Source organism: Frieseomelitta varia, unplaced genomic scaffold, assembly GCF_011392965.1.
Source record: "Frieseomelitta varia isolate USP_RPSP 00005682 unplaced genomic scaffold, Fvar_1.2 scaffold_934, whole genome shotgun sequence".
In the NCBI taxonomy this organism is placed as follows: domain Eukaryota; kingdom Metazoa; phylum Arthropoda; class Insecta; order Hymenoptera; family Apidae; genus Frieseomelitta; species Frieseomelitta varia.
Window position 1 is genome coordinate 342267 of NW_025110739.1, and position 71778 is coordinate 414044.

General features: G+C 35.5%; 1 long non-coding RNA gene across 1 annotated transcript; it reads left to right on the forward strand.

Annotated features, from left to right (window-relative positions):
- The first annotated feature begins 24978 nt into the window (after positions 1-24978).
- On the forward strand, positions 24979-57293 carry LOC122537852. The gene is made up of 3 exons (XR_006308706.1): positions 24979-25400; positions 25572-25628; positions 57252-57293. It is a non-coding gene; the product is annotated as an uncharacterized LOC122537852 (long non-coding RNA).
- Positions 57294-71778: the final 14485 nt, after the last annotated feature.

The following is a 71778-nucleotide window of genomic DNA, read 5'->3' on the forward strand; positions in this document are numbered from 1 at the left end:
TTGCGCAAGTTAGGGAATAATTTTGATGGAATTCTAATTTTTCTTTTTTAATCGACATTTGAAAGTTCCTTAATTAAATTTGAATACTGTCGGACGGAAGTAGGTTTCGTTGGTTTTTTATCAAATTCGCGATTAGTCCATTTAGTAATGGATCAGGTAGTAATAATTTATCTTATTGTTAGTATCACTATTATTTTAATTTCATTAAAAACAGGAAAAAATTATAGAATCCAGTTGGAAGACGCGATGGTGGAATAATATTAAACGAACTTCTAGAATTTCATTTCACAGCTCCAATGTTAAAAAATAAACTCTGGTAATATAGATTGAATTATTTTGAGCAGAGATTTATTTCGTCCATTAAATAACGACTGTTATATATTTTTGTATATTACCTGCATTTCCGTGCTTTCAAATTTTCCATAAATGAATTGAAATAGCTACGTACATTGAGTTAATTATTATAATTGTCGGCCTCAAAAACGTGATAAACATACAATTACTAAATAATTCCACGTCATCACAATTGTCTTTTTACGTCTTTTTAATTTGGAATAGTCAAACTTTAGATTTGACTTTTGTTGGATGATGCGAATCAACGTTATAAACGCAGGAAAATCGATAGAGAAGAATGCGTAAAGGCTGCGTGTCGCAGGACAAAAGTTATATATTCGCCTTATTAGAAGTTTTCATTGAAATTGAAAAAGTTTTCGTCGCAACGCAGAGAGCGTAGAGAGAGAGAGAGAGAGAGAGAGAGAGAGAGAGAGAGAGAGAGAGAGAGAGAGAGAGAGAATGAAAATAGCGTGGCTATTCGCTAAGTTTAAATTGGTCGCATCTTCAAGCGTGGAAAGGGATCGTATTATCACGCAGCCGAGTCGATAGTTTCAAACGAAATGCGCGGGAAGATAAAACCGCGCGCTAGCAACAATAAGCGCGCAAATGAAGACGGAAAAGAAAGTTTATTCTCGCGGTGGAAACAATGGGTTTCAAGATTTTCGTACCGGGGACAGCTTTCGCCGTCCATTTAGAGCCCCTTGAATCAGCCGGCGTTTCAAAGAGGACGAAATTAAAATTCATTTCCTCGATCCTTCGTCTACTCTAATTGCGTTAACGTTTCGCAACTGCCCATCAGTTCGAAGTTTCGTAATTAATGAGCGTGTATATGTTCTTCTCTCGGTATGCGAGTCTTTTTCTCTTTTGCTGGAAAGCGTCTTTGTTATAAAATGCCTGAATTTACATATAGATACTTGTCAGTGTATTTTAAATATGTTTTATACGAATATTTTTATGAACATATATTTCATCTGGATGTGTTATTATTGTTGCGTAAACTATTTTTCTACGACATGAAATAATTCCAAACATCGTGTTTCGTTCAAAGTCTGTGTTATGTGAACAACGGAATTCTAACGCGAGATGTCTTGTTTAAAGCGTATCAAGAACAACGTTGCATGACGAGATATTCCATTCTCGAATGCAAAGAGGTTAAAACACGAGTTACGAGCCGGAACGATACTGATCAATAACGTAGAATCGCAGAACGTCAAGATATTTTTTGTCTCTCTCTCTCTCTATCTCCCGCTGTTGTCAGTCAATTTAATCAACTCGAACGGAATGAACGAAATGCCTCGCCTTTGACGGAGAGACTGAAAATTGAAACTGTACCACTTAATGATTTATTCATTCAGCTTACCTCGCTGATCCTGTATCTCTTTTCACGGGCGGGCAAGTGCACAAAGCAAAGAGGGTACATGGAAATAATGAGAATCCATGGAAAGAAGAAAGTTAATTAGTTACAGAACGAAAGGTTCCATTTTAAATAGCTGTTTTCCCCTGTTCTGCCTGTTCAGCAAATCTCATAATAATTTGCAAACGGCGCTAGTCGACTGTGCAACGAATCGAAACTGTACCTAACGCAACGACCAAGCGAACCATCGTTCATCTTATTTAAATGGTATATTTTATAGAAAAGCCAAGGGAATACGTCTATCGAGCGATTGACAAATACGTATTGGCGAAAAAAAAAAAGTTTCGATGATGGCGACACGTAATGGAAGGGATAAGTTTGGAGGGAAACTGGGCGGGCGATTTATCAAAACGCACGTGATTTGTTGCGACACGGGCGTGTCAATTGTGATTCATTGCATCGAAATTCCAGGATTTTCGGTTTTTAATGCTCGATCAACTGGTAGAAAAAAATGTCTTGTGGTAAGGATTTTTCTTTCTGTTTGACAAAACTTTTTGTATGATAAAGTTTAGCAATTAATTTACTGAGAATTCTTGTATGAATTTATAGGAACGAGTGAGTTTTGCAAGAACAAACTTGAAAATGATTTTATACATTATGTAACATATGATTAAATTAAAAATTTAATTCCTATGTTTCTACGATTTTTCTGATATTTTAAGATTACATAAACTGGACATTTGTTAATTTTCATAGATATATTTAAATTGTAGGTATTTCTATTTCGTTATAACGCGACAAAATATTTTTTATATTATTCAATGTATTCATTAGCTGAATATTGTACGCAAATGAAAGATAATTCGCAAATACTATAAATCGCAGAAAATTATTCATCAAAAAGAGCGAAATATTAACTGCGTACGTTAATTAATAGTATTGTATTATACAAATACATTCGTCTTGATAAAACATTAATATTACGTAAATTTTATCTCGTAATATCTCGTGAATTACGAATTAGTTTAATCGATATTTGTTCATTTATTACGTGCAATGTAAATAATATATTTCACAATATAGGAAACATTTATCTTACAACGAAATAACTTAAACTGAATAGTATCATATTCAAGCAAATTTATTCACATGGTAGAAATACAATAACATGTGAACAACATCGGTCATACAAGAATGCAAATTCGTCAGGATTTTCAAATTACACTAACTTCGCGATATCCTCTGAAATCGAATATTCCGAAGAAATTCCCGCATCGAGCATGCGTTGAACCGATCGTACCGTTTCGTCGAAGAAATTTGAAACGATCGTAACAAATCGCACGAATCTTATAATTGGTATTTGACCGATCTGAGCGATAGTAGTCCATTGAAATCAAGAGGGGGGAGATACGAAGAAGAGCTGGCGACGATCTTCTCGGCGATCCTGAACGCCAGATACGTAGCCCGTATAAAATCGACCCCCGAGGATGGTTCTCGCGAACCGAAGGGGAATGTTGGACCATTCCGGACTGACGTACGAGTATTACCCCGCGGCATAATTGCCCCGTAACTCAGCCGACAACCCTCAGCGACTGTTCTAATAACGATGATACTGTTCCTCTTTCCCCGACCTGAGGCATTTTTAACTATCGTGAATTTGGTTAGAGAAACCGTGCAACGCGTGCCCCTCGAAGATGTCGAGGGGTCTTCCTCGTTCGTTCGATCGAATAAGTCTCGCGTCTTACGTTGTTCTCTTCGCCGGTTGGATCTCTCCTCTCTGGAGCTGGGGAAGGACGAACTTTCGAGGGGAGTAACCGCATAATGGAAAGCGGAATAGCCCAAGTTCCGACCTTTTTGCCGAAATTATTACGGCGCCAAGTTCGCGGGCACTTTTTTCCGGCACGCGAGCTAGCCGACTCGCGGGGAGGAAAATAAAAGAGCGGATCGCTCCTCAGCGTCGCTCTTTCGTCTTTTCTCTGATCCACTTCCCGACTCAGAACCGAGATTCTTTTCGCGGCTCGTCCTGAAAACAGACGTTTCTCTACAGCTTGCTGTCTTTTTCTTCGCTGTTCTGTCGTTTGGTCGATACAGTTCGTGCTCGTTGTGACCAACGGACACTCGGTGTGGCGTAGTTTCGTAACTTTTTGTTTGATGCGGTTCAAGACGAACGGGCCGGTAGTTGACAGGATTTTGACTTTGATCGGGCAAACAAACGTTTCTGTTGTATGGAACTGAGCACGCTTGGAACAAAAAGTATTTGAAATACTAATCGAATGGTGTTTAAAATTTATTTTATTTGACGGTGATGCACGCGAGTGTACTAAAATCATTTATTTCCAACGTACGAATGGGAATTATTCATTGAAATAATAATTGTTCAAGGCGTATCGGAAATTATCATTTGAAATAATGTTTCGTGCTTCGAAACTTGTATCGATTATTTCAAATATTATTTGTTTCAAGAAAGCGTGGACAAAAGACAAATATTAATTAACAATATTAAGTATTATTCCTGAGAAAAGTCTATCCTGCTGTTATTCACTCAATCTGCGACCTAGAAAGATTAAGATTAAGATGCACGACTATTTCATAGACAGACTATTTCATTCGTGATATAAAAAATAATTCGTGATATTCGAATATTTCGTTGTGTAAGTGATGGGAGAAATATTCACTTCAAATAATTATTTCAAGTTCATCATGAAAAATACGTAATTACAGAACATTTACTTGTAGAATGAAATAAATAAATTTCAAATGATGTTTCAACGGGAAATAATTATTACAAATTAAACAAATGAAACACTACGTGGAAAGTCTCTGTAAACATATCCAATTTACATTTTATTTGAAATAACTGTTTTACCTATTAATAGAGAAGAATTAATTAAATTATTTTCATGTAAATTCATATCTTCTAGTATAAATGATAGAAAATATAGAACGTTGGTAGAAAATTCTTTCACGTATCAAATATTAAAGAATGTATACACTCTTTTGGATATTTTATAAATTTTTTCGTATTATGTATGTTCGTTATGTATTATCATAAAATGCGTAAAAATCCCCAATATAATGATGAATCAGATTTTTCATTGAACTTGGTGTAGCAATTTGAAACAATCATAAATGCTAAACAATTTTTAATACTATAAAGTTATGTTTTATTCGAAAAAGGATTCTATGTCAATCATATTATTATGTCATTTTCAGTTACATTTGCCCATGTAATATTTTTATCTCAATGCTAATATTTTTCTGATTTTTTAATATAACATTAACATATTCTTGACCGGTAATTTCTGAACGTTTACTCGTTAGAAGAAAAATCACGACAATTTAATCGCTTCGTTTCTGTGTCGTAAAACTAGTTTGCAAACTCTTTTTGAGTTTCTCGATCGAGATAATCTTGAAAAAGGAAAAAAGAGTGAGAGAGAGAGAGAGAGAGAAAAAAGAAACATGAACAGCAACCCTGTTACTTCTGCTACCTTTTTACTTGGGCGCAGCTTTTGAAGTTCCGTCAATTTTCCGGGAAAAGTATTCTGCCGGGGCGGAATAGACGTATTAAGGACGAAAATTGAATCCGTTGCCGATCGAAGAGTCGGATAAATGGGCCGAAATGATCGTGGAATTGTCTTTTCTGGTGCATCGCGTCGATCGAGCTCCAGTAATCCCGGAATTTTCGGAAAACACACGACAACGCTATCGATCAGGGTCTAGTTACATGTAACTGGGTCAATGGGCCTCTTCCACAGTGTCCTGTTTTCCACTGTATTTCGGCCAATCTTCGAAAGTCGTTACGAAAACTTTTACAAAGTGAAAATCACGATGTACTATTGGTTCTTTCTCTTTCTCTCTTTCTCTCTTTCGTACCGTGCATCGGTTTCGGAAAAATTCCGCGCGCCACGCGATTGTTTTCGCTCTTGCAGTTTTATTTCGCACGTTACGTAACTAGGTCAGTGGGTAATTTTACAGTCGGAGATTTTACGTTTCACGTGTGCCGTGGGCGTATTTGAAATTATCTGATGAAATATTTAGAATGTTGTCTGACAATTATAAATTAAACGAGAAAATTTTCATTTGTTAAAAGAATAGTAGTAAATTTTTTGCCAGAGTTTCAAGCTAAAATTCAGGTTTGATGCACGATAAGCGAGGTATACTTCTTCAATTTGCTCCCATTGAATTTTCGGCTCGAAACATGTTTGATTGAAAGTTGTGAAAGATAACTACGATGCTCCGTTAACTTTACTACATTTTTCGGATAATTCTTAACTATTTCATTTTCACATCGATTCAACTCAGTTTCGTCAAATTTTGTATGTTTAAAGAGAAATTGAAACAATAGCTAGTGACGCGAATGATTACTCGTTTTAATTTTTTTGTTAAAACTTCAAGATGATGATTCAGTCGTAAAAATTTCAGGATCGCAGGATAATTCTTCAATAATCTGTAATTAATTAATTATTTCTACACCCGTTTACTATCCTTCTGCCGTATCGAATCGTCAAGTGTCTCTCTCCCCTGTTTATTCCGCGCCACGTTTACTCTTCGAATCGTTCGTGAAACGATTTCGAAGAAAGGGGAACAGATAAACCACTGCGCGGTCTCTGAAATCGACGCGTACGAGACACGAGACGAGATTTACAGAGAAAACGCAAGAGACAGACTTGGGGTATTAAACCGGCGTCACTTTTATCTATCCTCGATCTTCTCCTTCGCGGATCTACAGGGTGCAAATATACATCTTGCATACTTATCGGTTCGATATCTGTGCGTCGTGAAAGTTGTAGTATAGAAAAAGGGTAGATGGATGAAAAGAAAACGAAAGAAGCAGAGAAGAGAGAGCGAAACGAAAGAAAAGAAAACTTTCATCGAGGGGGAAGGAGGGAGGGGTATAAGGTGGTGGACGAGAGTGGAGTGGCGGTAACTGCAAAAAAGGAACGTCACGTACGCGGCACCTGACTACCGTCAGGATATATCCAGAGCGCTGTCGTTGTCCCTTCTCCTCCTCCTCCTCCTCCTCCTCCTCCTCCTCCTCCAGGAGTCGTTTCCACCCTATCGAGATCACCGGCGAAAGCACCGCCGCTAGTCGGCTAATTCCACTCGGGGCCCCCCTGTGCCCCACTGGTCCCCCTTTTCCGACCGTCTGCAAAGTATCTTGGTACGTGACGTCGTGGCAGACGTACAGACCGTTTCAGCAGCCGAGGCTGAAACGAGCGAGGACGACTTGGAAAGATCTGCAGGGAGGACCGTTGGCTCTTTGCTACCTTCCTGGAATCTAACATCGACAACGGGAGACCCGTTGGACGCGGCCCAAAGTGTAACGAGCAGCTTCCACCTGCCCCTCCTTTCTCCTCCCCCCGTGAAGAAGAGAAAGCACGCGCGCTTTACCTTTTAGATATAACGTGGAACGCGGGGAAACCACTGCAGGGCCTTCCCTCAGCGAGGGAACTCCCTCCGTCTCTTTGTGTTTCGCTTTGCCGAGTCAAAAGATTCGTTTAAGCTCCCTCGGCCTTGCGTTCCGATTCCTCGGGAGTAATTGTTCGAACACGGATCGAACGATCTTCGTGACGCTTTGAGCAAAAAGGAGGCTCTCGGAGGCTTTGCTTCGACCATTATCAACGACCGAGGAACGTGACAAAATCGTCAAGTTTCCTCAGCAGAGACAAATATACGATTTGGTATTGGTTAACACCTTGGCTTACGTCATTATTGGAGGAAAGTCGTCTAATTTGGGGAGGTCTCTTTTGGAAGCTCGTATCTTAAAGTATTTTGTGTCTATTGCTGTTCTGTTGCTGTGTCTATTGTGATAATTGTAAAGAAACATATACATTTGTTGTTATATGATGTATAAGAGTATAAATATCTGGACAGACGCTTTGCGTGAAAGCTATAATAACAATGTAAGAGAAATAAAAGAATTTCAGAAGAAGAAATTTCTGAAATTGCTTCCTACGAAAGTTGAAAAAATAGTATTATTATTTTTCCAGAGATTGAAACCATGTATCATTAACTCTTGTATATATTATACTTGTTCTATTAAATGCACGTTGCTGATTGGCTTTAAATTTGAACGATATCACACGTTAGAAAGATATAATCAACAGAATTTCGTTAAATACCATTTGAATGATTATATCCAGTGCTATGTCATTTTATTTCACGCTTCAGTGTGAATAAATTGTTGGCAGATGATGCATGCAAAAAAAGTTTTCGAGGGCAAAGGATTGAAATACGTTTCCATCGGTATGGCGCGTATTTTACCGTAAATTTCGAAACTCACTGTACACTTTTTCGCAAAAGTGGATAGCCCTGCGCTATCGCTCGTAAATGCACTCGTGAAATTGTTCAACCCTTCCCCGACCAATCGCGGAAACAAACGCAGCTGTAGCCGACGGGGCTGGCGAGCTCTCTCTCCCAAGGACTCGCAATCGTTTTAATGAATGTTGATTATAATTCGCCGCGTCGCCTCGCGCAGCTGTCCTAAATAAAGTTCGTTATCGTCGTCGTTCTTCTGTAATATGAATGCCAATGAAAATGTAGAGGGTTATCCTTGGCCCTTGGGTGAGAGCGGCCCGCTCTCTGCCTGTAACGACGTTACCCGGCGTTCAGAGACAGGGTTTATTCTCACCGGCGCGAAGGACACAGTGGCCGAGGAAGCCGAGGTATCGTGAAGCTTCTCTGGTGTTTTATAAGCCTGATGAATGTGGATTAGACTTCTCAGGCGTCTCCTGTTCCTCTTTCTCTCTCTCTTCTCTCTTGGTCGCCCATTTTCTTCCTGTGCCAATGCTCTCCTTCTCGTTTCCTTTCTTCCTCCCTCGCTTTTCGTTTTCAAAGCTTGTTATTCCTCTCTTCGATCTTCTTCCCCCGTCCTTCTCCTTTTTATTTCATCCTCTTTGCCCGTCCGCGTTCATTTGACGCGGAACTCCTTCGAAATTATGCAGATCCAACATCCCCCGGTGCCGTTCTCTCTCGCGCCGCCCGGGCGAAAAGCTAATTTTTGCGCTAACCAGCACGGCTTCGAAGATAAATGTTGGCGCTCCGTTTCAACGTCGAGGAAGAGAATGATCGACGTCACTCCGTCCCAGGGTATTTGAGCACCGAACGTCGTCTAAAACGGCTCTCAGCCGTGTTCGATTTTCCCTGAACGTACCCGACCGATTCCGTAACGCGCGCCATGCTTTCCGCGTGTAAACTCGCCTTGTAGTCGGTCGTTGCTTCGCGTGATAGAAGCCGGACGGTTGTTTCTGTTTTTCGAGGAAACGAACTTTGCTCTTCTTTCGTTGAAATTACGTTTCGCGTGCGTCGGTTCGAGCACTTCGCTCCGGGATATTTGATTTTTCAAGCTGCTTCTTCTTCTTTCTTTCTTTTTTTTTTTCTTTTTTTTTTTGCAAACGCACGAATATTCGTCCCCGGAACAAAAATAGAACGAAATAAATTTTAACGCGAAAAGAGAGAGCGACTGTTATGTTTTAATATATTTCCTCGACCGAGTTCGGCGCTATTCGTTAAAATATTTATTTTATTTCCGATCCCTCCGCGTGTTCGATAAAACGAAAGCAGAGACAGTACGTTTGCGCATGTGGATGTTGTTTCCCTGTCGGTCTTCTTACAACAATAATTGGAACTTGTGATCAATGTTTCTTTCACCGTTAATTCAAACAACTAATAAAACTTCACAGATCCGTGAAGGATCCATGGAGAATGAGTTTCAATCTACCTCAAAATATTTATTTTTTGATAAACATTATGTACCCTCATATAGAGAGCTAAGCAAGTAGTTACTGTAAATTACTTTTTGTTGAAAACGATCTGTGCCATGAAAATCTTTAGCTGAAGACTATAGTCACTGTAGTATCACCACTATTCTGTATTAACTGAAAATTTTGACTAAAATATGTCATCTTTGAACCTCCCCGTACATAAAAAGTGAATGTAAAATTTGGAAAATCATAATTCGCAATAGAGTTGAAGAAACGTAGTGAAGTAAAGAGCACGAGAAAATGTCGAACGCGAAATTCATTAAAATCGATATTCTCGTATTTTCTCGTGGATTCTTCGTTCCAATTAGATACTTCCAATACAGTATAATACAGTAATGAAAGTAACACGATAGTAAGAAAAGAAAGGTTTTCCAATTTACGTGCAGACAATAGCGCCAGTCCACTAATTCGCGAAGAGGGGAATATCATTTTTAGACAGTTGCAGAGTGTTTCTCTTGTTCGCTCCGCGAACAAGCTCTTCCGAATGTCGTTTGTGCTCGAGGGTCTCGAAAAGCTCCCGGGAGGGAAAGACGTAAGACGCAGTTTTTCGAGTGGCGTGCCTCGCAAACTGCTCGACGATCGCAACGTAATTAGTGAGAGCCGGACGATCCTCGTTCTCTTCCTTTTCCTGCTGGGAGAGGTTCGCCGGGGTTCTAATCTTTCTAGGAAATAACGAGCGAGCCGGATGGTATCCGGTCGGATGAAAAATGCTCCTTGAAACACGAAGTGGCCGACACCGGCAGATGCCGGTTAGAAACGGCTCTCCAGCCAGAAGACAGATGTCAAGCCGTTACGTGAGGTCCCGCTAACTACGTAATTACATCATTCCCGCTCGCTGGACCACTGTCTCCCTTTTGTCTTTCCATCTCTCGCATGGACCGCCGCTAAAATTACCAAATATCCATTCCGCCTGCCTCCCAGAAAATGCTGACGTGCTTCTCGCAGCGTGCGACACGTCTTTTCCGGACGTGACACGCGGCTACTCTCGATAATTTATTTTTTAACGAGACAACTGCTTCTACGAGAAGTCAGTTTTTAGCTATTTGAGAATTTTTTTGGGGGGAAGAGGCAGGGAAGAGGGAGAAGTTTCTACTCTGTTTCACTATGCACTGGCGAAAAGAATTTCTTTCTCCAGAACATAATAGGAAATTGAAGTATTAATTCTATTTACTTGTTGGACAGTTAATAACAAACTAACTTTGTTTCCAATTTTGTTGATCTTTTTTTCTCGACTTTATTCCAAGTCCGCGACTTGCAGTTCACAGAAAGAGTTATTTCAACGAACTTTATAACAGTTGATGCGAATGATGCATCCGAAGATGATGTTGCCAATTACTTTTTGAAAAATATTATTTCAGTTGGACAGCGTGTTGTTTTTTTTCGTATTGTATATTAGATTAGAACTATCAATCTTTAATAATGCATCTAAGAATTTTGTTCATAATTGGTGTATATACATATATAAATATTTGGCTCATATATATATATATTATAATATATGTAATATTATATATAAATTATGAACAAAATACTTAGATATAAAGATTATATATAATATAAAAGTAAATACAGCCCGGAAAAAAATACACTCTATATTTTTCTATATTATATCATAAGGTAGAGAGAATACGTAGATCAGTATCCTTGGCTGTGGATTAGCCACGTGTGTTGTGTCAAATATTATTACCAAGAAACATAATTTCTTAGTAATAATGTAAATTTTCCGCAGCCCCGAGGCTTATATTATGTATCGCAAAGTAAAGACAGTGCATAGATCATAACATCAATACCCTTCGACATGGATTATCCTGCCATGTGTGTTATGTCGAATGTTGTTACCGAGAAACGAAATTTCTCAGAAATACAAAAACGAAAATGTAAATAGTGTCCGCAGTCGCGAGGCGAGCAAGTTCGTACAAGTCGAAAATTTATGCTCCTCAGTCGTACGGGAGCTATCGAAAGCGTAACATTCGTGCGAAACACGGTCGGTTAAGTGCATAAAAATGGCTCATCGGAGGAAATCAAATTCAGCTGAAATACACGCGATATTGAAATTACACGAGGAACATTATTCCGTTACAAAAATAGTCAAAATACTCAACAGAAGTGATAAAGTAATAGTAAATTTAGTAAAAGATCCCGATAATTATGAAAAAAGAAAAAGTTGTGGACGACCGCAGTGTCCAACAGCTCGGGACAAACGTGCTTTAATACGTATTGTGTCAAATTCGAGCTTGCTTGTGAGAAAAAAAAACTGGATTTAAGATAAATGTAAGAAGTGTTTGACGTATTTTAAACTGTGAACATCTGCAACGACGAAAATTGCAACAGAAATCTTGGTTGAAGCAAGAGTATAAGCTGTGCCGTTTGCAATCTATAGAAAGACATATTTGTGCGAATGAGAAATGGCAAAGAGTCGTATTTATCGATGAAAGGATCTACGATTTAGATGGATCTGATGAAGACATCCACTACTATTATAATCTACGAAAGCAGCAACAACTTCTCAGTCGTCGACCAATGGGAGGTAGCGGTACAATGGTTTGGAAAGATACTGATAACTGAGATGAGTTGGAAACAAAATTATACATAATTTAACTACGTGTGAAAGAAAATTCAACGGTTATTAATAAATTGCGAGTATTTATACCTTAATTACACTTAAATATAGAAAACTGAAAGCTGCAGAAATCCATGAATTCTATAAAATATCCAAAATATACATTGTATGTTACAATAAAACATGTTACAATAAGTTTCTGTTTGGATCCTAAATATTTCTCCAATTGTGTTCATACAATGAGAGTTTGTTCCGGCGATCAGAAATTTTATAACAAGCTGTACGTGTATACTTTTAATACTTTGCACGTAAATCATAAATTTTCACATTTCTTTCAATTCTCGATAAATGTAATGAACATTCACAGTCCAATGACAAATTACGCCTTACCTCTTCTCGTAGTCTCTCCCGTTAGCTCTGAACATAACTTGCTTTGACGAACCTGGGGAAAATCGATGATTGTAAGAGTTTGGACTCGCGTGAAAGCTGGTCGGGATGGTTGGTTAATTAACGTCGGAACATCACGCCGGCGCATTACCTCGCGACGACACGCTAAAAAGCTAGTTGCAGTTAAGTTATTACACGAATAAGGAAAGGACGAATTACTAATTCACGTTGACCTGTGGTGGGACCTGCTCGCCCTCCTTTGTTCCTCGGGCAATGTTGGTTTTTACCGTGTTGTTGTCGGTCTTGGTTATACGATCGAACAATTAAGTACGATTACTTGTCAGTGACTCATGCATACTTGCATGAAGTGGCTAAGAGCTGGTCGTATGATCATTAGCATAATGATTAGCATAATTAATGCCGCTGGGGGGTTAGTTTACCGCGTTATCGTCAATAATTAATGCTGACTTATCTCCGGCACGGTGATAATATAGCACGCATTAGGTATAGCCTTAGGAGCATTAGGAAACCTGATTAGTTTCTGGCCTGGCGCGGAACAACGCACGAAATAAGGCTTTTTCAAGCCTATTGGCTTTGCTCCTCCATGCTTTTCCATTTTGCTCGAATTCCCTAGGAATGTTCGCATTAATTCCGCCTTTTGTGCTAGTTACTGCGCTTGTTTGTTAATATAGCTCTTAAACATGTTTGTTCGCCAATTATGTGATAATTATGTTTTAATTATGAATAATATGTCTCTCTGACATGCAGCGTTTAGAATTGTCCATTGTGGATTTTGTTTTGTGTATTTATCGTGGTTGATAAAATTTTTAAGTCACACGTGTGTTTTCTAACACAATTACATGTTATTTATTTCCTTTGTTGTATAAAATATTATTTAATTTTGCCATTTTTTGAGAAGAATGAATACTTGTCTTGAGACAAGGTTGTCATCTGTGGGAATCAGTGATTTTTATGCTAGACATCTTTTTATCAACATTGTACGTTGTTCTCGATAAGTATAAATCCATTTTACAAAATTATAAATTATTTACTTTTTAAATATACTTTATTATTAAAGCATGTATAAAAGCGAATGAAATACGGTAAAGTAACAAAAGATGTGTCTGGATCGTGTAACTTTGAAGACAATAGGAGGATCAAGTGAATTTAATGAACATTTATCAATTTTGCTTCTAATATCCTCGCAGATAATCCAGGATGCTTGGTAGATACAAAATTTTCATTACATCAAATTTGTTTTGAGAATGTCGTATTTCAGTAATTCTCAGATAATGTTTTCCTAAAATACACAACTTACCTTACATTTTAACTTGATAATGTTTTTCTAATTTAATTTTTAACATGTAGTTTAGTTTGTAACATTTGAAATTTTATATTGAGCTCAAGTATAGTTTGGTTTGTTTTACATCATAATTTTTGTTGTAGACATTTTTCGTAGTTAAATAATTTTTAATTCAAAATTCCTACAAATATATGTATCTCTGAGAATCTCTCTAAAAAATAATTTTACGAGTTAAAGCTTTTTATTTTATTACTGTAATTTTCTTAAGACTTCAAAATTATCAGTTCATATATAATTTTTTATTAGAAAATTGATAAATTAACTATTTTCTATTTTCATTCGTGATTATTATTACTTTCTTTCTCCTTCAGTATTGAAATAAAAAATTTTATATAAACTGATAATTCCCCTGATAGTCTCTAACTGGTATCACTCGCTATTGGACATTATAACAATTTACAATTTATTTTACTTAATTTTGGAATTTTCTATTTGATTTTTTTTTAATTTTGTTGCAATTAAAATTATTAAGATTAAACACCCTAAACTCTAATAATCTGATATAATTTACTGAAATTATTTAATCCAACATTTTATTATTATTTGGAGGCTGCAAAAACTAATCAGTGTAATTTACTTCTTATTAAAGATAACTTATTCATTCCTAAAATCGACACCGATAAGTGAGTTTAATATAATCATCACAATATTGTTATCACGACATCACAACTGTTCCATCGACCGAAGATCTGAACAAGACATATAATTTTAACACACGGTATAATATTTCATTGAAAATGATTTTACACTGACTAGCTTCTGAGCTCTCCATCCAAGGACTAAATATTCAACGAGCTACCATTTTTCTTTCAAAGAACAAAGAAAAGGTTTTAAGATTGATCGAGTTTGTAAACGTTCCATGGCAACAAGTCAATGGTAAATACTGACAGGACTTTCCTGACTCGTTTTCTTTTTTTTTTTTTTTTTCTAATTAATTTTCATGCTGTTTCAACTGGCAGCGCTGACGTAACGTGAACGATACCTTACTCGAAGCAACGACGGGAACTTGACTTCGAATGTTAATTGTTTCCCTACTCTGAATAATTATCTGACAGTTTACTGATGGATAATGCCGGTTGTTCTCGAGTTCAATCGATTGACGTTGATGAACTAAATAGATTTATGACCCACTTCCTTGAAATTCTCTTAGTTCTCTCTTTGTTTCTTAATTATACTTTCCTCTTGTATAAACGCAGTCCACTTTGTTTTCTTGTTTTCTTCGCTGCCAACGATTTACCAAGAATCCATTTATTCTGTTAATTTCCTTTTTCTTGAAAGTTCTTTCCATTATGTTTTATAATGTATTCAATTTGAGTTTTCCCTCTTTTTTTTTTTATTTAACATGAAAAAAACTTCGTTATCTTAAATACTATTGAACCTCGAAACGTGTATTGTAATAATTAATATTAAAACTAAATTTTAAGTAAATTTAAACGAATTTCTTTTTATTTCAAGAATTTTATTAGAATCTCTCTTGAAGGTTGTAAGAATTTTTTTCAATTGAGTTTGTTACGCATTACGTTTGAAGAACATGAGACGACATTTATATCCCTTGAAAAAGAAAGAAAAAAAAAGAAATGAAGTAACAAAGTAATTCCTATGTGACCTCTTTGAAATATATTTTTCATTTCCTCATATGACGAATAGTTTACGAGTAATTTAAGGTGGCAAAATTTGGTGACTATATAAATTCTTTAATATTCGAAATTTTTCTTAACATCTCCATTTTGTATTATTTTTCGTTCCATACAAACAAGCTAGAAAATCAACGATCGGCAAATTAAAAGATTAGTAAACTGATAAATAAACCTATTTATATTATTACTTGATAGAGAAACTAATGCCACTCGTTGCTCTATATTGGACCGTAAAACGTTTTGAATTCTGGATAATGTATGTTATTCTCGTTCGCGGATAGAGAATGTGGGACATGACAGGACTTTTGTAGTCGGTGAAAATACGGGAAAAAGCGTGGCCCAGTTGACTCTTGTCCTAGTTCGCGGAAAACGTTCAAAATCTAAAAGCCTGTGTCGAAAAGTTCTAAACCGGCGACGCGACGCTCTGAATTTTCATTCACGGTAAACTATACCTATTCAGCGATTGTGTCTACTAATAATAGCTCCGAAAGCAAACTCCGAGTGAATTTGCTTGCCGATAAAACTAATTTCATTTTACGATAAATTCGTCTTGTTTATTGATAATCGCGATTATTTGTAATGACACTTGATTGATAGATAGATAGATAATAAAAAGATGATAAAAGTTGAATACGATTTATTACAGTTTTATTACAGTTAATAAGTATTTCAATGCTTTTACTAATGACAAATACTGATACTATATTAAAGTTTCTGAAAATTCGGGATATTTACCTAAGTATTTTAATGAAGACTGCAGTTTACAAGAATTTTAATATTTATTTTAGTAATAAGAAATACACGTAAAAAGTATTAAAGACCCTAAACATCAATGCGCAAAAGATTCTTTATCGAAGAGTCTAACGCGAACTAACCTAAAGATTTTTCCCAGCAGCAAAGAATTAAATATTACAATTGCTAGAATAATTACAATTACATCAATTTTAAAAATTTTATTTCGAACCGATTTCCTGAGAAATTTACTTTTCATTTATTCTCTCGTCATTCTCTTGGCAAATCAGCGAGATAGGAATATTCCGCGAACAGTTCCAAAGGCAACGGCATATTTAATAATTTATGATTCTCGAGCAATGGACGAAAGAGTTATGAAAGTACAAATCAGGCATGGAACGAAATCCGGGTTATAATGATATTTCAAATTAAAACTATATATTAAGGGAATCACTGTGGATTTTCCAGGATCTGAATTAATCTGAATTAATAGGGAGAATTGATCGTTTGGATAAGGGAATTTCGAAATAAAGGAACGCTCGTCTTCCTTTAAAATCGTTGTTTTAGGCTAAAAGGGAATGATAGTGATTGTATAATAGTAAAAAATGAAATTTAACATGGATGTAATATCTCTGTTGATTATTATTATTTCTGTTACTAAATTTTGTAATATTTTAAATTATGTTTGAGCTTCACCTTCTTCTTATTTGTATTACTGTTTTTTTAAATTAATATACAGTACACATTAGATACATTAGTATACATTTGGAATTGATACTTTATTACATGTAAAATTTTCACATTTCCTTTAGTTAACATCCAGCTTTGATGGCACATGATTTATTCAATTATTATTATTTTTTCTTTTTTTTTGCATCATGGACCTGTATACTCATGAATATTTGCATAGAGATCTCTAGATCTGAAAAAATTCACCTATTGCCGTTTGCTTAAATTTTTTATCAATAATCATGCGAATGTTAAGTATGAACATTCCTTTTCTCGGAATTATAAATAAATCCTGGAGTAAAAATATTTTCAGCGTTTATTTTTAAAAATAACTACAAAATTACTACAAACGTATATTAAAAAAATCTAATAAATTATATTCTTGATATTGAAACTGTTGTAACTTGGCGAAGGAGTTAAATGACTAGAAATTTAACAAATCCTATATACTTTCTTGAATATTTTATTTTTCTCGCGGTAATTTTAGTATTCGAAGTTCATAGCAAGTTTTATACGGTCTTTATGAAGGCAAAACTTTAATCTTCAAGACTGTGTAGATTTATTCGCAGGAAAGAAACGTTTCATTTTTTCATTTTTACAAACGTTTGAACGCTTTCGAAGAGAAATATCTCCTCTTTAACCTAAGCTACTTTCAATTCAATTTTCTCTTTTTTTCACCAAGATTGTAACAACTTGAAATATCAAGACAAGTTTTCGTCGAGTATTTGAATGCTTTTGCGAGCAATAAACCGAACGATTCTAAAAATATAAACCAACTTTATACCGAAAGGAGTGAAACGGGATACATTACATTGAATAATTATCTTTGGAGTTCGTGCCGCGTCTTAAAAGATTCATGATGCTCCTGAGAAAGGGAAAAAAATTGGTGTAATCGCGATACGACTCGGTCGCTGTTTGTTTCAGGATAACGCGAAAGTTTTCAAAGCAGGAATATCATTCGCGCATTAAGACGCGGCTTGTAATTTCCGTGATGGCGAGGACGCGTTCTTATTCGTTTCGTATTCGAAGAAGTTGCAAATGCTACAAATTCTCCGCGGATTTCAAGATCGTCGCCGGGCGATGAAAATGTTTCGGGACTTGAATACTTCATCATTGTATTATCATATTCAAATATTAACGCCCGAAATCCAGCGAACAGGTTCATTTGACGAGAATCAATTGCAGCCGATTAATGTAAATTGCGACGATCCTCGCTTCTCTCCTTTTTTTTTTTAATATTTATAACATCGGTTTTTTTTTCTTCTTTTTTAGTAATAATATCTGTGACACATTCTCCTCAAACTTGAATAGATTATTCATATTGAGCCTAAATCTGTATAGGTATTATTATTTTCGAATATGTTGTAGTGTAGGAAGTATAATGGGTTTTTGAACTCAGTTACAAGATGAAGCAAACGTTTATGGTTAAATATTAAATAAAATAGTAATTAAATCGTAGAGACCAACATATAGAAGAACGAGAAAGTCATTATCAAAATGATTTTATTATATATATTTCCATTTCTGATTACTATTAATAAATTGTTTATACAATGTTTTATAAAGATATAAAATTAAAAATTGTGTAAGGTCAGATTTTCGTGGAAAGATTTATGTTATTATACTTACTTATTATACATTTTCAGATTCATCATATTTATCAATTCACAATTTTCCATATGTTCGTTATAAAATTACACGAAGTTCATATTTTATCGTGAAATGTATCAAAATGCTTTGTCATTTCAATTACATAATCTCAAGAACTGAAATGATATTATTTCAAATGTACTTTTTAATTTTACAAACTGTATTTATTAAAAATTTTGTTTACAAATTATGTTACATAAAATTAACACAACGACACTACACGTTATTTTTATGTTCTTTTCGCGTCGATCGTTCAAATATGAAATTTGGTTAATGAGTTATTTGATCGAGGTATTTGATTAAGAAATCCACCCATATCTTAGCATTCAAAGAACTCGTGAATTCACTCAAGGTTTGCACTAAACTGTCCTGAATTTACCGCATACCTAGTTTGCATATCATTAATAGCTCCGAAAATGTCGAATTCTGTAGTAGATGGTGTAGATACTTCAAGGAATAATTTTCTCTAATCTAATTCTGTGTTAAGAATAAATCGTTTTCGAAAAAAGATTTTATACGAAATCACAGTTAGTTGAACCAACACTTTCGTTTTTCATTTGACGCGCGTTTAGATGATAATCGAACGGTGTAGCAAGGGTTCTAAGGGAAGAGATACATCAACCCGTATGATCGATAGATTTTAGATACGATGCAGATGGACACTCCGCTATAAAAATTGTTTTATAACTTTTGAGGAGTAAATTTGATCACGCCATTTAACCGTACGATCACTTTATCTCTAGTTGTTTTTTTTTTCCTTTTTGCATTTGCCTCACTTTGCTTTATGGCTTATTGTATATAGATAGAAGGCGCAAACTCGTGACATACGATCTCCGTTTACAGCACATTATTTACTAAAGAGATACGTGTTATAAGTTACAAGCAATGTATTTCCGATGATAACGTTCATAAAAATATGATGGAAATAGATTTATTAGATTCTATATCATAATTTGTTTTTGTTTGGAAGGAATTTTATCATAATCAAAATTTTACGATATTATTAATTCGCGATTGTCGACCAATTTTAAAATAATTCGAATTACTTCTCTGTTTGAATTACAGTGACACTTCAGATTCATAAAATTTTCTACTGAAAAATTACAATGTAATCTTGTAACCATACTCGGTCTGATATTTATCTGATGTTTCAGTCTGATCAGTTACCGTTTTAATAAAGTGTAGTAAATACTTCACTCGAGATTCGATCAATTATAATACACGCAGGCACATGATTGCACAATTAAAGTCGCATTAAGTCCTGACCAATGATGAATCATAATTCTGAATCATTGAAAAAGGAAAGAACCCAAAATGAACAAAAGAGTCGTCTCACGATATAGTGAATCTCCTTTGTCGCACCAGTTTCATCGCCCTATAGAGCAATAGAGGTTCGCACACACCTAGCTAGACGGATCCGAAACGCCTTCGTTTGACGCTGTTCGCTGCACCATGATGTGTACCATGTATTATCGTCGTCACTTGACGCGAGCAACCTGTTCCGACAAGGAAGCCACGAAGAAGAGGAGATCGGTGAGCGACAGGTGTGCCCGGCGGTGTGCTGAAGATTCGTGTGAGAAAGGGGAGGAGGACCACGTCCGATAGCAGAGGCGAGCGTAGCCGTGCCACGACGTCTCGCAGTAATTAGGCAAGCTAATCACCCTCGGGCATGTTATCTTAATGGCCGCCGTTATGCCGTGACATCACAACTACCCTACCCCCCTGTCCTACCGGTAGTTTAATTGCTCCGATAGGTTCCGTGCGCGCCGTGTCTCCTCTCTACGAATATCGGGTCAGTGTCGATGGGCCACCAACAATGGAGGCGGCTGGTATACGCTCTCTTCCGGTCGCCGTATCAACCGTGAAAACGTCCTTGGAATCGCGAATTTAGCCGGCAGCCGGCCCCGTAACTGGTCGCTATAATTTCACCAACTATCACTGGGGCGCTATCGCTTCCAGTGATAGTGCTCGAACATTGGATCTCTTTGCGAGATTTATCATTTTACCTGCGTGTGCCTTGTTACGTGAAAATGAAATTTTTAAGCTCGCTTTGTCGATATGTTTTTCTTTTTTTTTTTCTTTTTTTTTTATTGTTTTCGAGTGTGAATAACTAGACCGTGAATCTACTTTCACGAGCACAATTTAGAAAAACGGGAAAGTGGGAATTTGTTGTGTCCGCTGGTAAATTTGCTTTCCACATTTTTACATCCCTAAATCCATCCATAAATTATATATAGACAACTTATAATACAATTATACATATGTAAATTATATACAAATCCGCAGTTTATAGACGAGTGTAGTAATTTGTATTAAGTTATCAAAATTTGTTTAATTGGTTTTGCATTTAATCTCTCCGTGATGGAGATTGGTAAAAAGTAGATCGTAGATTTTGATGCATTTGTGCGAAATTTAAAAGGTATGAAAATTTAAATGTATAAAATATTTAAAGTAGAGTAGTCGTCATAAATTTTCAATTAGATTTTGTTTCTTTATTTGTACCAAGCATTTCGTAAAAGTTGGCAATCTAGTAACAGAGTTTAGTGAAACAAACGACTCGAAAATTCAGCAACTTAATCCCAGATCGTTATGGCTTCCAATGAGTCACTTAGTTAAATGTACAGAAAACAATATTACTACCTTTTCCTGTAAATCTTTTTTAAGTGATTTTCCATTTTAGTCTTTCTGCGCTAAATTTCCTATATTAATTTGCTACTATAATTTTGACCGATATTCAGTATTTTGAAAATGTTTTTAACTGTCGTTGTCACAGTGAAATACCTGAAGAAGAAAAAAAGAAGAAATTAACTAAATGTTGGTTCGTAGATTCAAGAAAGCGTAGCAAACAAGACTGAACAAAATTGGATAGCAAGCAAGTATTAGAAAATACGATGACATGTAAAAGGTCAGAGGATATACTAGGAAATGACGAGAAAAGCTTGGTCCCTTGTGACTTCTGTTTTCATCTTCATCTTGCGGGAGAAGTCCTATAATTTCTCTCTGTCTTACATCTTAAATTCGTATTTTTACTTTCTCCTTAACTTGGCGTACATTTCATGGAACATGCTATGTTTCTTCAGATGTTTCTTGGATGGATTTTGTTTATTATCATTTAGGAAATAAAAATAATACACGAAATTTATTTATTCGAAAACAAAAAGGATCTGTCATTAATCTTATGTTTTTTTTAATAATAACTGAATCTGTATACAATTTTATGAATGCTCGAAATTATTTCTTATTATACATACAAAGAAATCAATAATTATATTCGTGTCTATCATAACGTCTGTGATATTCGAATTATTTCGTTTTCAATTTTTATCTCACACACAACCAAGTAATTTATAATAAATAATCCAAACTGAACGAACGTTGCGAATATTTATCTTTCACATTTGTATATCCATGGAAGCACTCGAAAATTTACCACAGAACTATAATTTATCACGTGTACATTGTATGTGTTGTATAAAACATTCTAGAATTTTAATAATAAGAGACAACTATTACTCACTGAAAATTTGAAACCATTCTGGAAATATATTTATTAGAAGCTGCAAGATATTTATCGTAAACGTATATTTAATTAAAAATTAATCATGTGAGTAATAAGGTATTATAAGTATTAAAGATGGTTCGACTAAATATTGAGGTTAATTGATATAATGGATTGTGGCTGTGTCTGGATATTTTTGTGACCTCTGCGAAATATTAAATATCTTGTAATTTCTATACAGTGTTTCTTGTGATATTAATTGCAATATTTCTTGTAATTTCTATTTTTACATTTGCTTCAAACTTGACCAGTATGAAATACCAGAATGTTTTATATAATATATAATTATAAAAATATCATAAGAACAACTACATTCGTTTGAATTTGAGGCATTTAATTTCATTCGATCAAACACAAAAGAACGACAACAAATTTTTAAAATCATACGTAGCGGGTAATCCAATTGCTACGTAATTAGAGATCTGCAACAGGGCTGTAACAATTGAGGATATAAACATCATATAAACACATCCAAAAGTCGAAAAAACGGCACTGAACGAATTCGTTATAAATTGTTTCAGCTCGTCCACCAAAAACTATTTACTTTTTCGTTGCTCGAACGCATCTCTGCTGCTCCTCTCACCCCCTACCATTTCCTAAATCAAACGAAACGCCAGAAAAAGGCAGAGATTGAGGACGACGGGGCCGGACGACGCGGAGCGTTTCTTTCGCGGCGGGATAATTCCGCGTTGTTCTCGTGGGGGAGGCAAGAAGCGATCCGCAAAACGATCCTCGCAAGAATGCAAATAACGAGCAGGGCCGTTATCCCAGGGCGTTCGTTGCATTAGCGAACGGCGCTCGTTGCGCCCGGCGAAAGATAAATCGCCCGTAGTCCCAGCCAAACGAGTACACGTGGGAAAGCAATTCCGTGTCTCCGCAGCCGGTGGCTGAAGGATACGCCGTGCCGGTTGTTCGGCCGCTCGTGTCGCCCGTTTTCTGGCTGCTGCCGCACTTAATCCCCTCCCTCCCCGCGGTCATTGAATTCCACCGGATTTTACAGGACATTAAGACGTATCCGTCGACACGTAAAAAACCGAGTCTCTCTGTTTGGCGAGAGCGAGCCTCGGTTACACGTAAACGCAATTAACTCGGAAGCGGAGGGCGAAACCAGGTCGAACGTAACGTGCCAAGGGGGTTGACGATCCGCGATTACGACACTGGTCGGACAGAACTCTTGGCTGGCGAAGAAGAGGTTCGACGCAAGAAGGAGCAGGGTTCGCTAGGAATATTCTAATGATGTGTAATTGTGTAGTATCGTAGGTTATTATCGTAGAGGTATAATATAAATAATGTTTATTTAATGAAAATGATGATACTAGAGCAACAAGTAATTAAATAAGATTTAATTATTTTAAAATAACTCAAATATATACTCTTTTAACAACACAATTGACACTTTTCAGAAAAAAATTTTCCCTTGTTTAAGAAACTCTGTTACAGTCATCGCGTAGTGGAATTTTTTTAATAGAAGAGCGCGACATTTAAATGGGAATTCAACCCATCTTAATAATTGTTTCTAGGTAATATACTAAAATTTGATAATGGATTCAATTTAGTGAAAGCGAAAGAAAAGATTAAATAATGAAACGTAGTGTGAATGAAAGTTGACAGAAAGGAAATGAAGGAAACTTTTCTATCTTTATTTGTCTCTGTTTTATATTAATAGTTACAGAACGCTTCGAAATAAACGTCGTTTCAGATTGATGGATGTTACGTGCGATTACAATTTCAATTGCATGGAAGTAAGGTTTGCGAAAAGGATGCAAGTTCGGGCCGGGAAAGTCATTAAGGCGGATTTTCTTGAAGGGAGTGTTTACGAGTTAAGGTCGGGGAACGTGATCACAATGAATATTAATGCGGGCAAGTTTGAGCAGAATAGAAATATCGACGTCAGTCTCCGGCAACTGTGGGCTGATTTGAATTGAACTAACGCCGGCTAAAGCTTGAGGAATATAAATTGAGCAGTCCAAGAGGAGAGGCGAACAGGGCAGGGGGATGTTTCTCGATATTCTGCATCGCTGAAATTTCACTGGGTACACGGTCGGAATCAATATCGATCCACCGCTGGATCCTTGACCAGTGAACACCAAACTGTAATTTTTGTAATTATATTTAAATAACCGAGAGCCAGCATCATACACGAAATTTAAATTTCGTTGATTAAAATGGTTGATCAATAATCGATACAGCGCTGTGTAAAAGTATTGAAAGAACAGTATCGTTGGAAATTACATAATTAAAATAGTAGATTCTAATATTTGTAATAGTTTCTAATATATTGGTCGTTACAATAGACTCTGATATTTACAATTGGTTCTAATACTTAATCATTTACTGCAATAAAAGTAAGTTGTAAATTAATTGTTTAACTTGTTAACTAAGAAGACAAGTTAAGTAATAATGATTTCTTTTATCGATAGATGTATTTTTAATACATTACATTGTTTCTCTTGAATGAAATTTGATATCGTTAATGCTTTTAATAAAGTTTTAAATACAAAATAGCAGAGGCTGTATACAGTGCGAAGAAATATATTAAATATTAGAACTATAGTAGTATATATTGAATATAATATGATAATGTATGGTTGCGTGTATATCAGAAGTAAAATAATTTGCAATGGAGATTCTATTATAAGTGTGAATTGTGCACGGAAATCTGCAGTTTTAGAGGTCGATTACATTTAAAGTTTAAAATTTCCTTGAACAAAAATCTGTTCATCTTTATCTAGAAATATCCCGAATATAGAAATAACCTGATCAACAGATTAATAGATAATTATTGACAGTGAAGTTTGAAGTTTAAATAAAGAAAAATTGCACGAGGCAAACTCTTCTGAAACTTTCGTGTTTATGTCAGATATCTCGCGATGTAAACTTATTTGGTAGACGCGGTTGACTTCTATTTTTCCTGAAAAAAACTGTAACTCAGTGGAAAAACCTTCAACACATAAGTCGAACGTCACAGTAAATACGTAGTTCAAGGCAGAATTGATTAAGATCCGAAAATAGTACGGTTAGACAAACGATATAAAAGACGAGTATGTGTTTGTTACCATTCGTTTCTTGCGTCAGCATAATGAACTCGAATACGGACCTCGCTGCTACTGCTGCGCGAACGTAAACTGCATTACAGCCGCATTGTGATGTAAATTTTTCAACGAGCAGCAGCTTTCAAAGAATTTCGATTCCACCGGTGAATTTTCGGTGGAACAATTTTCGTTGGCGCAATTTTCATTACGCGATTTATTATTATTCGTGCGCATTGATTTTTACAAAGTAGGAACTGCGTCGATAAAACGGAGAGACTCAATTGACCGAAGAGAGAGAAACGTAAGAACCTAGAGTTAAACATTACTTGGATGAAGTAATTACTTGTAGCAATATGTATTTCGTTAATAATATTAAAAGTAATATCTGATTTTCTTTTTCTTAAATGTTTATATTTAGTATTTTGCAATTTAGATATCGTAACTAACTGGATTCTGTTCTTGTTTGTTTCAGGTAAGCTCTTGTTTCTTTCGCTAATGTCGGACCGAAATTGGCGTGATTGAAAAATGAGTGAGTACCGCCGTTTGTTTTGATGGTTTCAATTATTAGAATTATTAAATTATTATACGTTAATTAAATTACGGTGGGTTATTATTTCTAATACTAATTGTAGAATTTTCTCTCTCTCTAATGTCCGCGATAACTCGAGTCGATGGGTGCTATTTTTTAGCGGCGTGACGCCACGCTGTCTCGCAATAATTCTGCGAAATTTAAACAGGAAGTTTTATTTTCGTTATTATACGCCGGCTGGAAGTCTGATTAAAACTGGACACCGGCCATTTTATGAATATTAACACCAGCCTTGGCAACCATGGCAAGGTAACACTTCGCGCATCCGTGTCTATTGCCTTTTAATTGGACTTTTTCGTCTCTGCGCAAGTTTTGAGACGTTTTCTCGTGTGACTGAAGATAGAATGATGGAAATAACGGAACAGGATCAAATAGCATTCGTGTGTCAATTTTCTTTGAAATGTTTGAAAATTTTGGAAATATTTGATTTCATTTAGGAAAAAGAAATTAATATTTATCCGTCTCTTGCAGTATAATACATTTGTTGTAATATAGGATGAAATAATTCTTCGAGATGTATGAATAAAACAAGTTTTCATAATCTGTCTTTATGCTCGAAATTATTTGGAATGTAAGAAAATTGCAATTTAGAGGCTTTTATAAACTATAATAATAAAATATAATAAAAGTACTCGTGCGATTAATTTAATTAAAAAGTACTTGTACAATAAACTACACAGCACGGAATATTTCTTTTCAAATCATTGAAAAGAACTCAAAAAGAATTCATTGAAAAGATATTGAGTACTTGCAATGTAAATAAATTGTTATTAAAAAGTTCGTCGCGAATAATAAAGTTTTTAATTAAAGGCAGAATGAAATAACGGTCCTTAGCTGAAAGAAGGAATGTAAAAGAAGAAAATATCGATTAGTTTCTTTTTTTTTTTGCTCGTTTCCTTTTTCCTTTTCTTGTTCTCGGCAAAATTGAAAATATTATTCCAGAGTGAAAATATGTAAAAATGTTGGAACGTTCTTTTCGCTGTAGTTGATATAAATGAAACTCTAGAAGTTTTCTCGCTTCCAATTAAGCATTGAATAACGCTGCAAGGCATTTTCAATCATCGTTTCGGCCAATTACTATCGCCGATCATAAATCCATTTGTATTTCCTTCCATCGAATCGACGGAACGGGCAAAACAAAGATCAAATTCAATCGAGCTATCTCTATTTGAAGTATCACCAGATGTAATAAAATTCACGTAATATTTTAGCTGTTGCGAGTTCGATTTATTCCGTATCCGTTTCGAAAACCTATTTACGTTTACGTATTTATTATTTCGTCCATGTATGAACATGTTTGTGTACATGTTAATATCACTAAAGCTAATGAGAAACCATTTGGCTCACTTATTTTTCTTACGTACGCGGGAAGAATGCAATATACAGTGGATGTTGTGTAAAAATTTTAACAACAGTATAAAATGCAATTCATTTACAATTATATTTCCTATTTTTTTCACGCTTTATACTTTCGCTACAATTCTTTAACGAATCATCTGTAGAGTTTTTGCTAGACACTGGCAAAGTTTGAAACTTCGGCTATTATCTTACAGCCGAATAATAATTAAAAGATCTGTGTAAAGGGACGAGTGACATAATACTGACCGAAAACGTACTCGTCACTCCACTCACGAATAATCTCCAATTACAGTACGATAGGAAAGACACTGAAAACGAAACTAAATTCCACGATCTCCGTTCGTTGCAGTCGGCGATTTAATTTGAAAGAAAAAGATCGGCGAACCGGTTGAAAGCCAGTCGGTAGCGACGTTAGAATGTTCACGGGTATCGCGATACCGATAATACCCAGAGTCGGCCGGCTACCGATTCCCCCGTTTTATTAAAATTCAACATCGTACAACGGGGGCCGCATTTCCATTGCTCGAAGCGCAGCCGTTCATGTAATTGCAGAATGGATGCGCATTGACCGGGAATCCGACTTTTCAACGAAGCGTCGTCGCTTTCAATTAAGCGACCCGGGGCCTCGGGGTCGAGCTTTTCGTAGCCCAGGACCAATTCTCATTTCGGCTAATTACCACCGACTACCGTGTATAAATTCGCGAAATTTTCGTTCGCCGTCTAGCTTTAGGACGGGGGCCGGGTGGAAATAGGAGGATGGAACGAAACGAAACGAAAGGGAAGAATAAGGGGAAGAGTGAGGGAGGGGGGGGGGGGAATAGCGGAAGGCAAACAGCGACGAGATCCTTTCGATCGGCTTGATGAAGCTTTCTTCCCTTTCGTTCTTCGTTCTCTTCTACCTCGCTCGTTTCTCTTTTTCGTCCTCTGCGCCTCGTTTCTTCGGTCCTTCTCCCCCTACTCTGGTATTTGTCTTTTATCATTAGCTCGTTTCTTCGTCCCGTTCTCTCTCGGCGCTCTCTGTATGAAGCGAGGTAATTCCGAGCGGTCGTAATCAATCCGCCCCTATTCCCTCCCCACCCGCGATCTCGCTTTTAAATATTTCTCTTTTTCTCGCCGTCCGGGCTCGATCGAACGTGTAAATTAGATATCCAAGTTCTTTTCGTTTTGGAAGGCCAATTTCAGCCCCTCTCTAGAGCTCGTGGGCCTGGATAATGGCATTTTCAGGAACGTTAGAGGCGTGCAAATCGTGCAAACTGCGCGATTTGCAGGTGAATTAGCTTTTGTTAATTAAAGAAGTATTTTCTTTTGTTTCCTTTCTTTTTTTTCCGTGATACTTTCGTATTTTGGTTAATTAATACGATTGAATGATAGTACATCGAATGATCTATTGATTATCGTTGTCGTATCGTGTTTGAAAATTTAAACGAATGAAATGAAGTAACTATTTTGAGAATGATCTGTGTAAATTGTATTATCTTTAATTATCTAATCTTCCTTTTTTTTATTAATATTCTTCAATACGAAGTATTTATTTTTTAAATAGTCTTTAAAAAGTTCAGATCTTTTCATCTTATTCGTTTGAAAATAATTCAAGGAAAATCTCAGACGCTTGGATATTTTGAAAACCTATAAATCGCCAATAAAATTGGTACAAGCCCACAATATCGTGATCTCAATCCTCTATCGTACAAATGAAAATTACATATCCCACACATCTAAGATCTGAAAATGTTATTTTCTGTACTTTGCTACTTTGTTGTATTCCATCAGTACTAGAAATATTTATAACAATTGTTAGTTACCAGATGCGAAAATTAACATTTTTGTTTTAAACGACAAAAAAAAAAAAAATACTTAAAGTTATAGAGAACGAGATGGTCTTCTAATTTTTGTTTTCTTATTAATTTTCAATGTTAACTTTCAATGTTGCAACAAGACGGTACGCCGTACGCTGGAATAATTTCTAAAAAAAAAGAGCTTGACTCTTTCGATTCTAATGAGAGAAAACAAGAAATTTTCAGAAGCTCAAACAACGACAACTAATTTAATCCCCAAAATCATCAATAAAAATAGAACTGTCACGAGCACACGGTGTCGTGCTATTAAATTTTCTTTTTAATTATCCAACTTCCTAATAGGAAGCTCACATTTTTTAATAAAAAATTTTCGATCAAAATGCTCGAATCCCTCGAAACTACCTACTTCGTAGTTACCTACATCCAAAGTCCAAATTGCCAATGAAGTCGGCTACAAGTGCACAATATCATGCTCTACTTGCTTCCTTAGCGATCGTTCAAATCTGAAAGTTCACCTGGAAAATCAAAGCACCGGGGAGATTCGCTCGGTAAAAGGTAGAATGGTCGTTGGCTGATTTTCATGCTATTCATTCCGGGAAAGTTCTCCGGCTACGTTTCGCGGCTACGGAGAATCAGGCGTAGTGGAGGAGCCATTTCGAAAGCAGCTGATTCCCCTCCCTTCACGCAAAGTTAAACCTTTCTCCTTTTCCCTTTTTCTTTCCTTCCTTTCTTTTTTTTTTTTTTTACTTCTGCCTGACGCGATTCTTTCGAGGCTATTCTTGGTGTCTTTCGCCCCTCCTCGTCCCACCCTCGGTGCTATTTTAATGGTAGAAATAATGATTGAACATTACGGTAACGGTATTTAACTTCTGGCGGGCGCGCGCGCGCTCGCGTCGACCACCGCCATTACGAGCCAGCCGTTAGAGATGAGAAAAGTTGAAATGGGAAATGGAATTGGATGCATAACCCGGCTAAAGTGGGGGACGCAAGGAAAAGCTGAATCACCGCTGGCTCACTTTCCACCTTTCCTTCCCGCGTTCTTCCGATTCGTTCGATTCACCCTCGCCTCTTGTCTGTCTTGTCTGTCACGGCCGTCTATCTCGGCCAGATCCATCTCGTATCGTTTCGTCTCGTTTTCCTTTCGTTAGGCCCTGTCCCTTCGACTCGAACCGAGCACCGATTCACCGCATCGAGTGTAAATACTTCGCCAAGTATTTACGAGAAGCGAGATGGTTCGCTTGACACGGGCTATTCGATTGAAACAGTCGAATTAATTATTAGTTGAAGATGTGTATATTCTTGATTGTTATTTATGTGGGGTGTTTCCTGATTCTGCATGTCAAAAATGTGTCGGGAAGGGAAGGAACAAAATTTTTTTTATCAAAGCCTTCGTTCTCGAGCGAAGTTTGAAAATTCATCGAGTATTGAATTTAACTAATTCTGAACGCGACGGAAAAGAGCAATCGATAGGAGGTTTTCGAGTAAATCAAGTAAATCAAATTTGAGAATTTATCGAGAATTTAAGTAATTACAGGCAGGAAAAAATAATTGACAAGGGGTTGTTCCACGTGCAAGTGAAATTGCGTAGAGTAAAATTTTTCTGCAAGATGCTTCGCTTTCGAGAAAATCAGGTTTGAAAATTTATCGAGCTTAGTCTTTATGTAAGAGGATTTCGCGAATCATTTACTCGAAATTACGCGATAACCTTGCGAAGCAAAAGAACTGGAAAATTAATTTACGAACGCAATAATTGCGCAATGTTTAACGAAATAGCTTTTCATTCGGCTCGTTCGATCGGACTTGCAATTAGTAGCTGAAGCAGCTCGTTCTCGAGAGATTTTACTTTCGCGCCGTGTATTGTGGATTCACGTCTCGCCGTGAAATTGGTCTGGATTATTCCTTTGAGGCAGTTTACGATGAAGCACAGTTTACGAATTTCATAAAATTAAAATTTTAGGAACTTGCCTGAGACTCGAAAGAAAGTTTTTATGAAACTTCGATGCAAAAAATTTTATGAAACTTAAAAACGAGTTTTACGAGCGTCCATAAATTTCGGAGAATTAGACGGTTTTGAGTAAATGCGTACAGACTGTGCTCGGAAATTACGACGGGACATGAGATCAGCAGATGATTCCACATGCGCAAAATAAATCGAAAAGAAAGAACAGTATTTTCTTCGTTTAATTCTGAGATGTTTTAGCTTATTAAAGGTTCAAAGAGAATAAATAATATTACACAATAATCGAAATGTATTTATTATATATATTTTATTTATGTATTTTAAATACATTTAAGTTTCATCAATATTAAACCTTTACATGATAATTTTAATTATTTTAGAAAATTAAAAAGAACTCGCATTAATAAATGAACGAATGAAAAAACATACATATATTGTATTTAAATTCAGTTATTCGCGCGAAGAAAATTTAAATTACAAAAATTAGAAATAATAAGAAATAATAAGAGTTCAATCACCATTTTAATTGTGCAAATTGATTTAATTATTTTAATCGCTTTATTTTCCAACGTGCTTGGATAAACGAAGTACGTATAATTTAAAACTACGACGAGATGGAGCCACACTTTAATTTGGAGCTTTCGATAACTTTCTTTCACATACACATACGAATAAATTTGGAAATTAATTTCTGAACGTAATTAAATATCCTTTTCATTCGTTGAGAATATTATCAATTTTTACTTCACAAAATACGACGACGGTTGTATTCATTGTGCGTATTAGAAATTTTATTAAAGAAATTTAATCGGAATACCTCGGTATAAATGTTTCGTAGATAAAAGTTACGAGATTTCGTAATAAATTGCGAAACAGTACGAAAGTTTCGGAAAATTACTCGAGAGAGTAAAATATCTTTTTCTCATTTTCTCTAACGTTTTATCATCCTTGATAAACGCTGAATCTTTTTGTGAACTACGTGTTCCGAATTGTAGTTGCGTGATGATAGAATAACTGGATTTTATCAAGAATCAAGATGGACAGAAAGAGGTTATTCAATTTTAACTTGGTGTAAAGTTCGTACTAGAACTACGTTTAAATACAACATTTCTGAGATATTGTAACTACAAAGTATGTAAATGCCGCCGCTGTTGCAAAGTTAAATAATCGTGTTATCGAACTTGCCGCTCTCGAACGTTCGGGGGTTTATTTAAATTATCTTACGTAAGATTTTACTTTTAAAGTTTTTCAATCGTTGTCTCGAAACTCTGTTTGTAAATTCAATATTCAAACGTGATCGTGTAGTTTGTTCACCGTCGCTTTCAAAAAATTGTACAGTACACGGTGGAATATTTTATTATCGCAGAAGTGGAATCTAATTATTTTTGTTGTTCAAAATTCTTTGTCCATCTCGTGTTTATATAACTTTATAAACAATTACAATTTAAAAATTAATTACTGATATCTATTTATGTGCTTTTTGTTTTGTTAGAAAAATATTTGTGGCGCTGGAGTAAATAAATACTTAATAGATGAAATATTATACTTAACGAATAGAATAGGATATGTTCAATCGAATAGCTTCAAACGAAAGTCAAAATCTAGGGTAACGCCTTAATTAATTTACACAATTCCATTTCATTCTCCATATTTTCCCAGTTGTACGAGAATTGTTGGCCACTGCTAAACCAGATAAGCTTCATTAAAATATTAAACACCTAATACATACATGTGCACGTGACAAATATCTTTTTCCGCAAATATCGATGGGATTACTCGGTCGTCATATTCGAAGTATCGAGTCAAGTTTCGTTGAGGTTCATTACGGACCGCGGAATAAAATGGACATATTGTTTCACATGATTGCAATTATCGCGTAATTACACAGCGTATTCACTCAGAATTAACTCAGCGTTTTTCCTCTCCGCTACTTCCGTTCTCCTTCTCGTTCCTACCTCGCTGGTTAAACTTTTATCGATAATCCTGGCTGCTGTCTGCACCCTCTGGCTAGTACTACTTTTAAGTTTAACGAAGGTTAATTGAAAGTACTGACAGCCAAAGAAGAAGTGGAAGTAGAAGAAGTAGAAGAAGTAGAAGTAGAAGAAGAAGAAGAAGAAAGTTATTTACTTGTTTCCTCTGCGAGATTTTTTTTTCAGGTATCTTGATTTCCAGTGAAACCAATGTTGAGAAATATCAGATAAATTAGTTGTTTCTCATTTCTCTATTTTCTATTCTGCTCTTTTCTCTCGCGAAGGGACAACGGAACGGGACAATTTGAACGCGATTTCATTGCAACTTCCTAAATTCGGATAAATTTGGAGTCTCGGGGTAATTCATAACGAATTTTATTCTTAAAGTAGCTTCTTTAAGACTTAAAACGCAAAAAACTGAAGTGAAGTGCTGCTTCTTCGCAGTTTTCGTTACACTTGAGGGGTAATTAAATTCGTTATGCATTATTCGTTTCATTATTTCAAAGAATTAAGAAATTAAATCATAGTGAAAATTACACATCAAGCATAAATGTACATATTTTCGTTCTTTTATTGTAATTTATAAAATTAGCTGGATTTCATTTATTTCTCATAAAACATAATATGTAGCTTCTTTGTTATCCAGAAATATTCACTATAACTATGTATACAATTGAAATGAACAAATTGCGTTCAATTTTAAAGATTTATTGGCCACAGTGTTATTAAATGAACTCTTCGCCTTATGAAATTTTACATCATTATTGCTAACTTCGTCGCTGAACAACTATGCACGTTTAATTAATCGTTAGGGGTGACCGATCGTCATATTACTCGGCAAACTCTCGGAGAACTTCGCGGCAAGAACCTTCTTCCATGGGAAACACTTAATATATTGTAGCAAAAACCATAATTACGATCATGATTTTACAGGAGCGAGTGAATAAATTGAACACAATATTTCATTTTCAAATTTAGGTGGACAAACGTTCCAAGATAGCAATATAGAAAGTTAAATGACAAGACTCGTACTCATTTACTTGTTTATCGCGTCGAAGAAAATCTTCCAGATCAACTTGATCAATTTAAATATTCTGAAGTTTTTTTTTTTTAATTTCATTACGTTGTCAAATAATTGAGAAAGAATTGTACGGATATACCTGAATTTATATACTCGTTAATTTTATTTTAGTATTGGTATCGAAATGGTAAAAATGACCAATTCATAATTTTTTTTTTTTTTAATATTTTATGGTAAAATAATGATTTTTCTTAAACTGTACGAGTCAAAAGTTGTGCCGACAAATTATCAAAATTATCATTCCATTTTCTGGAAACAATTTTCATTATTTCAATGAGAAAAGAAATCAAAGTTCAAATTCAAGTAAGTTCATGCCGAAACCATTTAATTTTAAAGAGTTATCCACTTAACGACGTATACAAATTTTCGGCATTATTTAATTAACTGTTCAATTTAATTTAATTACTGGGAATTAAGCGCAAAGATTTGCTTGTTATTTAAACAGGTATAAATAAACTAATTGCAATCAATTTATAGATATTAAATCAATTATAGATATCAATTTATAGATATTATAACGATTTATTATTTTTGGATTGCAGTGATTCTAATTTCTAATATAACTACTTATTGACCGAAACCGATTGATCGAAATTAATTGTGATTTGCAAACGCAGTTTGAACGTTTTGTAAATTTGTCACCAACAAAGATTTAGCCAACTCCGCGTTTGAATCGATCGATTTGACTGAACAGAAGGTTTCATCCATCACTGAGAGCAAGTTCGAGTTGCCCGTAATGTCGCGCCGTATCGGTCGAGCGATTGTGACGCTTGTCACAGGGCGGAATACAATCGTAAGGAGTTGCGATTAACGCGAGGAAAGAACAAGCACGGTGGAAGTAATTAATCCTCAAAGTCCTCCTTAGGGCTAGATCTCCGCTCGTGAAGTTTCGATGAAACTTCCATTCACTGGAGTTCCTTAACGAGGCTTATACACGCTCCAGCCGGCCAGCCCTTACAAATCCACTTCACACGGTCTCGTATTAATTACATGCATGCGCCGCGGTGGATCATTAGCTGCTGATATCTCCAGACAGAGCAACCCTCGACCTGTACAATCGACCTGCGAAAGTTCCCCCGGGGATTAGTTTAAAGCTCCGCTAAATCTCTGACCATTCCCTCCTCTATTTGGTCCATTTTTGCGTAAATTTTTTGATTTATCTGATTTTTTTTGAGTTGATAATGCACTCGAGAAATTAGCATTTTTTATCGTGCGTCGGTGAAACAAAGTGAACCAAGTGGTACAATGCAATACAATTGTTTGTTCACTGGCAACGTGTTCACTTTTTTAATACTAGAATTATCGACGGTTAAGATATAAAACTGGTACCAGAGAAATTAGAATACAAAAAAAATGGAAAAAAGTCCACGATACAGTAAAGAACACAAGCTTTTATTTATTATCATTTATAGACTTTTTTTTTAATTTTTGATTTTTCAGTTTTTGAAAAGATATTCAAATATGTATATTTTAGCCTTTTCTTTTTACAAAATTGTAAATGAAACTTCCTAAGATAGAAACATGTCAAATGAATTACAACGTATAAAATATTCTGATGTAATTCTTAAGAATTATTTTTCGCTAATTATTTTTATCATATTTTCATATTATGTTGTACGTAGTACGACAGATTTAGTTAACAGAGTGGACAATAAAAACTTAATAGTATGAAATATTAATGGTATATTAATAACACGCATTATGTGTTATAATTTTTATTTGCACGACGAATAAGTCAATCTTATTTATTGAAAATGGATAATTCACATCATGCTCGTGATAATATATGTTTAAAAATAGCTAATGATACAACGGTATTTCAGTACTAATTAATTCAATTCATTAATTTTCGATTTAATAATTAATAAATGTGTGAAAGACCGATGCTTCGAAATACATCTCGTGTCAACATTAACGAACGTTTCCAATATATATATGTTCGCAGATATTACTTCTCATTATAGACAATCGATAATTCATAACGCCTATCACGTATAATCAACACTGATAATTCAGTTTCTTGGGTATTAATATTCTTGGTTATTATAATATATAATATCAACAAGTTTCAAAGACTGAACAAATTAACATGTACATTATTGCCGTGAATTTGAATGAATATACATGCATATGTATGTAGGAACATTGATGTTTATTAATTCCTCGTTAAATCAACTTCTTAATTAATTCAACTTCTTGATTAATTCAACTTTATCTCCCCTTGTGTGAAAAATAAAATACGGCAGAGATTAGTTTAATTAGTTTCTGAAAATTCAATGAAATTAATTTTACATGTAACGAGAGATTAATAACTGCTTGTCTGTTGGATAATGCGAATAAAATGATATTATTTGCAGATGTGTCAAGTAAAATATCAATGTCAAATAGAAATATCGCCAAACGATTTAGATAAGCAGTTTATGTATATGTCATTATAAATAAATGTATCGAAACTGGGAAAGACGAGTTAACTTGTCATTGGAATTATCGATGTTAATGCTTATTCGTTCATTCACGTGGAATTTCGGTACATCGCTCTACTCGTATTAATAAATAAATTATAATTTCAAAATTTAAGAGGCCATGATGAAAATGATTCATGTGCAATGGTTTGTCTTTTTCGAAAGAGAAAGAGAAAGGAACGATTCAGCTCAGAATCCAGAGAGAGATCGTCCGCTTTGAAAAATAATTTACCAAAATTATTCTTCCTGCCAGCGTGGCGACTGAAATTCTTCTACCGTCTCCTCCTCTTCTCGGATCGAAATTTCTCTTTTACGTCCCGACTCGCTCAGTCGACCGACATTATTTCCCCGCATTAATTTTCCGTCACGTAGCCGTCATAGATTTTGCTAAGGCCGGTTCGTGAGCAGCGAGACACGCTCGTAAATTCGTGAGAATGCCTCGGCGCTCTTGCGAGAACATCGCAGAACTGTTCGTACCGCGGCGTTTTATCGCCTCGGGGATGAGATAAGGGATAGCTGGAGATTATGTATCTCGCAGTTCCCAGGTACCCTCCTTCAGAAAATGTTGCCGTTCCTCGAAATCATTTTCCGCCGGTGTGTTTCCAATTTACACGCGATGTTGCTCACTGCTCCCGCGCGTTTAAAAACCCGTTGCTCGGGATTTCGTAATACTTAACGTGCACATCTGCTTCCGTTCGATTCTTATCTGATCACTTTGTCGAGTTGGAGTTTTTTGGTATGAGGATTATTTGTTGTTCCCTCTATCTCGTAATTTGATTATATCTGTGTTGCATTAAAGTATTAACGACATGTTACGAATGTTAACTCGTTCTGAATCTTATGCGAAATGTTCTTTATCCCGAGCTAATTCACACCAGCAATCGTTTTCCCTTTTTTTCTTTTCAGCTATAGTCGAAGTTCAATTCGTTTCTTACGAGGACCAATTCTTTAGGTATTTACAAGTAATTAGTATTTATTTAGCTTTTGTTTGTTTCATCAACTGTTGGTTATATTAATTTTTTATTGAAAGCACTTGAAAGTAAAGAAAATTATTTTCTAATTTTTATTGAACGTGTATAAATAAGTTTAACTATTGGCTCGATGAATGAAATGAAACAATCCATTCTTTCACTATTTCCTTTTTGCCAAAAATTTTTGTTCTCTTGGTATTCTACTCAGACGTATATCAGTTTTTTTTATCGAGTAAATTTATATCATATTTTTTTTATTTTAATCATCTTTTTGACCTGTCACTTTTACTTACAATAGATAATCTAATACTAGACTATACATATACCAGTGCCAAATCGCGTTTGGCTACACGTACATGTAAAATGCAATACATAGTTCTGCCAACTATCTAATATCAACAATAATTTCCTTGATTGAATATTTTAGTACATTGCGTGTAAGAATCACGTCTGTCATTATACAATATAGTAGATAAAAATAAAAATAGAATAGTAATAAAAACAATGGAAACTAAAATAGTATGTAAAAATAATAATAAATGACAAGAGGAGCATATTCGTGATATATATTATAATAATGCGTACATAATAATAATACGTGAATTAATTTATATGAAATTACTCCATTACTCGCCAATTTCACGCGAGTTCGATTGGTCAGAGCATTAGTATCTTCAATCACCTGAAAACGAAACCGCCGATTACATATTCGCGGGCCTAATGGCACCTTGGGAGATTTTCGCTCCCCGAAGGAATTGGAGAAAGATTTTCGCAACGATTTACAGGCATCGAACAGTCGTAAATTAGGGGCAAGGGATGGGCAAACGATAATCGTGAACGTCGTAAATCCCGTGAACCTCATTTCCCAGCCACTTATATCTGTCACCTAATACATTTCTCGTAGGCCATTAACGCGCTTCTGTACGATTGTTGGCATATATTATCCAGTGGCGATGCATCTCTGGACGCTTGCCCTCAAACGGAGCAACGTGCAATCAGTGGAAATTGTTATTTAGATCAATTTCGATATTTCGACTTTCGACATTTTGAAAGTGGAAAATAATTTTGACGATACTGTGTGCAAAGTATTGATACTGGCATAAAGAGGTCTTCGTGCATCATGCATTGTATATATTTCATATGTATAAATGAGAAATATATTGGACGTTTCAAGGATAAAATTCAATAATTCATTAGGTTTGGTTTAAACATGTTTCTAAAATCTCGAAAATATTCTCTCGATGTTGCTGAAATTTTTTCATAAAATATATGAACAATAATATGCCTGTGGTAATTTCGTAGCAGATTTTGTTTGTTGCGATTCATTCATGATTTCCTTTAGGTCTTTTGCAAATTTAATTAATAAATGAATTAGTGTCTGTGTGATTTAATATCCTTGTCACTCTTTAAACATTTAAAATCCCTAGCTGCATATAGACTTTCGTGGGAAATATTCTTTATATAGACGCGTTCAAAAAAAATTTGATACCGTGCTTCTATTATCTCACTTATCATTTTAATGAAAGTGCAGAAAAGAACTTCGTCAGATTTTTCTTTTCCGTTTCTTCTTGTGATAAAATATCGAGCATAGGTTCCTTGTCGTTTCGTCTAAATTTCATTTGTTAGACAAAACAATATTATTTGTGAATCCTTTTTTCGTAATCCCTTATTCGCAACAATAAGTTATCTGTACTTTCATTCGTTTCAATTTTCAGTTAAAATCTGTATTAATGAAACATCCGTTATATCTCTATTTTTCAAAGGAAGTATCCTCGATGTAATTTTATTTTCGAAAAGGGGAGTTTATAACGCCAGGAACGTGAAAGCATAACATCATTAAATATTATATCCGTTCGGAAGTTGGCGCAATCTCCAACTAATTTTCCAACAGTCCAAGAAAGTAATATTTTAACACGTTTCAGTAAATTTTCAGCCACGTCGGCGAAACGCCGCGCAGTGGTTTTGAAAAACTTTTATCTCGTCGTGTGTATGTGTGTGTTATTGCTCTTTTTGATATGTTGCCCCCTGCCCCCCTTCCGTTCCCTTTCTCTTGAGCGTTATCTCGCACCGAGTTACGAAAATTTCACGGCATTTCGCTCGCACGAAAAATAACGACACTGATAAAACAAACACCTTTAAACGCGTACCACCTAATTCTGCCGCTTAACCCGCCTGTTCCGCGGGTTTTAATTTATTACCGGACTTAAAATGGTTTACACTACGGGAAACGTAATTGCTATGAATTCCTCTTTTTTTCTTTCTCTTTTTCTTCTTTTTTTCTTTTTTTACGGATGCATCCTTTGAATTTTAATTCTTAACTCGCGATGTATGATTGCGGTGAATTCGTAGCATTGCGTTGTAACTTAAACATTACATTGTCCTGTAAATTGTTGGCGATTGCTGTTTAAATTTCTCAAATTTTGGTGGCTCAGTGAGATCACTTTGGGTACTTTCGTCGAATTTTTTTCAAATTCGAAAGTAATTTACGCACCTTTGTTAAAATCATTTTCATACTTTTCTTATAACGAAAATTTTGTAACTTCTTGTAACTTTAATGTTTGTTTTAACTTTGTTTTAAATTTCAAATTTATTCAAATTTGAATAGTTTCGTTGAGATCATAGTAAATTTGTAGCTCACTGTAACTTCTGTAAATGTTAAGTGAACACAAATGTGAATAATTGCTGTTCAAATTTTTTAAATTCAGGCAATTTATCGATACGATCACAAGAATTTGGTTTAACGATAAACACGTCGTTAGACAACAATCACCGTGCTCATCTAATTGTTGAGTATAATTGCTCGCTAAATTGAACGAAGCCTAAGTGCCTCGGATATGGACTAAATTGAGTGGAGATTGCTTCAAGTCTGATTGCTCCTAAGACCGACTTTGCAATTCGAATTGCTTCTAATCTCGAGTAATTGTGTTTAATCATTGATCCATAATTACGGTCGTTAACTGACATCATGATTTTTCGCAGCAACATTCTTCTCAGCGATTTTCCTACATATAACTGAAATTTGTCATTAAATCAGTGAAACGATAAAGAAAGTATTTCAAAATATATTGTAGCCTTTTTCTCATATTTAAGGCTTAAAATAGGAAAAGAAATGTAAAATAAGATAGAAAATGAATACATTGCTCTGACTGGTAGTCTAAACTATTTTCATTGTCTGACTCTGAATAACTATTTTTATAAAATTCCGCAGAACAATAATATTATAATAAATTTAATTTAATAATAAATTCCTACATAATAATAATAATAATAATAATAGTAATTTTACCACGTCAATCTGCCACGATCACTCATAACGAAAGACATATTTAAAGCATCTGTAAATTCAAAAAATTGTGAATCTTAACGTTAAAATTACAAGAAGATCATCAAGCATTTAGATGATCACAAGATACATGAAACATTTCTTGCGAACGTGGGCGAAATCGATTTCTAAGACTTACTACGTTGATTAACTGCTTTCCTCTTCTCTTTGCAAGTAAGCATCTAGACCACTCCTTCCGTCCTTCTTTTTCATTATTTTCTGTAGTATTCGAGAAAATTACCTACGATTTAAATAATCACTCTTCCCGAACGTGCGCTAATTGCAAAAGTAAAGTTCTCCGCTTAAAAAAAAAAAGCATCATTGAGATACGCATCGATTGCCCGAGCATCAACGGTTCAACTGCGCTATTTATCGCCCCGGCTCTCGGTATTCGCAAATTCGAGTTTACAAACTCGATTTAAAACGGCGAGGCTCTAATAGCCCATTCGGAAAAACCAGAAAAAAAAGAACGAAAGGAAAGGAAAACTTGGGTGCTAGAGAAGGAAAGAACGAGAGAGGTGCAGATGTTGGGGAAAGTCGTGCTATGGATAGCAATCAGTCTAACTTTTTTTTTTGTTATATCTCGAGTTAAAATCGATAACAGTCACAACCTCAGAATAATGCGCTATATAGTAACTCAATCATAGTAAACGTGTTTACCTACATAGTATGCTAATGTAATAATAAATAATAATATAAGTACTGACTTAACTCAACGAAGGAAGGAAAATTATTTTCGTGATAAGAAAGACCGTCATATTTTGCTATATTTTTTTATTTGTATCTTCATCTTTATTTGTCTGTTCATCTTTATTATTGTGCAAGATATATGTAGGTACTAACTTAACTCAGTGAAAGAAGAAAAATTATTTTTCTGATAATAAGGACCGTCATATTTCACTACATCATTTTATTTGTGTGTATCTGTGTGTTCATCTTTAGTATTGTATTGAGCCAGTCAGAAATAACGAGAAGAAATCCCTCCAGCGGATTTCTCCTCAGCAATATATTATATCATCCTGTATGACAAATTTTATTTGGGTTTGACTACTTATTCTTTCTTTTTTTATTTTTTCTATTATACATATGCAACAGGTTCATCAGATGAACATAATGTAATTTGAAATAAACAAAATTTGATCTCTACTCATCGACAATTTGTTGGTTAGTATTAAATCACATTTCACAATCAGTGCTGAATGATGGAAAATATGTTATATTATGCTGTGTATTATACACTGCATTATTATATTATAGTATATATCATAATAATAATTATTATTATATTATTCCAATTATATATACAATAATAATAATATTATATAATAATACTAATCATACATAGTATATATTATATACTATATATTAGTATATTAGTACACTATTATACTAATCTGTTTATTAATTTTATTGTAATATTGTACAATAATATTATACAATATTATAATATCCATGTACATGATAGTAATTTTATAATAAATTTTTCTGTACAACAGTACAAAATCACTTACATATCTGAGAAACGGAAAGTTCACTTCAAAGACAAATTTTTAATTGAATAAATAATATGGTAAATAAATGTGTTACACAGAATATATTCAATATCAGTTTTTTATTGCATTTTCGACAACATTCGATCAAACGACCGAGTTGATCGATCTTAAGTTGTTCACAATCGCTTGTACAAACACTTAGTGAAGCGATTTCTGACCATTCACGTTTGCTCGATCGATTCGTTCGTTTTGGCTATAGTCCCCTAATATAAATACAGGTTTAATGGGGTAATTTCGATCAAAAGTTGTTTCAACTCGGTCTATTTTGAACGAGTAGGGTTCTCGCAGAGTCGTTCAACGTTAGAAAAGTTTAGTTTCCAAATGCAAACTAAATGCAGCTTGAACGAGATTGCACGGAAGAACAATCCTCGCGAACTGTCGTTGGAATTCAATTTGATCATTGAAAATACGTGTGCGTGTTTGTGTGTGCAGTCGCACGGAGAGCTGTCCGTGTCATCGCTGAACCGGCCACGAATCTTTCGAAATTTACATCGACGCATTAAATCATATTGAATTATGCGATATCACGTAATCCCGCTCGATCGTTCTGGGTCATCGTTACCATCGCGTTCCCGGCTGCGTTTGCATAAATGGAGCGTGAAATGAACGCGTTGCACGTGGTTGGTTTGGGAATGTTTCGGACGGAAAGGCATTAGAAAGCCGAAGTGCCTTGGTCTGGCATCGATCGCTCGGGGAATATTGCACGTGTACGACTGTGCCGAACAAAAGTAAGCTTCTGGTACGAGTTGAGATAATAAAGAGCAATTATAAAGTGGAAATTGGCGCGATCGTTGGTAATTTGGTTAACGAGGCGAGTCGAAGACGTTTCAAGTCGTCGGAATAAAATTACTGGGACTGGAACTTTAACCGATATTTCATCGATTTTATTGCTATCTATAGTTTCAGTTTGTTTCGTCTTATTTAGTCGTATTTACTTGTTGTTAATGACAGTCTTGAAAATTGACCCTTGAAAAATAACAAAATATAGATGTTAACGTGTTGTTAATTTAATTCCTTTCGATTGTGTTGCGCTGCAGCTAGTTGGAACTAATGATCTCGAAGCAGAGTGAACTGTGCAATTTTTTAATGCAATAGAACTTTTTCCTTTTTTTTTTTTTTTTCGTTTAATCGCGTTATTTTACGGTCGCGTCAACCTCTCGATGAGTTATTATACATTTAGGAAATACAATTTTTTTTATTTCATTCGATTATAGCATTTAAGCGTGACATTTGTCGAAATAGTGTTTGATATGCAAGGCCAAGTACTACGATGATAAATCATTTCTCAATTTACGTAAAATTCTTTTTGCCATTCTAGAGAATATAAAAATTCGAGGAATTATGTAACGAAATGGAAAGAGATACACAAAAATGTATAATGTGCATAATGAAATACATAAAAAAGTGCAAAGTACTAATAATTTACAATGAAAACTGATAGCATATGTAGTCTCTAAGAAAAATGTTCTGTTGGAACATTTCTGTTAATTGTTCTGCAGTAGAAAAGAAATTAAATCAAGCTCTCTGGACATGTGAAATCTCTTATCTCTCCGCACAGCCCGATTTACGAGCGGAACGATAAAAGTGTTTCGTCGAGTTGCAATCGTAAAGGTTAATTTCAATTGGTATTTTGTAGACTTTGCAACAATGTATTTATAAATAGAAAATATTTCTGAATAGAGATTTTTGTTCGGCACGAACGAACTATTTATATTTATATCATTTCAGTTCCAGCAATTCTATACATTTTGTAATTGCAACCAATTACAAATATTATCTTTTTAACTTCTTTATTAGTTAATTTCTAATCATGTTAATTGTAGATAATTATATCGATTATATTCTAATTACTATAATTATTTACATTTTCTCGTGATCTTGGCAATTGTTGAAGCCTATCGATAATGAATGTGGACGTGTATTACTTGATTGAGCACAAGTATTAATTACACGTATATTTAGAATTGTATATTCCAATATTTGTAAAGACATGTGCAATCTCGAACCTTTTGTATACAGTAAATTAATTACGATTGCGACGAAGTATCATACACATTTAGAAATGCATATTTCACGTGTTATAAAGTCTAAATTAGTCTAATCTTGGAAAAGACCACGCGTTGAAATTAAAAGTCACGGCTCAAGGAAAGGGAAAGACGATGTTTGAACTTGATCACCTTCCAGTGAATTATCAACAGTGTGTTTTTATTAACTAAAATATTAATTTTAGTGGCCGTGGGACAGGTGTGCGCGTAACCAGAGCGAAATAAAAATTAAACCGTAATGAATCAATAAATTTTCGTTTCGATAAATTCAGTGTCGAAAAGAAAAGAGAAAATAAGAAGAAAAACACAATTCTTAAAACTCCGGTGTTATTGAAACTCAAATTTAATTTAACCCCGCGGAGAAGTTGAAAACCGCGACTGGATAAAAGTGATTTAATCAAGAGTTTTATGCTAGAATTAAAAGTGCTGGGTACACGCGAACGGCTACTACAGAACGTGGCAGAGGTTCCTGCGCTAAGGAAAAGAAAGAAACGAAACAGAACTTGTTACCTTGTAATTAAATTTTACAGCAATATCATCGCCCAAGAAGAGAGAGAAAGAGAGAGACAGCTGCTAAAGGATAGCATGTAAAACGCACTTAATGAGCCAACTAACGAATTAACGATTGAAAAAGCTGTTTTTATATTTGCGGCACAAACGCAATTAATTTGAGCTAACATTTTGAAAACGAAATGAGAGTTCGTTGTGTAAAGCAGGAAGATATTATACGAGCCTGTCACATTTATGATATTATGTGGTATTTCAACTAACTTTTCCATTATTTTGAATAGTTTACGCACGCAAGTTATTCAAGCATTGTGCATTATAATTGCACGTGCACGTAAAACATTGTACAGTACAAATGTTTTACGTTATATTGTTATGTATGCATATAGAACGTGCTTGTAAATGTAATGTTACACACACTTGCACGATACACTAAATAAGTTTCTCGATTAAATTTCAATTTTTTTTTTTTTATGTACAACCGAATGAAATGGAAAATATACGTACATGATGCATTAAAAAAATTTGTTGATTAACTTTTCTTTTTCGCGTGGATAAAAGAATTGGGACATATGAAATTAAACGAATTATTTGAGAAACGTTTTCAAGATTTACATCGACAAATAGTAACGTGCAAACGTAGGAGTGAAATTGTGTTATTTATCGTAAGACTGCGTTGCAACAAAACTGGATTACGTTGTGAAGTTTAATATAAAATGAAAAGTAAATGTGACTCGAAAAGATGAAATTATTCTTTGTTACAGGGCTGGTTCATTGGTTCATTGTAGATACGTGAAGAAAGGTCCGTTTTCGCTTGAAAAGGATATTTTATTTGTTGAAAATATTTCTGTTTAAAATAGTACAATGCAAAGCCCCTCATAGTAGATTGTACATACGTACATTCGTCTCGTTTTTTCTGTTCAATGGTATTTTGAAAGATACGTGCTATTCGATCGTTTTGATAAAAATATTTTGCGACTGACGAATATTAGTATTTTTGTTTGTATAAAATTTAATACGTTCAATATGCTTAAATAATTTTACTGTGTTACTTCTGTCACTTAAAAGAGCAAAAATAAATAGGAAATTATTTGTACATTTTAACATATAATTTTATTTTATTATAATTTTAAATGTACGAATAACTACAAAATAATAAAAGATATTATGTAAATAAAATATAAAATAAAATTAAAAGATATATTTAGAACCAAAGATATTGTTGAATTTCTGAATATAGTTATAAACTATTTTTTTTTTTATTTATTACATATATTACGTAAAAGAAAAATTTAATACCAGTTTTTTACAGATATAATTGCAATAAAAATTGAAAATTGAGCAGAAATTCGTTCCATTTTTTAAATATTATAATTAATAAATACTTAATAAATAAATATATATATATATATACACTTTATTTACATACATTAATATATTTTATATATTTCGCACATTTTTACGTGTTATATACATTTCGTTCGTGTTTTGCACAAAGTTCAACGATACTCTAGTTTCTCTTACGCGGAATTCGCTGAAATGTCATATTTGAATGAGAGGGAGAAGATGCGTCGAGTCAGCAATATTTCTTTCATATTTTTGTCATTCGAAATTACTGTTTAAGGACAAAGAAGCGTGAAAAATTAACAAACTGAAATTGTCAATAAGACGCGGTTCTCTGGGCCGATTGATCGGTGAAAAAAGTTCTCAACGCAGCGAGGAAAGAGCGTAACGATTTCTGCCAAAGGACTTTCAACAAGAGTTGCAAGCAATCAATGGCCCGAAGCCAAGTTTCCCTCTTTCTTCCTGTTTCGAAAGAAGCACGCCCTTTTCTTGGATTCAACGTCACGCGTAAACTCTTCTTTGCTTGCGTTTACTCGCTAAAAGTGGAACATTGTTGCTCTCCTGCACTTCCGTTCTCCCATTACTCCCGGCACTCTGAACCACATCACCGAAGATTTAAAAATACGAGATTCGTTGAAAAAGTTCGTGCAATTTTTCTTCTCTACCAAACGAATAAAAATTGCACGAACTTTTTTACCAAGTGAAAGTAATTCTTTACTCGTCGATGTTGATGTTGTCCCTTTTAAAGCAATCCATTCACGAGCAGTGAGAAGTGAGAAGAAGAATTTGATTATTTGAAAAAGAATAACCATTTTGAACGATCATTTTACAATTTACTTGAGATTTATTAAGTTTATTTTAATTTGCATCGAGCATTTGAAATTCTGTGTACTATGTACATGTGAAGTTTGTTATAGTTGTACAGACATCTACAATATTCTTTCAAACGGAAGGATATACATAAATTTTTTTTTTTTTTTTATAATTTCAAATTTTTAAATAATTATGTAAATAATGGCTCTGACTAGTGATCAACGTTCTTGTTCCTGTAAAATTATGATAAATAATTATATTAGAGTTACGAGTATGAATATATTAGAGTTATTAAAATAAAATGTGCATCATCGACGTAGAAGTTTTGACCGGCTAATACTACAGAGTGAAAAATACGCTTTCATTGTACTTTTAATGTTCATTCAGTTGACTGAATTGAAATCCGAATGATGCCTTCCTATCTGAGTGCAAACTGTGAAGTAGGTCAAAGACGACTGTAACAACACCATGAAACGATAATTTTTCAGCAGCAGTTTCTAGAGCTGGAAAAATCGCAAAAACTCTTTGCTCAAATCTCGTAATAACTTGTCATTGAAACAGTTAATATCTCCAATGTCTATTCTACTTGCAGATCTAACAACTTTGATCCAACTAGATTCATTCGTCTTGATCTTTCACATTCCTCCGGATTAAAAAAATTTTCATTAATTTCACATATTTCACGTTTCATGTGGCAGTCAATTCGTCACTAGCACGTCGTGAAAGTAGAATTCTGAATAATTCCTAAGACAGAGATCATCCGTACGTACACGAATCTTGTTAAATACGACGTTTCGAATTAACATGGCGTCGAACGTTTCTCAAATACCCACGGACGCGCGCGTATATATGTATGCACGTATATATATATATATATATTCTCGCGTCTTTTAATTCCAGAGGGCTTCTCGTTCGTAACGCAGCGTAATCCACTTACGTTCAGTGTCCCGATGAAAATTTAAACACAGCCGGCCGTAAAAACTGAATTTATACCCCGGTGCCGGAAATACAGCGTTACCGGAAGTTGGCTGATTTAACGGGGGCGAGCCATCCTTGCCTTTGTTCTTGCGCGAAAACTTCTGGGGGTTTCTGCGAGATCTATATGTCCCTCGGTCTCTGTACGTCCACCCTCACCCCCATCATCCCTCTCGGTCGCATGCACCGTTCGAACGGCACTAAAATGTTTTAGTGCGCGTTCTCCGACGTGAAAGATGAATTGGGAGAATTTTTTAGAGGACCCCACCTGCTCCCTGGCACGTCGGTAAATCACCCCCGCCGTACTCTTTAAGTGCCAACCACTTTCCGATTCAATCGAAACTTTCGTTTCGGTTTCAATCTTTTGTGCGTTTTCGACGTTTTCCGATTACGATTTCCTCGATCCGATCCGTCGAGCGAGAGCAACATTCATTTTTCTACTTTGCTGGGATTTGTTTTTGATATTGGTATCAGGATGCTGGCGGCGGTAGATTTATTTGGAAAGCGTCGAGGATAGAGTTGTTTTCGTGTTTGATCTTTTAATTAACCTTCCACGAATAGAATTTATACTACGAGCGAATTGATCGATTTTTTTTAATCGATTAGTAAAGGAAAGAATTAATATTTAGTTAGTTCTATTCGCTTCAGCTAAAAATTCGAGGACTAAAATATCAAAATGTAGAATAAATATGAACTACCGATGTGCATAGAATAAATATAAAATACTGAAATATAAATGGACTGAAATTTTACAACTGGAATTCTTCGTTTTTAATGCCATTGTATTCTACGAATAAAAGGTGAAATAAAATTTATAAACGATTGAGTTGTAAAGTACAGAAAATATTATTATTTCGATATTGTTTCAGTAGAAGTCTAAACACGAGATGAGAATAATTCCAAGTAGAGTAATTCCACGCAGAAATAGATATAAAATGTACGAACGAAATCACATTGAGAATTTTAGGTTTCTCAACTATGGATATAGTTTAGTAATTAGAGTAGAAATAATTGCATGAAAAATTTTGACCTACGTGTCTAAAAAGAGTGAAAAAGTTTAAACGAGATGCTGTGGATATATTATAATTATTGTATGAAAAGTCAAAAATGGATTAATTAAAAGTTATTTGAAAAAATCAATAGTTACATTAATAAGTTCATGTTTCTGTGATAAATAATACTGTGGCAATTATTTATTAGTATTTTTTAAATACATATTCAACAGAGTGGCAAAGAGATGTATTTCCCCTTTTTTCTTTTTTTTTTCAAAATCAAATAACATACCATTAATAAATTTTACGATTCCACAAAGAGCCAAATAATTTTTAAATATTCGAGAAAGTAATATAAAGATATAATTATTTTCAAAATCACATGTAAAATTGTTTGATGGATCTACAGAGTATTAAATAAAAATATTACTTTCGCATAGAAAACACACAACCTATGACATCTTTCTCCTGTGATTTTCAATTTTAATTTTGCAGTGAAATGATGTTTACTGATGCCTGCGTTTTGCAATAGCGTTACGTAAACATTAGCTTCATCATTTCACGTAGATTGTTAATACTCATGAAACTTTTCGTATGTTTATTAGTATATTAGTATATTAATTTCCATTACTATGTTACACTATACCTCGTCACTGTGTTACACAATGTCTACGTTATCTCGTATTGTCGTGTACAATGTAATGATCTTTTATTATCATTTGAATGTTGAATTTTATTCGTGCAATTTCATATTTTGTTTGAGGAGAAAGTTACATGAAAGTAATTGTTAAAATTACATATCTCTAACAATGTATTTCAATTGAGTTCCTTAACAAATTTTTTTTTACAATTTAATTCATTTTCATATTTCAAATTATAATTTTAATAATGTACAAAATTACAAATTTAAAAATGCACGTAATGAAATGAAACATATTAATTTTATTTTCATGTTTGTAACATTGGAACATCGGGATAATTTGGAACATTGAAAAAAGAAACCGAAAAATGAAATATAAAAAAACATTATACGAGAAAGATTTTTCAAATATTAAAAATTACAATGAAACTGGCGATGCAACAATAACAAAATCCGATGTTAATAAAATACAATGGTAAATAAAATACTTGTAAAATTTCATTTTTATAGCGGATTAACGTTGCAGTATAATTTTTAAGATTATTGTCATAAATAAATATTGAATTTTACTAAATTCATTGTATATAATAAAATTCTGCAATATCGCATGTTCAATTCGTTGAAACTTATCACATTAGGGATTAGAATTATTCTATAAATGCAACCATTAGCATGTGAATTTGGATTTTCTCCAACGGGAAAAGAAATGAACAAAGATACTCTAATACATAGAAAAAACGAAGTAGCGAAGTATTTGGATATTCTGTAGCAAAATTCAATTAGAATTAAAATTCAACGCAATAGAGTAAATAATAATAATACGATTGAAGATAACTCTAGAATCAAATGCAAACTATTGGCAATTATTAAAAATAGAAAGTCAGTCAGAAAAGCCAAGTGAACTTGAAAATATTTGGATAATTGGACGGAGAGAAGACGTTCAATCAAAGTTCAGTTACATCGATACGAGTATTATGCGAGTAGTACGCGTTACAATTGAAAGAAAAGAAAATTAATGGAAAATGAGGGATGAAATAACTACGTGCAAAGTGCTGCGAATACAAAGAGGGCTGGTGAAAGGGAGGGGGAGGGGGAAGGGTGGAGGAAGAAGAAGCTAACGTTAGGAGAAATGGAGAAGCAGAAAAAGCAAAAAGAGGGGAGTGGGGGATGAAATTAATAACTGCTTGGTACGGCGCGAAAAACGAAGAAAGAGGGGCAAACGAAATCCACGGAAAGGAACGTTAAAGGGAGGGAAGAAAGAAAGAAACGAGGGTGGAGGCGAAGCATACCGTGGACAGGACGGTGAAACGCGTGCGGCAAGCAGCCGAACGAGCGAGCAAGCTGGCTGATGGTAAGCTTTGTCTTCGACGAACGGTAAATGGGGAAACGGTAACGTCGGAGGGACAACAATGGCTTATTGTGCGCAGCTGGCTACGTGCTTCGCTGGCGTCTCCGTTGATATACAACCGTGCTTGTTACGCGGCAATGTCCGAAGACAGAGCGGATCGCTTACCAAGGCTAAACTGGACTTCTCGACGCGAGAGTCCTAATTAGCATGTTACACTGTTAATCTTGGAGAACCGTGGCGACGGCTATAAGATGCTGCTCACGGTGCATCGCTGCGGTTCTCTGATACAGCTGAGAGTGTCATTGTTGATCTCACCCCCCTAAATTAACGCCCCATCGCGTTCTGCGGAAATGCCACGGGCACACGCTGTCAGTTTTTCGAGTTTTAATCTGCCTCTCATCCGTTGATTCTCTGTTTTTCTTATCGTTTGAAGAATTTTGGTTGCAATAGATTTGGTTGAACACGACTGAGACATGCCTTGAGTTTGTATCGTTGATTTTTAATGAGAGATTTCTAGTCTCTTAGAAAAAAATTTTTTTTTAAATTATTAATATCAAGTACAGCGTGTCAGTATTTATTGTGTAAATGCTGACACATTGTCAGTCTCGCTTGATCTTCCATATTTATTATCGTTTAATTGCAGTAGAGTTGAACTTGCTTTCGGGGTTTGTATTGTTAATTTTTATAATTTTTATAATAGATTTGTACTACTAGTTTCTTAATCATTTTTTTTTTTTAATTACTAAGTAATTGTTGATATTTAAAGTACCAATTTTAGAGTATAACTAGGAACAGGATTTTTGTTGATAATGTAACTGGAATATAATTACGACTAGAATTCTATTAATAATTTTCTTTACTGCTTTTGTGATTATTGAATATTATATACACCGAGAATTAATTACATTGATTTCAGTGTCTATTTCTATCGTTTATTGAATAGATATTTTGAGTTTCAGTTTTCTACGAAATTACATGCGTAGTTATACAGAAATTATAATTACGAAGTTACATAGAAATTATAAATGCGATTTAGTTTTCTGGCATGAAATTATAACTCCTGTTTTGAATTCGCGTATTTTTTCATTTATAACACGAATTCAATTCAAACGTTTTACTGGAATTTGTCAGAAATAAACCAAAATGTCCGTATTAAAAAATGCTTGCAATATCCTTGCTTCGTTGCATTACATCCTTAAAATCATCTTCAATTTATAAAAGCAGGGATTTATAAATTTTCGTAGATACCTAGTTTTCACGGGAGAATGTGTTGACGTAACGCTTTGAATGTAATTTGATTTATTATGGGAGGAGGTGAATAAAATGAAATTGAATGCAGGGGAGTTCATGTCAGGAACCAAAGAAGGGGTAATTAATCTTTTAAAAATGCGCAGACACTGCGAAACGAAATAATAATAAGAATAAAAACTTGGAAATAATAGTTTGCTGTCAGACTGGTCTATTTATAACGAAATAAGTTTCATGAAAATGTTCGTTTGTTCCATTCATCATCTACGTGTTTTCTATAAACGCTCGCAAAAACTCGCAATCTATTGTTGCAATACGATAAATATTTAATTTTATAATATTGACTTTGTTATTAATTTAATTTTAAAATATTAACCTTGTTATTGCTTAATTCTCAGTAATTGCTGCGCGTAAAAATTTCATTAATCAAACAGTAATCTAGCAAAGCATCCGTCATTGCATTGGAATCGTAAATAGAAACTGAGGCAATCTAGCCGAAGTAGTCGACTGCTGCGCAGTGACAACAGAACACAACTCCCACAGTGCTGGAACCTTGATTACCATGCAACATGGTTAATCTTCGAGTCCTAGAACGGCCACGAACTAGAAACAATGCTCATCCTAAATCTCGCGATACACTGGATGGCTTAATGTTGCTTTGTCCGTCGAGACTTCGCGATTTCTATGCCGCTCCTTCGTAAACGTCCTTTCATTAATTGATGAGTTAGCCGGAATGCAACGGACGTGATGCAGCCACGTTCCTCTCATGTTAGTAATTTAAGGTGGAAATGGTCCTGAACATTCTGTACATTGTCGTTTGTAAGTAATAACTACCAATTAACCTAATTGACGCGACATTTTATTTATTATTCTATTCGGTAAATCTACACTGTCAAAGTCTGTTTCTTAATGTCGTGGCTGCGAAAGGATTTCGCTTTGATATTTATCACCTCCACTCTAGCTTTACAATTTTAGGAAATTTGAAGACACTTGCTGTAAAATTCATTGCTTGGTCTCTATTCGTCTGGATTAATAAATGTTAATGCAATGCTACTCATTGAATTGAACGACGGATATAGAGAAGATCAGAAGAAGTAAGAGTGATAATCAAACAATTTTATAATTGATTTAGTTTGCACAAACAGTATTTCTTTTAAATACCAGTGTGTTTGAAAAAGAATTTATATATCAATGCATAATTAAGCATGAATGAATTACTGATACTCAATTTTATTTGGTTGATCATGGACAATCATAGATTGCGAGGGACGTTTGTTTTAACAAAGCTCGAGTCATTGAATTCGAGAACTACGAAGGTTTATCTGTCTTGCATGCTGAAAAGTTGGTAGAAAGCATGTGCTGGAGATTGGATACACTATTAATCGAGCGCGTAATAGTATTATACTTTCGATCTGTGCAAAATTTTGCACATACAAAAAAAAAAAAAAAAATTCTTTTCAGAGAAATAGCATCCACATTCTTCTTAAATACACTGTAATAGTCTTAAGAAGCAATACAATAGTAACAATCCCAGTCGCGCAACCGTCATTCCAACAGACTTATCATCCAACCCACGTCATCGGTGTCCATTTAATAAAATATTCATTTCCACGTTGCCCTTCTGGAATAACAGCTACGGTTGCTACTCGCGTACATCTTAAAATCCCAATTAAATTTCCAATTTCAAGCATCGACCGATTAACTGTCAGGGCCATTCCATTCGTTCGTCAGCGTCGCCCTGAAGAGAAACCTACGAATCGAAACTTTAATTAAGTCTCGCAAGTAAAACCACGAGGATGTACATCCCATCGAATCGAAACGGGAGGGGGACGAAGTCTCGCCTTTAGCGTACGCAATTAACGTCCTCAGCTATTGTTGCACCTTGCGTTTTTAGGGATTATTATTAATTATTTCGCACGTGTGTCCTTCTCCTCGTCTCGCGCGAGAACAACGCGGACGCGCGGGGCTGTTATCGTTACGAAACGCGTCTACCAGCCGGAATTTCAAATTCACCGACGTAATACAAATTTATGGGACACGGTGACAAAGCGATGATACATCAGCGCGCAATAGCCGTGACACGGATCCATATTCAGCGGTGGCTGAATGCTGGCTGTGCGTCGATGCCTTCGTCTCGACGGAGCGCGTTTCGTCCATCCGTCACCGTTGTCCCACGGTCCTTGGGACAATTTGCGAATTAAATCGCGCGGCCTCTCCTGCGTCTTCAATTTCCCAGAGAGCTCGGTGATTAATCGCTGCTGTTACTTGCATACGCGTCGTGCTTAACCTCTTAACTGCGAACGACGAGTATACTCGTCACGAAGAAACGGCAGTTTCTCTTTTTTCTTTTTTTTCTTTTTTCGAGTAACGACTTGTTTTCGTAGTTGTGTACTTGTCACGCGGAGTAATTATAATTTGTCGCTTGTATCAAACTTTCTTGCGGAGAATGAAACGTATTTATTGTGAATTTTGGACATACTTGGAATACATATTTCGAGACTAGACTCCACTAGTTCTTTTTACATCGTTTCCAAGTAAACATCGAAATTGTTATTAACACCGTGAACGAAAAGCATGCAATAAATTTTGAAATATATATCTTTCAGTATATTTTAACACGTTCTCTTTTAAACTTTTTATATACGTAAGTCGTCATTTTACAGGAATTTTCTTAATACTGTCTATTCTAATCAATCGGATTCTCTTCGAATTCTCGGCAAACAGAAAAGGAAAGACACACGAACGTTTACACAAGAAAGAGTCGAAATTGAACGCAACCACGCATTGAAATGAAACAACAATCTTATTCATACGGCGCGCGTTCCGTTTTCCGCCAGTTTTCCCGCCTTTTATGCTCTCGTGTTTGCATGATCTTCGAAGGACGCGCGATACATCGGTTCAGAATCGCTGCGTAACAGAGGATTGTATCTGGCTGCTCTGGCACGGCACAATCGCACCAGGGGAATTCGATATCGATGCACCGGGCATATTGAAGATTGATGTTGTTTTTATACGAACATCCTCGTTGTATTGACGCCGGGCATTCATGATAGCGGCGCAATGATAGATCGTTGTAACGTGAATTCTGCTCATCATCGTGCTTTCATATCGGGGGCTCCAGACTTGCTTTTATGAAATCGTTACATCCTACTTACGCGGAATGGCATTATTGGCTGGGCAGTGCTTACTTTTCGCTTGACACGGAACTCCACCCTGTTATTTATCATCCATGAAAATCCCCGCTTCCTACAAATTGATTCTCCGCTAACGAATCACATACGTGCGCGTGAGTTTAAGTATGATTCGGATTCTTTTTTTCTTTTTTTTCTTTTTTTTTTTTTTTGGTGACAATTTTAGAGAGATAGACGGATTTTATTTGTGTAAAAATATTCGAGTCTGTTGTGTTGAATGGTATACCCAATACTATTTTTCTGTTGATTGCTGTTATTGAAAATAATAAATTTCAATATGTTTTTTAAAATATTTTTAACAATATAGTAAATGGTGTATATTATATATCATGTAGTAATAGTAAAATGGTATGTATATAATAATAATAATAAAATATTCATAGCAATAATAAAAAAAAAAGTTTTTTAATGTTTCGTAATTTGGATATCCTTTTAATAACATATATTTCAAAATAATAGACTGAAATAATTTTTATTCGGCCAACGAGTAAGAACTTTAGAAAAAAATCTTGTTTTAGACACGCGTAAAGTAGAACTTCGTATTCTCAACTTCAACAAAAAAATATTTATGTCAAATTTCTAAATATTTTATAATGTGATCCAACATATAACTTTAAATATTTTATAATGTTGCCGAAGTATCTGAATTAATTCTTAATTGATAAAAATTTTGTCATCGAAGATATTTGCATCATTATAAGTTTTTGAAAGTTATATGTAAATTTGATTCAAATTGTTTTCACTGTCTCATTTACATATTCATATTACATGTTGTCAATATTTTTATATTATATCTCAGTTTTAAGAATATTTCATATGCTCTTTCTTAGACAATGAATGTGTACAATCAACAGAAAATAGTATCCTTATTATTTATTTCAACACACTTAACAAGGATTCGAGAATTGAATAATTAATTGACTAATTAATTCATTACTCTGGTTACAAAAGTAACGATCGTACAAATATTCGTTGCACAGAGTAAAATTCGATGGTGCAAACTAATTTTTCTGTCATTAAACATTACGAACTGGCACGGGCACACAACCTTTCCCTTTCACGTTTTTTGCATTTTTTTTTTTTTAATTGCAGACGAAAGTTACTAACAGAATTAATTTACGGATTATTTGTATTTTCATTGGAAATGGACTTCGCAATGCGACTTCGACGTCAACGACGGGAAACACGACCATTCGGAGGGGAAAGCAAAATCGCGTAATTGCGATTCGAGTTGAAAATATCGTTCGGCACGGTCGGCCAGCGAGCAAAAAAAAAAAAAAAAGAAAAAAGAAAAAAAAACAAATTAATGAAACGGTAACTTTATATCGATGTTATCGTTTTGCTAGAATTCCAAAGAGAAACAAACTAATGAAACACTGGAAAACTTTGTATCGATATCCGGCGGAGCCTGTAACGAAAAACAAATATCGAAACGGTGTAAGGATAAATGGCACGAAAAGTGTAGAAATCTGTAATTGCATTGTTCATATGACAGATGAATATCGAATTGAATATCAACTAATCGTTTCACTTGCAGGCCACGCTTGCTCTCTCGTATTTTTAAGCTCGTTAATTCTTCGCATGCGTAAAATTTGTCAGAAGTCTAGGAGTTTAATATTGAATCGGGAGCATACGATAAATTAGGAATACATTCATCTTCTAATGTATTTATTCAATGTTTTACTCTTTGAATCTCTAATAAATGAACCAATTATTTTATTGTTCGTTATAAATACTTTAGTAAGAATTAAACTTGAAGGATTAAAAATTCCCTAATTAGCCAATAAGAGTTGCTAAGGGTTAAAGGATTAAAAATATTCCTTTGAAGAATAATATTTGCAATATCATTTCTATCAAAATTTCATTCGAAATGAAAATGAAAAATAACAATTCGAAATAACGAATCATTTCCACTAGTTTATTATTTATTAATAGCAAGAATTAACCACAATTAATAACAATACCTTGTTTCTTTTGTTGTTACAGGTAAGCGTCTGAAATAGTACCACGAACAATATTATGGGTGAGTCAAGCAACTTTAATATTATTACCTCATCAAGGAGCAACGTTCAATTTATAATTTTTTCCACTTAATTAACACTGTTAGATTCAATTAATATTCTTAACAATATCGGCAAGAACGAATACAAAGGGATATCCTTAATTCTTTCACCTAAGTTTCGTAATTTGAAGTACCAAAATATTGAAGCATATGAAATATTATAAAACAAATTGTTTAATCGTATTATCCTTTGGCATTAAACTCGCTAGAATAAGTTCTTTAGAGTAATAGATTAAATCAACGACAAAATGAGCATTCGCTCGTGTCAACATCCCCATCCTTCATAAACTAAAGAAGAGAGAAAGGAAGAAAAGAGACGACACAAAAAAAGGACACACGTCCCGCGACCCAGTCGATAGTCCAAATTAACCGAATTATCCTCCGGATTCCCTCGCAGTTCGAACGAGAACGAAAACAAAACTACAAGTAGAAAGAAAGAAAAGAAAAAAAGAGAAGAAACGTAGCGATCTCTGAGAGGGATGGATGGTGGTTCGCCGGGTGAAACAGCTCGTTCCACTTTAAAGAGTTTCCACGATAATCGCGGGGTCGTAGCATGCACGCCAGCAGCCCGGTCTCCCGGTCTCTCCTTCTATTTATCTTATTTTTTGCCGAGCCACCGCCGTCCACCTCCGTTCCGAACGACTCCGAGCACACCGAGTGAGTAATTATTCAAACAAGTAGAGTTGCTGCGTACCACCGTCGCGTCGTTGTTATCGTCCCTTTCTCTCGCCGCCTCCTCCCCCTTGGGCGACGTTAGCCCTGCTGCTGGAACGAAGGGTGAATTCGGTGAAACGGAACCACCCTTTGGTCCACGATGGCGGTGTGGAAGGAGGTGAAGGAGGCGAAGGGCGTACGCGGACCGCGCTCGGGCGTCTGAGTTGTATATATAGACAAACAGTCGCGCACACGTGATAAAGTTGGAGGAAGTAAGTTACAGTTATACCGGCTAACCTCGCGAATGAAGAGTTATGCCGAGAGCTTCTCTCTCTCTCTCTCTTTCTCTCTTTCTTTCTCTCTATGTCTCTGTTCCTCTTTCCCAACTTACCGACTGGCTCAGTAGGGATTAAAACACCCTCTGACACGCCGGGAGGGGTGGAAGGGATGGCCTCTTCTTCGGGTTTGCAGCCCGCAGTAGTAACCCTGTTACGAGCAACGAAACCTGCCACTGGCTGCCGCGATAATAACGCAGTGGCTAATTTCCCCGAGTCGCGCGTTGTTCACGCGCGATAATACGCCCGTGATAGGGTGGAAGGGAGAGAGAGCGCCGTGCCTCCATCTACCCTCGCAGAGACATCCACGGGTTTCCGTCTTTCCGCGCCTGGTCTCCTCCGGCTGTCTGGCTTGCTTACCCCTCTTGGTTAAATGGAGCGTCTGTGAGAACCGGTCCTCCGGCCGCGCTTCTTTTTAAAGCGGCCGTTCTCATTTTAACGCCGCGAGACCATCGGGATGACTCTAGTTGGTTCGTTCTCCTCTTTTTTTTTTTTTTTTTTTTTTTTCCCCCGAGGACGTTGAGAGGTGATTTTCGAGCTCGTTGGTTACGAAAGTTACAGCCTCAGTTACGAAATAAACGCATTTTGCAAGTGTATTAAGTATGATTCAGACACGTAATTACATTCATGTGAAACGTTAATGCATACTAACGCATACAAATTTAATCAATAAAAAATGTATATCTTTCGATATATCTCGATTGCACAATTTTAAGTTCGTTTATATAGAACGTTTGTTGTACTACTAGAACTACCAACGACTAAAGTATGATGGTTATAGTAAAGAAATTGAAGGTACAGGGAAAAGTTAATAGTACAACGAAGAACACAAGCTTCTGTTAATGTATTTTATTAAAAATCACTGGAGTATCTAAAAATATATTGCTATGAATGTATAAAATTTCCATAGACAATTATAAATTGATCATTTTGACCACATTAGTAGTGGTAGTATTAAACTTTTGCTATTTAAGTATTGTCATTAAAAATTCGTCCAACGTTTCAAATCATTTTTAACTTATTGCTAGCAATTACTGACTACGGAACTGACTTCATTTATGAAAGTACATCATACAATTTCATAAAATTACATAAAATACACTCCAAGTGAAAAATGAAAACTTGCGCTTTAATGTTTCAACCGGTATTCCAATTTCTTGCGTCCGTTTGCGAATTGCTCGACAATAATTGAAGATTGCGAGCAGGTTAATGTGTTGCAGGCCGAGGAAATCTTGCCGAATAATTGCGCGTAATAACTGTGACCACTTGTTTGTCCAACTATTATCCTTAATACATACTTCAGATGAAATTCTAATTAAGAAACGTCGCTTAAAATTTAAATGCACTTTACATAAATGAATACCTGCACACGTTCGTTTGAAGGCTGACGATTGTTATGTTAATTTTTAATTAGAATTTCACTTTAATAGCCAAGTTTAATTTTCATTGGAACGGAAGAGCAGGAGGGGGGGGGAGGTGAATTTGCATATATCTGCGACGTGGAGAACTCGTTGGACGTGGGAGAGACTTTAATGAAAAAATAATACTCAACGCGTAATAACACGCGATCAGTTCGTAACTTCGCTTCGAACGCAATATCATTCAAAAGCGAGTGACTGAGTCTTTAAAACAGAAATAGCTTTCCCCTTTCTTTCTTTTATCTCGAAATGTCGAATTTTTTTTTATCTTCCCTCTCGAGCACAAAATTTTCAGAATTTTCCGCGCGCATTCTAACCATCTTGAAGAATCATCTTGAATTTATGTTCGTTGCGTATTATTTCATATCACCGTCGCGTATTTTCAGACGTGGCCGATGAAACTCCATCGTTTAATCTTCGAATATTCGTGAGAATTTTCGACCAAACCCGTATAATTGCCAAACGATTCCCAAGGAAGCGGGACAAATATCTCGCATAAATTCAGATATTATATCATATCATATTATATCGTATACGTATTACTTATAACACACCGTGTCGTACCGTATACGTGTTCCTTCTAACACACCGTGTCGTACCGTATACGTTATTACTTCTAACACACCGTGTCGTACCGTATACGTATTACTTCTAACACACCGTGTCGTACCGTATACGTATTACTTATAACACACCGTGTCCTACCGTATACGTATTACTTCTAACAACAGACAACCCTGTTCCTTTAATTAATGCCAGTTTCGTCACACTGCGAGAATTCATTTCGATTTTCAAAAAGCCCGCGAAAGAAAAGAAGGAGAGAAGTGGAAGAGAAAGGAGGAAAAAAGAATTAAATGGGAGAACCCGTTTCGAATTGGCAACAAATGTGATAAATGCCGGAAGGTTTCTCTTCGCGCTTCTTCGAATGTACACCGATACGAAACGGGCCGACAGCATTACCATAAAGCATTAATATGCCAGATCCCGCGGAGGAGGCTGTCTTCTGGAAAGCGACGTCGGTGTCTGCTGGTATAGAGAAACCACAGGGAAAAGGGGAGAGCGAGACAGAAAGCGAGAAGAATCCTGGGAATCTCGCGAAGGGAGACCGAGAGGGACCGAGCGGGATGGCGTGTGCCTAAGACGAAGAGAGGCCAAAGACACATCCATCCGGCAGTTTTTCACGCTATCCGGATCCTCGATATCCGTTTCAGGCGAGCTTGTATCCTTCCAGCACGCGGCGATACAAATATGTATACGTCGGTCTCCCGCGAGATGAAATGAATTTGTCAGGCGACTCCTCCTCGGGAATATCGTTTCTTCCGCTTCCTCGTGCTTCCTTCTTCCTCCTCTTCCTTCTCCTCCCACTCTTCCTTGGTTGCCCGTTTGTCGCGCGCGTCTCTTTTCGCTCACCTGCGCGAGAATCGATCGGCCTTGATAGCACCGCGTCCCGGCGAGGGATCAAAGAACGAATTCGATGATGGGGAAAAAGAGACGCTGGTGACCCGTTCTTCGATCGAGGGGTCAAAGAGAAAAGAGGGTGAAAGCACCCTGATAGAGTGAGAAAGAGAGAGAGGGAGAGAGAGAGCGAGAGAGTGATGAAGATGTTAGAGGAGGGTGTGTTAAGGGAAAATGGCGACGCTGTTGGAGTTCACAGCGAGGGAGAACGACAACGGGGGAGAAAAGGATGAAAGAGAGGGCTGGGGAAAAAGGGGGCCTAATTTTATACGATGCTTTTCGGATAGCAGCGCAAATTCTCGGCCGCGAAATCTGCTTTGGCCCGGGCAAACTTGCCGAGCAAAGAGAAACTCCTTTCCTATCCCACTTATCTGGATGAACGGTCTCTTTCTCCGTTGAAGGTCCGGCGTTTCCGCTTCGCTCTCCGTTGAGTAAAGGGTGGAGGATGGGATCGAGTATCTCGTAAGTAGGTCCGGGTCTTCGATCGTCGGATTTGAATCTTTTATAAGTATTTCCGAACGACGGTGGTGTTTCTAAAAGCGGAGGGCGGTTTCGCGAGTGGTTTCGGAAGCGGAAACAATACGTTCGCGAGTAAACTGATAAATACAAATGGGAAATCGAGCGCCTCGAATTAAGTAAATTCGTATCTTCTCTCCAGAGGGAGCGAATTTGCTATAATTTTCAAATGTTTCATTCATATCAAGGGAGCTGAAAGATTATTTGCAACCTAATTTTTATTTTTTTTATTCGTATTATTTAATCCTTCTTTCATTATAATTGTTCTCTGATTATAATGAAATATTATACATATTATATATAATATATAATATGTATTATAATAATACATAATATAATATACTGCAATATATATATAAAATATAGAGTAATATATTATAATAATGTAGAGAAATCGTATAATGAAATATATAATTTCTCTGATTATAATGAAATAATACTAGCACTATTATTAGTTTTCGTTTTCCAATTTGTCCTTTGTTTTCTTCAGTCTACCATTTTACTAAAATTGCTTCAAATATGCATAGAAACTAATAATGAAGATAATACTGAAAAGCAATTAACAATATTTTTTAATTTAGGAAATCCTCGATACAGATAGATGGTTGAGACAGAGATTTTGTCGACTGGACGGGGAGCTTGTTCCTATTTTAATGTACGATTTTTAAACGAATCACACGATTTTAAAAATTACAGTTATAAATATGTTCATGACTTAATAAAATATACATTGAAGTACAATAAAACGTACACTCGACTTGAACAAAATGGACACGCAAGCGTATCCGTTTTTACTTTAATTCGAATTTAAATTCATTGATAAATTAATATATTTGAATTATTTGAATTGTATTTAAATTCGAAACTTCTATATCGAACGCGACCTGTGTAAATTGTACACATTGAAGTATGTATAATGAAACGTATGCGTCAAACGTAACTTCCATAAAAAAGAAAAAAGAAAAATAAATGAACAAATATAACATTAACATTATAACATTTTTACTATCGACTATCATTCGTAACCAATCAAACGAAAGTTGGATATCGAATTTAATTTAGATTCGCAAGTACATATTGGACTTGATCCCATCCTCGTTGTAAAGGGTGTCAGTGACTGGGTCATGGTTGCTCGCTTATCTCGCTATCACTATCGCTATCTCGCTCCACGAACGAAAAGTAATCGCGCGAAATGGAGGAATCGAATCTACCCGGTTATGAGACCGGGCCTCCACTCTTTCCCAAATTCAAATCCTCGATTCTTTCGGCAAATTCAATCCGTAGAATTATACGACGATCGTGTTTGGACGCCGCGTCGCGGGTCGCTCGACACAATTTCGCCATTAATGAGCGTGGCCAGATACTTGGACGAGCCGATTAGGTTGCGAGATTCGCCGATCGGTTCGATCGTTTATCGCAGAGAAATAATGAATAAATCCCGGGGCTCTAGACGAAATTCATTCGGCGAACGAGGCCGATTTTTTCAGGTGCGGACAAAGTGTTTTAAAGTTGCAAGCGTGGAATATTTTAATAGATTGATTTGTCGCTGTGCCCACGGGTGAATTCGACGGTGCATTCGCTCCTCGATTTATACGAATTATTTTCTCCACGCGGTTTTATGAAATAAAAATATCTTTTTCTTTTTTTTTCCCCCCCGCGGAAAGGATGAAAATGCAAATTCAGAGAAGCCCGAGAATAAATTTTATTCGTTGTCGATTTTTATACTGAAGTTCAGAATCATCGTTACCAAACCAGATTTAATTGATACAGTTAAATAGGGATTTACATCTCGCTGATACGTATAATGATTCAGGTAATTGCAACGAGACATATATTTCCTCATTTTAGTCAAAGTTAAGTATTAGAAAAAGTTACAAAATGAATTATATTGTGTTTGTGCGATAATACACGTGCGTTTTTTCAGTTGCACTATTTTTTTCGAAAATACAAACGTACTATTTTTGACTTGTTACTCTAATACTTTTTCACATGGAGTGATGAGAGGTTTTGATGTATGCGAAAAATATTGCAACGATGCTCCTGCGAAAAAATATGAGTACGTGCAGTCCAACATTTTTTTTCGCCGACTAGAAAGATCGATGCGGCTTGTAATAATTACGATAAAAAAAGAATTCGATGAAAATGATAGAAAAATATATTTGCCACTTGTAAATCGAGGGATAGACGTACACATCGCGATACAGTTACACGTTTCACTTATGTCAAATATCAGAAAAATGAAAAATTCAGAACAGCGTGAACCACAGTCGAGAGGTTTCATTTACAAACTGAAATATCTGAATGCCGCGCCAGTTTCAATTTCTGACAGTTGTTCTTTCTTTTTATTTTCGACATTGACTGCCGACATTGGTCGTACGCGGTGATAAATACGGCTGGAACAGCGTGATTTGCGTTGCCCAATTTGCCTTTGTAATTATACAGATCCAATTATTAAAACGGCGGCTGTTTTGCATATTGAACAGTTTCGTTCGTAATGTCGGACCGCGTGTGCAATTGATCGTTGAAAGTTTAACGACAGTTTGACAATCGAGATATATAGGAGCTGGACGGTGTGCAGCTGATAACAAGCTGTTTGTTTAAGAATATGTTATCGGTTGTTTGCAACGTAGTTTCAACAATTGATACGCATACTGTACTGTTACGTTATTGTTTTATTTAATTGACAGTGCGATATAATATCGAAATTGAGGGCTGAGAAGCTGACTCTTCTTTTCTGTCCGGGATTATTTTCCGAAATGTTCGAACTGAAAGTAAATATTCAGCGGATGCGCTGTGCCACGCCGGGGAAAATCAACGCTCTTAGATTTTTCTTTGAGGAGAATTATTTGAGTTGTTAATGAGATTGAAGTAAAGCTTCGAGTAAATTATGAATATGAATGTCCTTTGAATCTTTATATGTTTCGATATTACACTCAGTTTAGCTCATTATTTACTTTCATTCGTTCTTATTACGCTCTTTTTTTTTTTTTTTTTTGATTTTAGAGAAATATAAATATTAATCGAAGAAATGTGGCAGAGTTAAATTGAAGTGACATTAAAATTATTAAAATATACGTATCATTCAACAATTTGCTTGACAAAATTTTTTCTATTTTCTAAATACGCAACTTTAGATTAAGTTCTTTAAAAAGCAATTTACTTCGAGTTACTTGAAATAAATAGAAAAGAAAACAGTCAGAGAAAACGTGCAAGGAAAATATCGTGTTCACAACGTTTTAGAATCCACAATATTTTTTCTCCTTTATCGTACAAGTATTCGCTCGTTCGCTTGTTCTCGATCCTGCGAGTTTACGAATACCTTCCATTTCTCAAGTTCGAATTTCACCGCTCGATCGAGAGCTACGAATCTCGTGTCAAGATTCTCTTTGCTCCGGACATTTCATCGTTCCAATCAGCGAATCGATTACAAAAGAATGCTCAATGGATACATGTAGGAACCTACGACTTAAATCGTCTTTTTTCGTAGAACTAAGAAAATTCTGTAGAAATAAATCACGAAGACACATCCGAGTTATACGTACAGTTATTTATATTAACATTCGATCACTAAATATTACAATTTCGTAAAAAAATCGTACAACAGTAAATCTGAGTTTATTTTAAAGCTTGAAGTCTTTACTTTCAAAATGCATCATTATTTTTTTTTCTTTTTTCCAAGATGTTTTCATATCATTTAGTGGACATGTTTCTTCTCGAAAATGCTACAAACTGTTGCGGTATGTAAACACATTGAAAAATTTTTTCCGTGACTGATTTTACAATAGATTTGAAGACTGAGGCCTCCTCTTTACTATGATAAAACTTGAATCTAAAATTATTACAGAAACCAAAAATTTGTCCAAGTATCAAAAAAAAAAAAAAAAAAAAAAAATTTGCCTTTATCTTCGTATTCCGAGTTGAACACTTGAGACAAATTCTTCGAATCGCGAATCGGTAGAAATCTTCTGTACTAGCGACTTCCAGCTAGAAGCACAATCGTTCCGATGCATTTAACATCGGAACCGGGGAAACGCACGGATGATAATCGTGCGACAGTCAGTCGGTGCGAGTGGTTGGCGAGTCTGCAAGAATTCGAACGTCACAGAAACGAGAAACGATTGTCCGAGATACTGAGGAAAGTCCGCGAAATGGCGCATAAACTCTGCAGGCAGCTCGCCTCGCCGCCGATTTTTACGATCGGCCGAGACACCTTTCGATGAATTCCTCCGATAAATGACTTGGGGAGCACGCGGTTGTTGTTCCGATCTCGTCGACAGGACGTCCGCGATTACCATTTACGAGGGGACGCGCCATTAGGCCGGCAGTCGGCCCTTTCGCGGATTTTCCTACCAATCTGAACATCTTTTTTCTCCTCCGCGATGATCGAGTTACTGGAAACTACGTGAGACAACCTGAAGTGGCAAGTCGTGTCGTCGCACGCCACGCGATATTGAATCTTTTTTTTGTTTTTTTTTTTTTCTTTTTGATTGAATTTTAGTCACGAACTTGTTCATTAATTGAGCGCAGAGAATGATCGATCGGAGAATTTTCGAGAAATTTTGTTTACTGATATTGTATTGGATATTAAGTGGTTCGGATATTCAATTATCGGATATTAAGTGATTGGCGAGTGGGAAATGCACGAGGAATTTTTGCTCGCTGGTAGTTATTAATTTAGAAAACTTTCTCTCGTGCTTTGCACGTGTATTTATCATTTTCGGCGGGATTTTGTTACAAACTTTTTTGAACTCGTCATTAATTCATAATAAAGTTTTTTCTTTATATGTAAGTACTCTCTATATGTAAAGTATTCTCTATATGTAAAGTACTCTTTATATATTGTATGTGCAAAAACGAAGATTCTCCTAATTACAGTTAATTTGTCTTCGTTATTTCTTAATTCTTGCGAAAACAACCCCAACTTTCTTTCATCGCATGTTGCAAAGATTGTTACAGTTAATTGCTCCTCATTATCATAATTAGTTTGATTAAAAGAATCACAATTCTCATTCAACTTTTAACTCTGTCAATTATATCAAGAAATGACTGAGATCGTGCCTTAGTCAACGAGTCCAGTATCTCAAGATCGTCAAACATTCTTCAGAAATCACGCTTCAACCGACACTTCACTCGCAACTAATTGCAACCGCTGCAGCAATTCTCACCTCTAACGAAAGACGCGCTTTTCAGTTCCTTCGACACTTTGCACGACCGAAAATCGCCAAGATCGCAACCGCATTCGTGTGCATACTGGCAAAACACGCTTGCCTGGCAAGACGATCGGTGTGCTCCTTGATAAAAACTCACGATCCCGTGAGAATGTTCCCTCTAATCGGCCTCAGGTCGGCCAGCCGCCACGAAAATGGGACGAGACTGAGTGTGGTTAAGGCTGAGGACACGCGATGATTTAGTTGATACTTTTATGGAAGCTGTGTAACAGCGAGAAACGAAGATAAGTAGGCCACGAATGAAAGGAACCTGGCCAGGGGTGTGTACGTCCGCCGACAAATAGAGTCGTTCGGGAATACCCACCTTGTGCCTAGCGATGGGATTAAGTATGCACCAACTGCTAATGGATAAATGTAAATAGAATAATAATGTCTCAACTCGGAGGAAACAGAATTATGTCCGAGTCTTTTACAAATTTTTTAAGATCAAGACTACATGAAATGTACTGAGATCCATGTTAAATTTAATTACAAGTACATTTAAAATTACTGAGGCAGATATTTTACTATTTAGTTATTGTAAATGAGAGGCGAAAGTCTATTAAATTAAATTGATGGACCGTCATTGTAATCTCTCTTTTCACTCGAAATTATTATTCTTGAAGTAACTAAATTATCAATTAGCCCACGTAACTCTTGACTTTGTCATTTGTTTGCGCTTAATGTGTATATAAAATTCTTATCACTGTTCAGTAATAAACTATTCAGTGAAATAAATTATCCAGTGGTCTTTACTTTATAACCTTGATCAGCTCGTGATAATAGATTGGAGAGAGCTTTCAGGGTTCGATTGTTACTTTCAAGAGATTCAAATTCATTCAAATGTCAAAGTACATGTTCAAAAATCACCCGAGCAAGCACTTACAATATTTGACTTGAGTAGCGATCAAATTCCGTGAAACGAACCTTTCGTATCGGGTTTGAGTTGGCTTCGCGAGTACTTGATCCCATCGCTATTTGTATCTCGTGTTCCAGAGTTGATGAATTTAAGCACTGCCGCTCCCTTGCACGCTTCGCTCAGCTAAAACGCTTCGCGCTCGCCTCTTGCTTCGGATCGCTGTTCACGCAATCGCGAACAAGAAGATGGACACTTTCGTCAAGCATTTGCGACGGTTTTTAACTAATTCTTTTAGCATGTCTCGCGTCATACCTGGAATTTTAACCACAGATTCTAACTTGTACGTTTATCAAGTAAAATGAGAAGATTGTCTCCTTCGGGAGATGAAATAGGAAAGAAGTATACTCTTCTTCCATAGGTGGGTATCTCTGGAGAAGAGATAAATAATTTCGATCGTGCTGTCTCGATCTTTTTCTAATTTTCTTCCTTAGGTTGTTTTAGTTAAGTCTACAACTTAAATGTAAGTCAGTATAGACTGAACAATTGAAGAGTAGTTCGCAGATAACATTGTGGGCATAAAAAATCAAATTTTTTTCAAGAAAGAGAAAAGTTCAAACTAAAAAGTTTCGAGCAATAACAGAAGTTTTTGAATTTAAATTTAAACTTTTGCAAAATTTAATTTGCTTCTATTGGTAAATATTGGAAAAAATTTTGGGGTGTAGAGTTTTTAGTAAATCATTAAATCCTTTGCAGTGATTTTTGAATTTGTTTCAAAATAGCAGAGATACTTCTTTTTCAAATTACTTTCAGATACATTCTAAGTTGTTCATTTTTTCATTAATTCCTATATAACTATATCTTTTTATTATAAAGATTATAAAGTGTAATAAGATCTTTTCAATTAAATTTGTACATATTAGAGAGTAATTTCAATATTAAAAACGTGTCATGTTACATACAGCTAATAGGAAAGCTTGAAATTAATAATCACGAGCTTTTCACTTGTAATAAATTTGATGGTATATTACTTTTGCAGTTTGAAACCTCTGAATCATTTCCTACAATGTCAAAAAGTGCTTTGATCACAGGGAAAAATTGCTCGTTATATATATTATTAATCCATTTATTCTTACATTCTCTGAATCCAGAAATTGTTATTCACAAATCAGCCATTCACTGAAATAAATTCACTGTTACGATAAATTTCAAAAATGCATATGTTCGTGCAAAAGTTCATGTGTCTGAATTTTATTAAAATTCATAAGAAAATGCTACTCGAACGTTCGATCCATTTCTTTTTTTTTTTTTTAAATCTAAAAACACACTTCAAATGAATCTTCGCAATCCTTCTTCCAACGTAAGCTGATGGGAATACGGCATACGGTCCAATGGGTGATTTGTGCACGAAACGATAAAAGTAATCCGTAAGGATCTCCCTTTGGCGCTGGTATCGCTAATGAAAATTGGCCACGAACGGTGGCCAATTACGCGAAGCGAGCAAACGCGCTCGTTAAAACGGCCTTCGTTCTTAAAAATGTTCTATTGAACGTTTCTCGCATCGAGAAACCGTTTGGAGACACTTCCAATTTGTAGGCTATAATTTGTAGGAATAACGTGAAGCACGAGATAATTATTCAGCTGAGTCTGTCAAAGCATTTCTTGATTGAAATTAAATCTAATTAGCTGTAATAGATAAAGTAATAAATTATAGTATTAACAATATTGACGACATTCTATCGAATCTTTTAAATCTTTTAAAAAATATTTAACAATAGATGTAACGTATTTATAATAAATTACAATTACGCTAATAATACTTAGTCTGTGTAAAAAGCTATAAAAAGTACAATAAATTAATACACTCAGAAAGAAAAAAATACTGAATGATTTAAATTACGATAGAATAAAAATAACATCTTAGAAAATAATAATGAAAGTTGAATTATTTTAATTAAATTAAGTTTAGTAGTAGGCAAAATATTTCTGTCGTTTGTTTTCTCGTATATGTTAATCATACACAGTAATAGTATATTAATTTTACAATTTTCATGTCGTTTGTAATATAAATTGCAACAACGATGTTTAAAACAAAAAAAAAAAAAAGTGGTTATCGCTCAAGCTGCCATATGTTCTTCACCGTACCACTCGAATATATTCAAACCAAAACACGTACGTGTTCTTCGTTCGCTGAATTCAATTTTCAACTCTCGTTGCCGGTATAACGTAGCAGACACACACACACACACACATACACACATGTACACCTGGAAATATTTATGCAGCATTCGTCGCTCGCGGTAACGATCTCGCCAGCATCTTTAATCTCGAAGCCAGGGGGTCAATAAATGGCACTCGTTCGCAGGTAACGGACCGAAGTACGGCTCGGCCGAGATGAATGCCGCCATTTATGCATCCTTGGGATAGTTGATTTGGCACAACAGAGACCCATAAAGCGGGCAATTAAGCGAAGATTAACTCGTGGAGAGGGGGAGTGAGAGTGCATCGGCGTGGCCAAAAACCATCCCCTTACAGCTTCTCCTGGTCTGGCCAGGTCTCCCGGTCTAGTTTCGAAACATCTAAACGCGGAATCCAAAAGCAGAGGAGAGCCAGCCGAGACACCCTCGTGGCACTGTGCCTTCGGTGGGCACGAAAGGGGATTTGAAGGATTCTCGTTAATGGGGTTACTCTGCCTCGCAGTTACGGGGTCGTAACGGCTTTCCAGTGGAGTCCAGCCTCGTCGAGACTCATCGATCCCTGAATTTCTCGCGTCTGCGAGATCTTCTTGATGAGATGCATTTCATTAGCACGTTACGGATCGCGCGAATTCAGCCCGCTGTTCTGCTTTTGAGCAACCGAAATTTCGTTGAAATTTCGTTCTCCCGTGATCCCCTCGGGAACAACATACCCGAGACACTTAATTTTGGCCTTTCATTGAATAAGCGGGACTCGTCGAACAGCGTGATGTTTGATTTTAAAAACAAATATCGAATGTATAAATAAGAACACAATAACCCCACATACATTCGTCTCAAACATAGCTCAATAAACCGATTATACTAAACGAACGTATCAGAGTAGGGAATGGGCGTGTATTCGTCCGTTTGATTTATCATTTCTACTTCTGAGAGTGACTTTTCGGCAAATTTTTATATATTTTCAAGAATATAATTGAAAAAGTAGAATCTCGGTAGGTAAGGAGTTTTTATAGAAAGCCTTATATTTATATATTTTTTATATATTTTTTCTTGAATGCATAAAAGTTCAGAGTCTACTGATTATGTAATTCCATCAGACAATACATTATAATTGTTCGTATAACATGTTCGCGAGGCACATTGTATGGAAATATAAATTCAACTTCACATATTTCTCGATTAATGTACCATTTCAAACAATTAGTAACTAATTGAATCAATTAGTTACTAATTGTTCGTATGTCTGTGAGATAAAGATAATCGAACCATCGTGTTGAAATGCAAAAGCTTACTGACAGTCGTTAAAAAACGAGAGACCACGGAGTAAAGAAGAAACATGACTCACAGGTACATGCAATTCGTCCCGGTGCAATTCTTTCCCTGAGCGCGCAGCAGCCTCTTCTTCTTCTCGCGCGCAGCGACGTAGACACATAAATTTCTCTATCTCCGCGCTCATTACAATTTTATCTTTGCCCCGTTTGATTTATTCGAAAAGTTCAGTAAGTTTCACCATTGCGCCCACCGACCGGGGAAGATTGCATTGTGCGGTGCAGCGGCGAGAGCAGCAAAGCGAGAGCAAGTTTCACTCGCGCGATATGCTCTAGCAACCTGAAGTTGTAGGAATATTTCGCCCTTTATCTCTTTCTTTTTCTGTTTCTACAGGATGGTCCACTTAAGCGTGAAAAAAATACCTCTCTCTACTGAAATATTTTTTATTGTCGAAAAGATCTCATATTTTCTGCAACAGTTGTTTCTTCCAGAAGTTTTCACAGTCATCGTTATTTCTTTCTTTTCTTTTTTTTTTTTTTTTTT